The 72,089-nt window shown below is 40.6% G+C and overlaps 3 protein-coding genes across 8 annotated transcripts; 1 reads left to right on the plus strand and 2 right to left on the minus strand.

The window, feature by feature from the left end:
* Positions 1-14,355: 14,355 nt before the first annotated feature.
* On the minus strand, positions 14,356-29,929 carry ago2 (argonaute RISC catalytic component 2; the record flags this gene model as incomplete). Of its 6 annotated transcripts, XM_080532263.1 has the most annotated exons (19): positions 14,356-15,203; positions 15,419-15,618; positions 17,380-17,481; positions 17,569-17,703; positions 17,930-18,124; positions 19,003-19,093; positions 20,107-20,266; positions 21,073-21,257; positions 21,531-21,664; positions 22,198-22,320; positions 22,477-22,596; positions 22,818-22,965; positions 23,156-23,243; positions 24,483-24,617; positions 24,716-24,852; positions 25,751-25,932; positions 27,498-27,618; positions 27,721-27,901; positions 29,890-29,929. In XM_080532263.1, the coding sequence occupies 19 exons, from the start codon at positions 29,927-29,929 to the stop codon at positions 15,095-15,097; spliced, it is 2,586 nt and encodes an 861-aa protein (XP_080388389.1). In that variant the 3' UTR covers positions 14,356-15,094. The 6 variants fall into 6 exon arrangements, with proteins under 6 accessions (XP_080388389.1, XP_080388390.1, XP_080388388.1 ...); XM_080532264.1 differs by lacking the exon at positions 29,890-29,929 and having other exon boundaries at positions 22,180-22,320; positions 27,721-27,851; XM_080532262.1 differs by lacking the exon at positions 29,890-29,929 and having other exon boundaries at positions 22,138-22,320; positions 27,721-27,851.
* Positions 29,930-33,771: 3,842 nt separating this feature from the next.
* Positions 33,772-35,407, plus strand: dlx5a (distal-less homeobox 5a; the record flags this gene model as incomplete). The annotated part of the gene is made up of 3 exons (XM_080532818.1): positions 33,772-34,129; positions 34,550-34,734; positions 35,096-35,407. 3 exons carry the CDS (start codon positions 33,772-33,774, stop codon positions 35,405-35,407), a joined length of 855 nt encoding a protein of 284 aa, XP_080388944.1.
* Positions 35,408-40,326: 4,919 nt separating this feature from the next.
* dlx6a (distal-less homeobox 6a) lies at positions 40,327-42,000 on the minus strand (the record flags this gene model as incomplete). Its single annotated transcript, XM_080531221.1, has 3 exons — positions 40,327-40,566; positions 40,861-41,054; positions 41,685-42,000. The coding sequence occupies 3 exons, from the start codon at positions 41,998-42,000 to the stop codon at positions 40,327-40,329; spliced, it is 750 nt and encodes a 249-aa protein (XP_080387347.1).
* Between the last annotated feature and the right edge of the window lie 30,089 nt (positions 42,001-72,089).

Genomic DNA, 72,089 nt, shown 5'->3' on the forward strand with positions numbered 1-72,089 from the left:
GTTCATGTGTTTTGGGTGTCCCAATTCATTATTTCATCAAGGGCTAGGAGGAAGGGGGAGGGCTATCCACGGCTCCGTTTGGAGATTTACGGGGACCACGTTCGATTTCGCTCTAGGCAATGCGGAAGACAGCCACAAATGTCATTTACTTTTTCTGTAATAGGCTAGGTGCACGATCTCACTACTTCCTGAAAGGCAACTGGTATGAACATATCCTGTCTCACCAGTGGCGTACCGCAAAATCCCGAGGCCCACCCGCAGGCGAATTTGCGAAACCTAGGATGGTAGGGGGTGGCAGGGCAATACCGCTACCTGATTGGTTGGCGAAGCACTCCCTCATTGCCCCCTCATTGGCTGGCAATACCGCTACCTGATTGGTTGGCGAAGCACTCCCTCATTGGCTGGCGAGTCTACCATCTAAAGCCAGACTCCTTGCTATAAGCTATAGCTTGGGCTAACGTAAACGGCTAACGTAAACGCTAGCATGCGGCGTGTGAACGGGTTGAAATGCACGCCCAGAGAAGTTAGAAGTCATAAGGAAACATGTTTATTGACTGGGCAACACAGTGTAAAAATACACAGCTTCATAAAATAAACCAGAAACACTCATTCTGCAGTCTGCACGTTTTATTCTGATATTAACCACCCACAAACCATATTACTGCATAAGCAACCACACAGGGGAAATACAGTATCAAAGGAGCAGAACATTTCAGGAACATTTCAGAACTTTAGGAGTTGTTTAAACTTGAACTCTCTTAGATTATATTCAAGCCGATGTAGCGGTACATTTATTTTAAGGCTGCATAAAGCCTACAGCATAGACCCTATGGTTGGCCTGGACAGCTATCAGCTACAGCGCGCTGGCCGTTTGCTCAGAATCATTCTGACACCGTATGTGTGACTGTGTGTGTGACATGTCCATACACAAACGACAACAAGAACAGACCGACAGGCTACACACCACCCCGAGTTAATTTGATTCATAGATTAATAAATATCTCGAATAATATAAAATAATAGGCTATTCTTACCTTTAACAATGACCAAAACGTCCTCTCCTCCTGGCATTAGTCTGTGCGAAGTCCTTCACTATGTAACATAGTTGTTTGTTAAATCCATTTGACGTGCGCGCTGGCTTTCAATGCTGAGAATCGCTAGTCTGGAAAGTCTGTCCTGGGACATGGTGCTTCTCAGATAGCTTTTGATAATTTTGAGTTTTGAAAACGATCTCTCGGACAGGTGCATCCACGACGTTCGTCCCTGACCCAGGGGCTAACTGCATCCCTACCCGCGTTAGTCGCAGAAGCTGCTTTGGGTCGGTTTGTGAGAAAATATGACATTTTGGGAAGTTTCGCTGCATTTTGTTACATTTTATATTGCTCTTGCCGTTTTTGCGCACCACTGAGGTACTTTCGCTTGCTAATTTTTCTGCAGGGTCTTGTGTCTCGCTGCCTAAACATTTTTTTAATAAAAAAGTTTGTATCGTAGTGCCGAGAGACGGGAGTCGGAGGCGGCGTATCAAATTACAAAGCTAAATGTTTAATGAAGAACATGAACGATTGTCAACAACACACTCAAGCAGTAACTGAATAAACAACTCGGGTACCACGCACTTAACTGTCCGTGCGGAACAATACTCCCAACCCACCGTGGGTGAATTATGTCAACCCACCACAGTATCCAATGTTAGGGGGCCCCCTAGAGGCTGGGGGCCCCCCCGCGGTGCGTCGCTTGCGGGCCCGTCCCCTACGCCACTGTGTCTCACTCTATTGGTTTAATTTATTAATCAGCTGTGCGGTAAACCGTTGGAACACACAGTGCACAGCTGATTAATCAATTAAACCAATAGAGTGAGACAGGATATGTTCATACCAGTTGCCTTTCAGGAAGTAGTGAGATCGTGCACCTAGCCTATTACTTATTAATAAAGATTAGAACAATTATGATAACCATTTTAGGCCCGATCCCAATTCACCCCGACGGCTCAGTTTTCACCCCTTCGGCTCTGTTTTTGCGCGTTCACGTTTAGGGTAGCGTCCCAATTCATTTTTCATCGAGGGATAGGGGTAAGGGGGAGGTATCCACGATTTTCGGTAACCACGTTTGATTCAGAGCCATGGCCCTACCCCCCAGCATGCATTGCGAATCATCTACAGAAATTTGATTTCGCTCTATGCAATGCGGAAAACAGCCACAAATGTCATTTACTTTTTCTGTAATTACTTATTAATAAAGATTTAAAAAATTATGATAACCATCTTATTATCTTAGTTTAATGTTATTTCAATGCATTATAGACCTTTTCTTTATTTATGTGTTTTTGTTTAACAGGCATAACAAAAAAAAACGCTTTTATGCCAAGGTGCTGTGTCTAACGTTACAGGCTGATTTGTACATGACAGTTGTGCATATGACACCTACTAATATCATTTCAATGCATTATAGACCTTTTCTTTACAACAAGCATAACAACAAAAGTCGCTATTGTGCAGATGTGCTGTGCCTACTGCCTATGCTTAACATAGACCGTTCCACAGTCCAGCACGCTTCGGGTGGGAGGGTGAGAGCGATTCACATTTGTACAATGCTGTTTATTTAGAAATAAATTATTACCTGTGGCGTTTGACAGCGGCTGATGGTAGACATATTTAATGTAAAGTTATCTATCTAACATTAGGCTGATTTGTGCATGATTGTCGTGCGTTTTGACCTAGTTCCATGTAACATTTGAACACCTTGATGGTATATGACAATATAGCTGTATAGTGGCACTTATTAAACCAAAACAACCCACAATCTAATCCGAGCAGTTGTTATTATGTAATATTATTGATGGATGTGCCATTTTTGATGGGGAGCAGTGAGCGGGAGACTGGATGTGAGCATGTAGTTGACTAATACCGGGGACAGCCAGCATTCCTGTCACTTCGGATTTCGGAACGCCATAAAAATAAATCTGCGCTCCCTGTCTAACATTATATATCTAACGTTACAAGTTTTAAGGGTGATCTGTGCATGATAGTGCTGCATTTTGACATAATTCATGTCGCATTTCCCCCCATTGAGCTGTATAGCGGTACTTATTAAACCAAAACAACCGTTATCTATCTAACGTTACATATTTTAAGACTGATTTGTGCATGATAGTCATGCATTTTCACATGTCTATTTCCCCCCTTTAATGGCATATATCGATATTTGCCAATGTGAATCGATTATTGTATCGCAAGAGGCCACGATAAGAAAATCGCTGTATCAATATTTTGTCCCACCCCTAGTTCACATGCCCGGGAATTGTCTGCAGACAGTGCAGTACAGTTGGTATTGTGGTATTGTTCTCCACCCACGGATATGCTTCTGCGTCTATTATTTTTCTCATAATCTAACTTTGCTAACCTCGGCTGAAATATCTTTTTTGGGACTTTTATCCAGAAATATTTTTTTTCTGACTTTTATTCAGAAATACTTTTTATTTTATTTTATTTTTTTACTTTTATTCAGAAATTTAAAAAAATCTGACTTTTATTCAGAAAAAAAAATGTTGGGACTTTTATTCTGAAATATTTTGGGGGGGACTTTTATTCTGAAATATGTTTTTTCAGATTTTTATTCTGAAATATGTTTTTTCAGACTTTTATTCTGAAATATGTTTTTTCAGACTTTTATTCTGAAATTAAAAAATGTCAGACTTTTAATCTGAAATATTTTTGGGGGGACTTTTATTCTGAAATATGTTTTTTGGGACTTTTATTCTGAAATATTTTTGGCGGGACTTTTATTCTGAAATATTTTGGGGGGGACTTTTATTCTGAAATATTTTGGGGGGACTTTACTAGAGAAATATAATGAATGAATGAATGAATGAATATGAATGAATGGTCTTTATTGTCATTGCTATAGTACAGGTACCAAACAACGAAATTTAGGATGGGGTGGCTCCCCTGGTGTTAGGAAAGAAAAAAAGAAAAAAGAAAACTTTAAAAAAAAACACAAGAAGGGAAGGAGCTGGTTTACATAAATAAAGGCTATGTACACTATCCACTATACTATACTGTACAGATAGACGACTAGGGTTGTCATATTGCACATACACTGCGTTCCAAATTATTATGCAAATGATATTTTTCTCAGATTTTCCTAAATAGTCGATGCAAATGACAATCAGTATAATTTTCAAGTCATCAACCGTTAGAGTATAATTCAAATTGTATTGAACAAACCTCCCAATGATGACAGTATTTAAAAAAAAAAAAAAAAAACTCAAAATGCACTGTTCCAAATTATTATGCACAACAGAGTTTCAAAACATTTTATAGGTTGTAAAGAACTAAAAATGGTAATTTGATGAATTTAGGGTTAGGAGGTCATATTAGGAGGTCATATTTACTGAAATCAAAAGCTATTTCAAACAAAAACATCTTAACAGGTCAAGTTACATGTTAACATAGGACCCCTTCTTTGATATCACCTTCACAATTCTTGCATCCATTGAACTTGTGAGTTTTTGGACAGTTTCTGCTTGAATTTCTTTGCAGGATGCCAGAATAGCCTCCCAGAGCTGCTGTTTTGATGTGAACTGCCTCCCACCCTCATATATATTTTGCTTGAGGATGCTCCAAAGGTTCTCAATAGGGTTGAGGTCAGGGGAAGATGGGGGCCACACCATGAGTTTCTCTCCTTTTATGCCTATAGCAGCCAATGACACAGAGGTATTCTTTGCAGCATGACAGTGGGCTCAGAAATACATGAAGACTAATTTCCAAACAGTCTTGTTTACTGATGAGTGCCGTGCAACCCTGGATGGTCCAGATGGATGGAGTAGTGGATGGTTGGTGGATGGCCACCATGTCCCAACAAGGCTGCGACGTCAGCAAGGAGGTGGCGGAGTCATGTTTTGGGCCGGAATCATGGGGAGAGAGCTGGTAGGCCCTTTTAAGGTCCCTGAAGGTGTGAAAATGACCTCGGCAAAGTATGTAGAGTTTCTGACTGACCACTTTCTTCCGTGGTACAAAAAGAAGAACCGTGCCTTCCGTAGCAAAATCATCTTCATGCATGACAATGCACCATGTCATGCTGCAAAGAATACCTCTGTGTCATTGGCTGCTATAGGCATAAAAGGAGAGAAACTCATGGTGTGGCCCCCATCTTCCCCTGACCTCAACCCTATTGAGAACCTTTGGAGCATCCTCAAGCAAAATATATATGAGGGTGGGAGGCAGTTCACATCAAAACAGCAGCTCTGGGAGGCTATTCTGGCATCCTGCAAAGAAATTCAAGCAGAAACTGTCCAAAAACACACAAGTTCAATGGATGCAAGAATTGTGAAGGTGATATCAAAGAAGGGGTCCTATGTTAACATGTAACTTGACCTGTTAAGATGTTTTTGTTTGAAATAGCTTTTGATTTCAGTAAATATGACCTCCTAACCCTAAATTCATCAAATTACCATTTTTAGTTCTTTACAACCTATAAAATGTTTTGAAACTCTGTTGTGCATAATAATTTGGAACAGTGCATTTTGAGTTTTTTATTAAAAAAAAAAATACTGTCATCATTGGGAGGTTTGTTCAATACAATTTGAATTATACTCTAACGGTTGATGACTTGAAAATTATACTGATTGTCATTTGCATCGACTATTTAGGAAAATCTGAGAAAAATATCATTTGCATAATAATTTGGAACGCAGTGTAGTGTTATTGCACATTTAATGGGTGTAACTGTGGATGAAACAAGAAACCTCCTTGTTGCTCCTCACTCTTATGAGTTCAAAACACAAGACCAATACATTACTGCATTCACACCATCTCTGTTTGTTTTGTGAGTGGTGTTTTGCTGAAGAAAAAACTCTGAAACACTGACATAATCAAATAGGAATGGGAGAAGGATTTGGCAAAACAGCTGGAAATGTTGTAATGTGATGGGAGTCTTCTACTTAAAAGGAAGCACACAAATAATATGAATTATGCACACAAACAAAGAACAAGTCACAAAAAGACAAGGTTGGAGAAACTTTACATTTTTATTAATTAATGCAATTTACAGTCAAGCCAAAGAGTGAACTATATTAAGTGATACATATTCACATTATTTCCTAACAGGGTTTACAGCATATCTTGTGTTTGTAATCATAATTGTTAACAAAAAAGAAATGTAAAATAGAAATCAAAGCTCACTTACACACTTTAATTACGACAACAAGAACAACAAGCTTAGCAGTGGATCCAAACAAATAAATCAAAGAGACAAAAATACCTCACCAAGACAGGAATAACAGCAAATTCAGTTTTGGCATAATGGTAAAAGAGAAAAACTTAGACTGAAATAAAATGACACGTGAGGGAGGGTTGAGTTCACAGGACTGTGCAGGGCTGCTTTTGCGAAGAAAGAATTTGGTCACTTTGCTCCTCCATGGCTTACATTGACATTTGCGAAAAAGAAAAGAAAAAAAGATGATCTATGACTGTAAAAATGGAAACTGGAGTGTCCTGGAAATTGTATTTACTATGGAAAAAAAAGTTGAGACATGAGAACATGTTGGGCTTTTTAAAGAAAAAAATATCATAAGAATTTGGGGATGATTGTCATTCATTGCAAAAATGGAATTAAAACAAGTTCAGAACATGACTGCATCTCCAGGACACTCCTACATTCATAGGAGGTAGATATATGGCAATGACGCATGACATGGTTTCTGTGTGTGTCTATGGGTGTCTATGGGAATCAGGCTCTCTTGCAAGTTGTGGATTTCTTGTGCATAATTTTGTACTTTTAAGGCCAAATATACTAGAAGAATGTACTCCATGTGTAGTTCTAAGGCTATCTTAAGACAAAGGTGCGGGGGAATAGGATAGGGATGGACACACAGTAGCAGATACAGCCCTTTCACGGCAATACCTGAGTCAACAGTCACATTGAACAGCATGGAGTCGCCAGGTACCCGATAGTTGGTGGACATTAAGTCCTCATTGATTTAACCCAGTGTTTTAGGCTATATGGACACATACAGCATCCTTACAAAGCAAAACATGGACAGTAATGTAGCTACAATTTAGAAATATTCCTTTGATCAAATGTAATGTTAACAATTGCATAAATTACACATAATCCTACATAACCATTCCGCTTGGCCTCAGATTCAAACATACCCTTTCATTCCATCTAACAGTGAACATGTACTACTACATGTTGTTCCAGACCTCCTTAATCAGAAAATACGTTTTGTGTGGCCAGTGCACAGCCTTATGTGATGATCAAACCTCTCAAAGGGGAAATACAATTTTTATTGGATAATATGAAGTACACAAAAGGAAAAAAGAAATGAGAAAAAGTCAATGCAGCATATATCAGGCTTATGAGGTACTTCATGAATATATATATATGTAGATATATCTTTACCTTTTTAGAAAAGCTCTTCAAAGTCATATTATTCCTTATAATTCCTATTCATAGCTTAAAATACCTCGTCTTTTATTTATTTTTCTGTCTGCCCAACCTTAAGTGGGCAATTTTGAAACTGCTTTGAAAGTGCAAAACACAAATACTGATCGTTCTATGCAGCATCTTCACTTAAGGTTGCATGATAATTAATGTAGAAATTATTTTATGTGGCGCTGTAAATGAAATAGGGATGGCAACCCAGTAGTATATGGGAGATGGAAAAGAAATCTCTAAAAAGGCACACATAAAACAATAACATGCGGGATGTCAGCTCAGACAACAAGAATGACAGAGTTTAATTTAATTTCCATACAACCTTCTCTGTACAGTACCTTTCAATTGATTGATCTCTTGAATGAGCGATATCTGCCACTACATCAGTATATCATGTCACAATGTACAAATACAGTGAAAAAAGTAATTTGTATTCCCTTTGTAAAATGTAGCATGCAAAAATACATCTATCATCATATCAAAAACTGTATCAAATTTGGATAATTAATAGCTTGCTACTGTTCTTTTTGTTTTCTGGTTGCAACTTAAATGGCAAGAAGAGCCTCGCTGATTTCATTGCGGCACTGGAACATCACTTAAAGATGTTATTGGAGATCACTCAGTGGCATCTATAAGCCCACTATGAACCACAAAAAACACTACTATAGGTTTGCAAAGTTACAAGCTATATCAATTAATTAGATGTCCTCCTACCAACGCTCAAATGTTAAATGAAAGTTGCCACAAGACGTGCTGTAGACCACAGGCCAGGGTACAGCTCAGAGTGATACCTGCCATGCATCTTACCTAACGTTGCCCTTTCGACACACTGCTCAGCAAATCATCAACTCCAACTCAGACTTTAGTCATTATTGCTCTGCATACGTCCCATCAACATGCCTTTTTCTTTCAATCTCAATCTGCTGCCAACTAGTTATACTACCAAAACATATTGCAGGAATATTGATAGTGATTCATTGCGAATCGGAATATCCATTTCATTGGTACGCCAATATATCATCCAGTAATGACTACAGCTTATATCGTCACACAAATCAGTTCCAACTCAGTGTCTGCTGAGTGTTCATTGGTTGTTTTAGTTACAGTATTACTACATTTTAAAAAGGGAGGATTTGCATGCATACGTAACAACATTGAGACTTGAACTCCCAATTACAAAATTTGGTCCCATGAACTTTAGCATACATACTAAAACATCCAAAGTTCATCCATAATTACAAATTTTGCTTAACTAAAGGTTAAAGGAAGTAAAATGATAAAGTTTGTACACAGTATTGGCTTGTGTCATTTGGTCACTAAAATTGATCTTTGTCATCATCATAAATTAGGGATATACAAGACTAGCACCCGAGACCGCTCTGAGGTAGTTTTCCAAGTTGGTATATAAAAAGCCAAGTCGCTCTGAAGCCCTCAATGCTTTCAGAAAGATACAAAATACCCATGTCTTGCATGTTGCATGTAATTCAGCTATATGGCATTGGTTTGGTTTGGGGAAAGCTCTATGAAAATTCTCAGATTTATTTTGCAACCGTACTTTCTCAGGATAGAGTCGCTGTGAGTCGATGGATGGATGGAGCCAAGGTTTGCATGACGACGATCATAGTTCTCAGAATTAACTCAACCCGAAAAAGACCCGATAAAAGAAACTAAATGTTGACTACTCAAAACAGATATGAGACTATCATACTGTAGCAAGGCCTGCTGAAGCAATCATACATATTTTGGGGGAATAAAAGAGCAACATCTAGACCTAAGATAAACAAACAAAAAGACAAGCCAACTCATAAACCATAATGTATGCATTGACAACTGTACGAGAAGCATCACTGTCAGTGCCGTTACGCATATTAAAGGTTTTAGGGGGTTTAACGATACTACAAAAAACTTTTCAGGCATTCTGCAAAAGGTGGCAAATATTAATTGTTTTTGTTGGTTACTTACAAACTGTCTGATGGGCATATGAATATTAAAAGCTGAAGTCTTAAAACAAACAATAAGATCACACAACACCGCAACCATGGTATACAGCTCCTCTATTACAGCACCTCACACACAAGCAATACTAAATAGGACCAACATTTGCACCGGGTCAAATTTAATCTTTATAGATGCCCATTCAATGACTAACACGACTAATGTTCTATCAGTCTCATTCTTAAGGTAAACTTTGCCAGAGAACAGACATCAGAAGACAATTTTGACTTCCTAATATCCCACTTTTAGGGGTGAATAACTTCAAGTTAATGAACATGCATAATACGCATATTACAGGTGGATACATCATTTCTTAAAGTATAACAAACACTTTCAGTACATTCATTGTTACCTATTGTTACCTTTGAATTAAGAAAATAAGTTATACTCTACTATAAGGGGAGGTTATTTGATTTCAATGGTCTTCAGGGGAAAGGCAAAGAGGCATTACTGTGCCTATGTTTAGAGGGTCAGCAGTAGGCTATAGGCCTATAATAGTGCAAACCCAGATTCACGTTTCATTTTGTTATTAACACTGTTTGCTCGAATGTCCTTCTGCAACACAGAGAAATATGGGTCATATGGAAAACGCATCCATTTATACTATTCCAAGCCCATTTTGAATAGAGATTGACAACTGAACTGAGATAACCATGTGGGGACCAGTTGAAGAAGTTATACAAACTAACAAAGGGTAAAGCCAAGCAAAGAAGAAGCTAAACAATCTCTAAACACTCCCACAATTTGATTAAGCATGATGAAAAAAAGATCAACAAACAATTGTTGCATTCAAGCAAGAGACACAAGTGAAATGTGCTGCTGGTGCCTACTGGTGTGCTGAATTGGTCTATGATGATATGCCATTTAGTTCAACAAAATAGACCCCCTCATAACCATACTCAATGAAATGTGCCTTTTCCCTAAAAACGGTCAAGATGAGATGTATGCGTCAAGTACTAGACTAGAAATGATGTATGCATGATTTAAATGTGATTTTGCATCATTATTTACATCCCGGGCTTGCTATTGTTCAAGTCACTCTCAAATTAACCACTTATCCCTCATCGGAATGACAACACATACACCCATGAACATTCACTGATGAGTTCCCTATATGGCCATTATATATATATATATATATCTATCTCACATACATTCTGGATTTGGCTCACAAAAACTGGAAATAGATTAGCTTCAGATAAACTGGGTTCTCTTACAAATAAAGATTTACAGGTTGACAGATAACTCAACTACATCCTGATATGTAACACGTTCTACCTGCCTGGTCAGTGACAACATTCCATGATGCATTTTTTCTGCTTGACCCCTTAAATGCTGTAGTTTTGGTGACCACAGAAACAAGTACTAGCGTCTACACATATTAATCTAGAGAACCTACTCTTTTCACACTGCAGATAGACAGACACACAAACAACCAGTAAGATATAGCCTAACCTACATATTGAATGTCCAACAAAAGTAAAATAAATGTCAGTTTCACATAATGTTTTGCATATGCACTGTTACGCTACACCATAGCTCAAAACTAAGATTATAATTAATGAATAGCAACATTTTATGGGGGGGAGACAAGCTACTGGCAGTTATTTCTGTAATGAAACATTAAAGGCATTATTCTCCGTAATATCTGCATGTTAGTTGGCTAGGAGTATCCCTCAACCAATGAGTGTAAAATGAATTTCTGAATTAGTAGTGCACGTACATTACGTGTATCCGAGACCATTGGTTAATGGCTATGCAATGAGTTGGTGTGGTCTCATCAGACAAACTATCCTAGTATTAAACAAAGTAGGCTTCATGATGAATAGCCACCTGCCTGCATCAATTCTCCTCTCTAAAACAGAACAATCTGAATGTCCAACCATCTGAAACACACTAGACTCAACTCAGCAATAGCTCCAAAAGTCATTTTATTTTAGTGCAAAAATAACATTATCAAATGTTGTACAGGTCTGGTAATCTAAGGTGCTGGTATAAATAGGTAACTTAAAACATGAAAAAGCAGTAACAACAAGCAAGACCACATCTCTAACGAAACAAATTTAGGATGAACAAAGGATGTGAGGTAAAATGATTTAGGAAATGGTGGGAGTGAAAGATGAAGCGTTGAGCGCATTGAAACGAGAACATTCACATTTCAATGGACAAGCACATATTCTGCATTGATGAGGAGCCAATACAAAAAGCTGAATGACTCATTTGAGTTCCCACAATAATACCATCATCTAAGTTCCATCATTAACTTGAATAACAAATTGGGAGAGAATGAGAGGGTGTGTGTCGGTGGGGGAGGGGGTCACTGTATATTAAGAATCACTGTATATAATGATCCAAATTAGTGATACTTTTCCTGAAATCTATATGTGTGTCTATGGGAATATAGTGGTACATGTTGTATATTTAAAATGTCAAGCCAAGGGTTAAAATAAGTGAACATTTTTGGTGGTGAGCTGCATTGTCCTTTTCTTTATCGACATGTTGCTTGCGAACATACCTACATAGGCAACATGTCTATATTCAAAGATATGCAATACGCTTCTTTAAGTCAGACTGTTATCCAGCATTGGTTTCTAAACTTCCCATATCCATCGCAAATAAAAAAAGGTGCTAAAAATGTATGCTGTTCCATTGGCATAGGGAAAAAAGGAAAAAGCCAAAAGCTTTGTACGACCAACAAATACTTTCCCAACAATTTGGTCTTACAGCTCAATGCTAAAGATCCCTATACTTCCAAGCCACTTTTTTCTTGAAAAAACATTTAGAACATGCTTCATGATAGCGTACAAAAACTATGATTACAGAATGCAGGTTCACTGTCACACATGGCAAATGTTGAAAAACATTGAACCTCGATACATGACTCAAGCGATGCCTATCAGATAGATATATCATGTGTAATTATGAGGAAATGACCAGCAGTGTGATGTTACCATAACACTTGAACAGGTAACAAGAGGTAGAACACACAGCCATTTCCACACAATTGCACCATAGTCATAATGTATGTCTGAGTTTCCTGCTTGGATCGAGAGGGAAAAGAAATTAATGGATTTCATACCATGTTACTTACTATCAAAAGTGCATCCAAATTTACATGTCGTGAGACCAGCACCGAATAATAATAGACATAACAGTAAATATCAAGTATTTGATAGAATGCCCCACAAACACAGTCAGTCGGATTTTCAGTTTCTTTACAGATTGAGAATGTCAAACAAATGTCATTAAGGGAGAGACAATTACATCAATTACCAAACTTATGGGAAGTGAAGAGCCTCTTGGACCAGTCCATTGAGGATTTAAGTTGACATTACAGTGAGGGGGAAAATGTTTAGCACCTATAATTAAGATGTCCTTTTGTGCTTCAATTTCTTTAGGACAATAATTATGTAAAAAGTTTGTAATCTTGTTTGGCTAAGAAGTGTGATTGTGTGTTCTACAAAGGATATACTCAATCTTTTGTGCTATCAAATATACAATAATACAAATAAGGAGGACAATACAATCCCCTTATACCATTACAGGGTACAGGGATAAGCACTACAAACGCTACTAACGCGCCAAGCACCCACCCCCCAAAAAAGAAGCCAAAAATGTACTACCGGTACTCTACAAATGACCTAAATTCATATGAGAAACATCACTGCTAAAATCTCTTGGTTAAAAACAATGCATAGTTAGAAAAAAATAGATACAATTCCTCCAATCTAGGCCATATTAACAACCAGCTAAAATGTTGTTATTACATCATAGGAACGGAAAAGGGATCCTAAAAAACACTAAAGATTATTAGTAGGACTTTAAGGACAACTTTGGAAAACATTTTTGCATGTAAATTCTGCATTCACAAACAGACGAAATGTGACTTAATTTTAACTACATATGGGCCAATCGTTTAAAAATTGCTTCTATTATAATTTTACCAATCTCTTCTAAAAGCGTATTCAAAATATACCCTATATCCCACAGTACTATGCTACAAAGACCCTACTACTAAAAAAAACAAAAAAACATTTGCATAAACAAACAAGCTTTGCTGGACTACAAGTGCTCCCTTTTTGTGGAGCAATATCAACAAAGAATGAATATTTATCCATCTCAGCTTTCCTTTCTACCCAGATAGAACTCCTCATTCTTCAGTACAGCCCCTGAACTGAAGCATGTATGTGAAACTTGGGAGTCCCAGGCTTTACCCTACTGTACCCCTAGTCACAGGCTTTACCCTACTGTACCAAACTCACCACACGCTGGTAGTACAAGATGCCAGCATCACAACTAGCTCTGACCAAGACAACCATGATTGAAACCATTCCGCTGCCATAAAATTATAAAAACTACAGATCAGGTTAAAATATTGAAATTACATACCACTAATGAGAGTCATCTACATGCAAAACTTAAACAATGATTTCAGGAAAACAAGAGGGGTACTAAATAGTGAAACAAGATTTCGTCTGAAGAGAATGGATCCCCTATGTAGATTTCTCAACATGTATTTGTGGCTCAGAGAACATTAATTGGTGTCAGTGATGGGAACCAGTCCCAGTCTAGTAAGTCTATTCCCTGGCAGCCTGGACCATAGATTGATGGTATAATCCACTCCAAATAAGAGCCTACAGCAAGAGAGCAAACATTGGTGTCCACACGATTTCATGTTATAAATTGGTGTAACTCTTGCTTCAACAAAAGTGTTACAGTTGGAAGTCTAAAACCACTTGCTTAGCTGTCATCAGAGAGCATATAAAACATGTGTTGGTCACCAGTGTTGATCGAGGACAAATACTTTGAACCCACTGAATGCGGGCCCTTCAATTCATAGTTGTACATACAAATGGAAAGACAACAGCTTCTCTCTTAATGTACGCCCTATTCCCCCTATAGATATTATAGGGGGAATAGGGTGTAATTTGAGACACAACCAACGACATGTTAAGTACTTGTGTCCTGATTAAAGTATCCATCTGGTCAGTGCACATTGCTTTGATTAGCTGATAATAATAGTTGTAGTATTAATAGTTGTGAAAGGTAAGAATGATTATTATTTCCCACTGGGCCCCCTCTCATAATCCCACCTCCCTTTGACCCAGAGGCCAACCTTCCAAAAACAAAACAAACAAACAAACTAAGGGGGGGGGCTGTGGAGGGTGAACTTAAATTAGATTCTAAACAATTCTCAAGTGTGATGATACTGCCCTCTAGTTGACAGATAGAATTTCGAACTGTCAGTGTAAAAAGTGAGATATCTTTCCTTTGCTCATACTCTGTAAACAGATTAGCCCCCTAAATGTACAAATACAAACAAATATACAACATGTAAAATAAAGAGTCCACTCCCTACCCCATTTCTAAGGAATCCTTTTACATCTTACAGCCTAATAATTAGGAGGGTTGGGGCAGGGGAGGGAAGAAAGCGGTTTTGCGGGCTTAAATACATTTGTGGAGGTTTTAGAAAATAAAAGCCCCTTCTGTTTCGGAGGACACTTGTACCATTCCAGGATCAACCCTTTACTGACGGGGAGAGAGGAGATGGCACAATCCCACTGTGTTGTCCACAATTCACACAGTAAAGGGGTGGGATGGGTGGGAGCAGGCTTCGTCCCAGTGGGATCTCACCCATGCCGGCCGGGCCCTGGTCTGGTGGTCAGGCGAAGTACATGGTGCGCAGGGTGTCCTGGTGGATTTGCACCGCCTTGGCCAAGGCCTGCTGGTCGCGCCCGTTGCTCTGTCCTGACGTGTGACTGCCCTCCGCACTGTGATGGTTAAAGGAGCAAGAGGGAGTAAGAGTCTGAATCGATCCAAACCTTTATCAGTCAAAACTCCCTCCTGAATTGAGGTAATAACTGATCAATCATGACTGAATAGTGATGGCAATGGGATAGAAACAATGACTTCACTTATCCAATCGCACAGAGATTTGGGATTATCTCAATGCAGAACAAAAGTCTTTAAAGGTTTTGAGCCTTACCTGTCATGCTCCTTGTCCACCAGGTGATAGCGGGCACGGAATGCCACCAGGTGAGCATAGTAGGCAGGTGCAGGAATGGAGACGGAACGAGTGCAGCGCACATAGGTGTGGCACAGCTGGTAGGTGAGCACCTGCAGCTCGTCCGAGGTGAAATGGTTGTCGTCCCACAGCACGTGGTAGTGAGACGGTCTGCTGGTCCCCTTTAGGACACAATTGTGAAGATTTGCGTTAATGCCTTTGGTAATTACTAAGCTGAGTTATCACTGTGAAGCATTAACTGTGAAGCATCAACAATTTTAAAAAAGGGGATAATAATAATAATATTAATAACTAAAGCTGGACTCTGGGTGAGCTCTTCCCAAATAGACTTCCATAAATCATAAATGGGTAGTATTGGTTTACTAAATCTCCTTTATATATTACATATATCATATCAAACCAAGAGACAAGAAACCAGACCATGCAGATGACAACCATAATTGGACTCATAACCAACAACAATGAAGACCGTTATCGCGAGCAGATAGCCCAAGCAGTCACTTGGTGCCTCAATAACCACCTCCAGTTCAGCTCATCAAAGACACAAGAACTCATCATAGACTTCAGGCACAGCCCCCCCTCAAAAAAAAACATTAACATCTTTGCAGAACCCATAACTATAACGGATTCTTCAAAATGTCTTGGCACTCACATCAGTAACTCACTCAAATAGAATCCCAACACAGACTACATCACCAAAAAAGCCCACCAACCACTGTTCTTTCTCAGACAGCTCAAAAAATTCAAAGTGAAACAAAACCTCCTCCTTCAGTTCTACACAGCCATCGTTGAGAGCATACTCACCTCATCCATCACAGTTTGGTATGGCAGCACGGACAGTAAATCCCAGAAAAAACTACAGCGAATAGTCAAAATCATCTAAGATTATTGGCACCCCTCTCCCATCAGTTGAATCATTATATCTCAAACGCACTACCAATAGAGCAAATAAAATTATCTCTGACCCCTCCCACCCTGCTCACCACCTGTTTCCCTCTGGACAGCGCTACCGATCCCTGGCCACCAAAACATCCCGTTTCAAAAACATTTTTTTCCCCTCTGACTCAACACCTGACTCACTGCACTAACCCTGCCAGATGTACTGCACTTTATAGTAGTAAATATTGACTGTTTTTTTCTTGTGGTTGTGTGTACATTGTCCATTATGATAGTCATGTGTAATGGGTGTATGTTTGATGTATTTGACACTGCTGTATTGAGTTTTTTTCCATCTGTACCGACAACAAATTCCACCGACCCATTCATTCATTCCAGATCGTCAGCCAAAAAATAGACCAGTCTACTCAGTAACAAATGAAAACCAGCCTCACTCGTCCTCTTTTCACTATTTTAGCAAGTCTTATCACTTCAGTTCGCTAAACGAACAACAAGGCTGCTGTCAGTCAGTATAGAGACTTTGTACCCAAAACAAGGAGGCTATAAGCAACAGGCGAACAAAATACAAACATTTACATTTTTACATTTTTGGCATTTAGCAGACGCCTTATTCCAAAGCGACTTACAATCAATCAAACATTTAGTTAAATGCCAAGCAGAGCTTTAATTTTCGGTAAGTAACAATTTCCTGAACATTTTGTGGCGACAGTGTGACCCACCTCAACTCAGCTACCACCTTAACTTGGCTAACCCAGCTTCCGGGCATCAATGACTAGATAATATTAGCGGTGCGCTCGTCTGTATGTGTGCGCGTGCTTGCTATGTGATAATCTGCCTTGGTGCAAGGTAGCAGTGAAAACGTGGTATGAAATTTCATTGATTTGGGCATTCTCTATATGCAAGCGGAATGGATTTGATAATGAAGCACTGAAACGGCGCTCTGAAAAGAGCACTGACTGGATAGACCGATGTACTGATTGTCGACATGGTAAAAACATGGTAAAAGTGGAGGGTCTTGTTCCTACCTGAATGCCTGCGTGGCTACACAGGTAAAAATCAAACTCAGATGGGTGGGTGATTTTAGTGTCCACTGTGGTGCCTGCTGGGATGTTGCCACTCTTTCCAACCTAAACAAATACAAAAGAAGATATCAGGAAATAGTCTGGAATGTCATAATGATGCTGATCAAAGTGAATTCCAAGGAGAATACCAACCCTCTCATTTCTGTCCATACAGAAGAGTCGGGTGTGATGTCTCTTTTGGACCACGACGAAGGTGATGCCGGGCTGGTAGTCCTTCTCCAGCTTGATGCAGGCCTCGCGGATCGCCAACAACTCGTGCTGAAGCACCTGATAGAGCCAAAGTGACAGGTAGAAAATGCGGCAAAAAACATTCCAGGTCTATAATCAGCCTACATAGTTGGCCGATGCAAGTATGAGTCTTTCGCTAGTGTGTTGGAGTGGTACACTGACAATAAAGAAGTGTAAAAAGCTTGTTTCGTAGATGCGTTTGTCAAATCCTTCTAGGCTAGGGCCTTGAGTCCCTGCTAGTCTCGCCCTTGGGTCTGTGTCTCACCTGGTTAAACTGTCCCTCCGAGATTCCGTCCCGGTAGTAGATGATGCGCGTGGGCTTGAAGCGGGTAGACTTGTAGAACTGGATGAGCAGCTCTCTGACCATGGTGGCCAGGTCCTGGATGATGTCCTGGCGGTGCTGCTGGACCCGCACCGTGGCACAGTAACGGCTGGGATGGGCGTCCATGCTGCCCACCACCTACAGAAGGTAAGCACCGGATGAGGTGTTGGAACAAGCCTTAAGTCTCCCAAATCTAGAGAGGACACTTCATAGACTGCTCCCAAATGTTTTGAGAGACTTGATGCCAACTGTTGCTCTTTAATATATTAAGTACCATGTTATGCTTGAACGTGGTTTACTTATACAGTACAGGCCAAAAGTTTGGACACACCTTCTCATTCAATGCGTTTCCTTTATTTTCATGACTATTTGGTACATTGTAGATTCTCACTGAAGGCATCAAAACTATGAATGAACACATTATTGTTGAATTATGTATTTAACAATAAAGTGTGAAATAACTGTAAATATGTCTTATATTTTAGATTCCTCAAAGTAGCCACCCTTTGCTTTTTTGTTGTTAATAAAATATATAACAATAATATTAAATATAATATGTGTTAATAATAATATGTATTATATATTTTATTAACAACAACAATTTTTTATTTTATTAACAACAAAAAAGCAAAGGGTGGCTACTTTGAGGAATCTAAAATCTAAGACATATTTAGAGTTATTTCACACTTTTTTGTTAAGTACATCATTCCACATGTGTTCATTCATAGTTTTGATGCCTTCAGTGAGAATCTACAATGTAAATAGTCATGAAAATAAAGGAAACACATTGAATGAGAAGGTGTGTCCAAACTTTTGGCCTGTACTGTATATAAAAAATGTTTTTTTTAAAAACACAACCTGTAAAATTAGAAAGTTGTCCTTCGAAGCGGGGTGGATTGATTTAATTGATTTCAATAGATCGAGTATGGTTGGCAACATAAACCCATGTTTTGGGAGCATTGATCAGTGCGCAGGTATCCTTTTCTACATTAGGCCACCGTAGAGGTTTGACTCACTGCAGCAATGGAGGGCTTCTTCCCGTCTCCTGCAGGAGGGTGAGTGACATCAGCCCCCAGGAAGATGACTGGCTGCTGGAACACCAGGGGCCTGGGGAACACACACCAACAGAGACCATCATTTAAAGACTTGGTTTATTATTTACCACCATCACCTCAAATTCACTTTCTGACTTGGCTGGAAGTTACTTTGAGGCGGTTTGGCCACAAAGGTTGACCTTTTCTTGTTCCCCAATCATTTGTTTTGTTCTCCATTGTTTTTGTTAGCAGTGGTTAAAGTTAGCTCAAGTTAGAAGCATCTCATAAAAAATGAATAGAAGATCTATATGATTCTTGAATAGAATCAACGCATCAGATGGATACATATATAGTTAAGATATCAGATTCTCAGGTCACTATTAAGGAGATATTAAGTTATATTCATATAATATGTTATATTCAGACATCTGATTCAGGCTAATTTTAATTTAGCATGTAGTCATTTAGGTGTATATTGGAATTCTGAACAGTTGGGGTTCTGTCCAGCTGAACAGAACCCCACAGGGTGGGTGGGGTTTGCCAGGGATCTGAAAATACAATATTCTTCCTGTTGATTTGAGAATTCTTGTGGGCCCAGAATGTTTTTGCTGGCGCAAGAGGCACTTTCGTTGTTGGATTGAATTGTGAGTCAGGCTTTGTGTGAGTCATTCACATGGTGTTGGGGGCTGCTGCTATATCAACAGGTTTGCACTCCCCTACAGTCACTGTGATAGTGCCATATAGTCAACTTTCTTCATCTTCTGTGATTTCAGTGGGCTAAAATCAAATGTTGGTGATTCAACTCAGTTTAGTGTTTCCAATCAGCCATTTATTGGCACCAGTAGATGGCATCCTGCACCTGAAAGCCATTTACAATCTCCAACTAAACCTATTGAAGACCATGCGTTGATCCAATTGGCTGATTCCTTCCCAACTCAAAGGAAGTCCCACCCTAGTTGACTACATGGCTCCACTCATGCTGTCACAAATGAAATGAATGGGAAAGATAGCATGTGCCTACACTTTGCATCTATATGGACCTACTTTAAATGAGAATTGGACTTTAGTGAGGGAGGCTGGACTGACCTGCCCTGTGGGAGTAGGATGTTGTTGACCCCGCCCAGCTTGACGTTGATCTTCAGGCAGAGGTTGGAGAGGGTCTGGGGAGTGGTCTTTTGAACATTTTTCACCTGCACACACTGGGTAGCCATGCCCAGCACAGTGTCCCCAACACGCTTCACCTCAGCTACAGGACACAGAGGAGGTAAAAGAGGATTGAAACAAACGTGTGTTTGTGTGTGTCTGTAGGTAGGTAGTAGGGGTGGGAATTACCAAGGGTCTCACAATACTATTATGAGAACACATATGGATTGTCAATATATTGCAATTCAATACTACAATAAATAACAATTTAATAGTAATTAATTAAAGGTCTACCGCAGGACACAACACAACCTGTAAAATAAATAATTGTGTTGGGGGTGTTGATGGGCTTCTAAAAAATATATACCGTATATATTTACCTCCTACCACTAGTAGATAGGGGTGACTGTGTATAAGTGTATGTGCAACGTATGTGTTTTTGGATGTGTGAATGTGTATTAATGCATGTGTGGTCCTATTCGGTTGTTAAGTCTGACGTCAAATGTGACGTTTTGCAATTTCCGGGTCCAAACCAGAAATTCCCCGTACCAGAGTACCAGTGTACTACAGCGGTAGAATGACAGTTCAATCGTTTTTTAGACTCGGATCTATTCATACAACAAGGGACACAGCACTTTCCCGTTTTTCCCATATTGTCAGGGTCTTTGAGCCTCGGAAAAGCGCTATACAAATATAATGAATTATTATTATTACTGAGGCATTTCGAAGAGAGCGCCTCAGCCAATGTTGGACCCGGAAACACGGCACGACTTAACAACCGAATTACATAGAGGGTAAACAATATCAAAGTGAACATCGAGCACAGCCCTCAAACCAGACCAAGAGACTGGCCGTGGCCACATCAATGAACAAATACACAGAAAGACAGTTTGGACGCGATTTCCTCACCATACACAGGCGTCTTCCCGGGCAGAATGACCACCACCAGCTGCAGGCCCTGGTAAGTGTACTTGAGGTGCTTGAACATTGGCTCCACGCTGTCTGCTCCCTGGGCATATTTACAGAAGCAGGGTTGGCCCTGGATGGGCATCCCAGCATCACGAGAGATCTTCCTTAGTTGATCTGTGAACGCCCTGAGAGACACAGGCCACAAGCGCTTAGAGGGACATAGGGAAAACGTAACAATACGAATGCCGTCTTGATAACTAGCTGTTTGTCAAAATTCAGAAAAGAAGGTGCATGCCATGGAGTTTGAAGTGTGATTAAATCACTGCAATGGACAGAAAAGCGTGACTCTTATTTTTAAAGTTGAGAAGTCACAACATCATTAGGAATGAGTCCGGTCTCTGAGTTCCTTGGCCTAAAGGTCGTCAGAGCACCAAAGTTGCCCTTGAGGTTGTTCTTACTTCAGCAGGAGTTCGGTGCACTGTCTCTGAGGTGCAAAGCAAGCAATGGCCCAGACTTTGATCTCTATGCCAGTGTGGAACTGCTTGTTCCTCATGTCCCATACTCCCTGGATTGGGGTGGCTATTGCTTTATTCTGTAAGTCAGAGGTAAATAATATGGTTCAACTTCAAAGCCAAGAAAGCGCTATGAAGTTTTACAGGAGGTTAGGCAGATAATTAGCACAGTCATACTTAACTGGATTATGTTTTACATTATATTACATGACAGATTCAAAATACACATTCCATGAGACTCTTCATCCAAGAAAACTATATCCCCAAAATGACTCAACTGTGACACAAACTGTTAAGAATATATGCTTATATATATATATATATATGTAGTCCAATGACGTTCATATTACACTTACAGCAATGCTGTTAATCAATATTTCACAAAGATATAAATCAGTCCCCCTCAATCCTGGCCCTGGAGAGCCACAGCATGTACTGCTTTTTGTACCAGACCAGCACTACACCACCTGATTCAGCTCATCAAGGCCTGGAGAATCAGCTGATAAGTTGAATCAGCTGTGTAGCTGCCAAGCTGGTACAAAAGCCTGCAGACACTACAGTCCTCTAGGATCAGGGGTGAGGACCACCGACTTACTGTAGATGATGGACATACCCGGCCTCCATAGAGAATAGAAGGTGCCTGGAGGACTCTGCCGTTCACCTCCGTCATCTCATCCCTCACCATCACCCCAAACTCACGAACGTAAGGATCATTGTTAAAGTTGGCACTTCGCATCTGAAAACACAACGCAAAAGGTTCACGGGGAGAATTCAGAAGAGTTAAAAGCAGTGAAAATAAGCCATTATGTTTTACTGGTAGCATGGAAGATAAGATGGTTAGCAATAGTTCAACAAACATTATTCTAAGGAAGATGCTGGGAGCATCCCTCACCAGTTTGCTGATCTCGTCCTGACGGTCAGGTGCCGATCGGGCTGTGGCACGGATCATAGTGGAGGTCTGATTGTCTGTCAGTTTCTTGATGCACCGCTGGCCTGCCACTATGTTACAAACCTGGGCAGATACCAAAAGAACTTAATCAATATCCACAGAGACAATTAAGCAGGAATCGTCAGGAGCACGTCTCCTTTCCAATTTAGCAGGAATCGTCACGCTACATCTTTAATATGCATGCGACATTTGAAGACCAAGGAGTCATACTCCTGAATCCCCACTCATTCCAACATGGCTGTAACCACTGTCTTAAGAGTGAGTGTGGGGAGACTGCTGCTGACCTCGAGAGGGAGATAGGTGTGTTTCTGCTCCTGTCCAACCTGGAGACAGGGGAGGTGGGGATAACGCAGGATGAGCTTGTACTTGTCTTTGAAGTACTGCGCTACAGTGCATTCAATGGTCTGGCCATTCTCTTGCTGTAGGGGGAACCTGAGGCAAACACAAAAGACAAGTGGTTTGAACAGATTTTGAGACAGGCCTATTAACTTGATTGGGCTTGATGATTACACATTGGTTATCTTCTTTAGCAACCTCTGTGTATTAGCCAATCATGTTGATTTCATGTAAACCTGAGGGTCCATAAACATGAATGATGGGTGAATTCAGAGAGCTATCTTACGTTTGGTGGCTGGCTGGTCTTCTGGTCACGTTGCACACTCTGTATTTCCTCTTCATCTGTCCACAGTGGGTGATCTCCACCTTCAGACCTGGGGGGTATTCCATGTACGTTGATTAGTATTCGCGATTAGAAGAATTGCCTGATTCAAGCAACTCTTGGCTTCCAATGGAAGCGCCAGGCACAGCCTTGTCATCGGTGTGCGATTCACATTTCCGCTCCAGAACAAGATGTACAGTGCATGTATTTCGAAATAAATTATTACCTGTGGCGTTTGACAGTGGATGATGGTAGACATATTTAATGATAAGTTATCTATCTAATGTTAGTCTGATTGTGCATGAGTCGCGCGTTTGACCTATTTCCATGTCGCATTTCCCTCTTTGATGGCATATGCAGCTATAGCTGTGGCACTTAATAAACCAAAATCCCCCCAAAAATCAGAGCAGTTGTTATTATGTAATATTATTGATGTGTGTGGAGAGCAGTGAGCGGGAGACTGGATGTGAGCAGTGAGCGACACCAGACTCAGTGCATGATAGCAGCGATGGGATTTATCATGTAGCTGACTAATGCAGTTGACAGCAGCTGTTTGTCCAGCGTTCCTGTCATCAGATTTCGGAACGCCATGGAAAAAAAAAAAATCTGATGTGAGCCGGCGATTGGAGCGTTGCTGAAATCATATCTGAGCAACCCTCCACAAGACTAATAACATAAGAATAAGAAAACCCTGAATAAATGGCTAGTTAATGGCCCAATTAGCTACTTGAAATAACAGAAAAATGTGTTCTTAATAAGTGTTCCCTATAAGTGTTACTGTGAGTGTTATTTAGCTAATAACTTACTCTATACAATCAATGTCATAATTTTGATTACAGTACAGTGTTATCATAAAAATATTAACCCTTTCACTACAGTGGACAGCTATTCAAAAAATGTTTTCTTGAATAAGCATGGATTTTGATGGCATAATTTCACATCAGCCACTACACTGGATACTAGTGCATCATCCTATGCACGGCAACCAAGTGGCAAGCCATTCTATGCACATTAATGCTCCAAACCAAGATGGCTGACACACAGTATTACTATGTTATTACTTATTATTATTAATACAGTATCTCTTCAGTGGACAGTTGAAATCTTGATTATAATTTTTTTTAAGATTAAATCTCGTTTTTCATGCCCTAAGAGCAATAAAAACACATAGGAAAAAGATCCTGACAGTGGGTGTCATAATTCATGCATGAAAGGGTTATTATTTTCAAATATTGAACAAACAATATGAATGAACAAAATGGATAACTTGTACCTGGTAAAGAATGATTACCTTTGATTTCCTTGGTAAACTTTACTCTCTGGGAGTCGGTTAAAGGCTTCTGTTGTTCTTCAATGCTTTTGAAATCCAAAACCTCACACATGAACTCAATCACTGGCTGAGCTTTGTAGAACGCAGTGGCTGACACTAGAATAAACAAACAGAGAACAGCAACGAGATTCAGAGAACTATCGTCCCTTCCACACACACACCTACGCTTGAAACATCTACTGAGTGAAACCTACCATCGATGTTTAGCATCATTTTCCAAAGGGAGGGTCTGACCGATTGGTGGAAGCCAAACCAGACCTCCCGGCCCCCACCGAGGGGGTTGGAACAGCCCTCTGAGGGGGTAAAAAAGGAGCGGCCAACAGGCGTGTACCTGTGGAGGATGGGTGGGGGACAGCCTCATTAGTCATTGTCTCAACAGAAACTATTCACAAGGGAGATCAAGGTCAAGACAAAGACATTTAGATAAACTAAAGAGGCCTTTGAGGGGTACATTGGCCCCAGGTATCACTTAACAATCCATAACAAAGTTACAGTAGATTGAAGAAATGGGTGTTCTAATATAGTAAATGGGGTACAGTTCTGAGTATGGTCTTATCTACCATGCCTGACCAGTCTCAAGATTACCCCTATGTCACAAAAATAACCTGTGTATATGCACTCTAAAGATACAGAAACATGGGTGTGCAATAGGGATGCTCCGATTTATCGGCCACCGATTTAAATCGGCAGATTTCACTCCAAATGACTCGATCGGTGATCGGCAAAAATGGCCGATCGCAAAAGCCTTTTTTTTTTTTCTGGGGAACACAGATAACTGAACAGAAAACATAGGAGGACGTAACAGTATGTAAACCATGAAGGCCACGTTTATGATGTCTTTTATACAGCCATATCGACTGACTTGGGCTTCAGGCCCTAACTGGGTGATAGGCCAGACTTTTACTATGCCATAAAAATGGGTCTGCGTTTGCTTGGTGCCTAAATGGATCAAAACTTTTGTCTAAAAAGCTAAAAATATGTAGGCTATCCAGTCAGTAGGCCTACAGTTATGTATTTTTAAAAAAATCGGTATCGGTCGATCTTGAGGAAAAAAAATCGGTGATCGGTATCGGCCCCAAAAATCCAGATCGGAGCATCCCTAGTGTGCAATGCATCAATAATCATTGATAACCTAATCAATCATAACCTAAAAACTATCACACATTAGATGTACTGATTGGATTAAGACTTGAGATTTATTTTCTGAGAAAAAAATAAATAAAACTAACCTCATAGAGGGCAAATGTCTCATGACCACATCCAGGGCCTGGATGGTCTCGAAGGGGATGTTTGGCAGTCGTCCCGCCAAAGCTTCATGAAGAGCTTGCAGACTGACGCAGGACACCCACTTTATGGCGACTTTGAAGCTCCGGTCCTTCCCCTCTCCTGGGATGGTCACCTCCAGCTCCACCTGTGGGTGAGTGGAGGGAGGGAAAGTTGTCAAAACTATAATGCCCCAGTTGATTCCTCACCAGAGCTCACATTCCTCTTTAATGCATCAGAGGGGAATAGTCAGTCATTGCATCCATAGCTCCTAATTTGAATTAGGGCTGCACGATTTGGGGAAAAAATCGAATTGCGATTATTTGGACAGATATCGCGATTGCGATTAATTTGCGATTATTATTTTTTTAAATAGCAAAAAAAAAAAAGGGCAGTTTTTGTAAAGTGTGGCCATATCTCCGGCTAGGAAGGTCGTATCAACGTGCAGTTTGTTTGTACGTCTTCAGGGGACTTAGAGGCTCCCTCCTCTAGCACCCCCACAGCCCGAGCTACGAGTGAAAGAACTAAACTTACATTGGTTGTTACCCAACATTAAGTTGGGTTGCTTTAAAATCAAGCTTCAGATTAAAACATGTGATGGAGCATTACTAACCTGACTCAGGTGGTTTGTTTCACACAACCATCTAGGAAAGCTTAATTGGAAGCTGTTTGGAAAAGGGCAGGTACTTTCAAAAAATACTTGGCAGGTGATTGGATGAATCTATCTATCACCTATTTTCAGAGAGCATTACCACATGATACCATCAAACTATTAACTGCTCTAATTCTAATGCAAGGATGAGAACTTAAAAGATATGAATTGGGACAACATATTTATTTATGTTTTTTTTAAACAGCAACACCATTTTGTTTCTCTCAACAAGTGTCTTTTTTTTTTACGTTCATTGACGTTGACGTTCATTGACGTTGAATCCGACGCGCTGTATGACGTATCCCATACGGGTAGTGGTGTTTCTCAACCCTCTCCTCGGGGCGCCCCAGCCGCTCCACATATTTGATCTGTTCCACCACCAGCACACCTGATTCAACTAATCAAGTCCAAAGCAATTATGATTTGGACTTGATTAGTTGAATCAGGTGTGCTGGTGGTGGAACAGATCAAATATGTGGAGCGGCTGGGGCGCCCCGAGGAGAGGGTTGAGAAACACATAGTGAGTTGGACTTGTGATCGGAAGGTTGTGAGTTCAAATCCCGCCTGAAACCACACCACTACTAGTGTGCCCTTGAGTAAGGCACTTAGCCCTCAGTTACTCCAGGGGGAATGTCCCTGTAATTCGTAATTGTAAATCGCTTTGGATTAAAAAAGCGTCTGCTAAATGGCAAAAAAAAAAAAAAAAAAAAAAAAATTGTAAAAAAAAAAAAAAAAAAAAATCGCAGGCAAATCGCAGGCTTTGCGATTAGCTAATCGCGTCATTTCAAATCGCGATTTCGATTTAAAATCGATTAATCGTGCAGCCCTAATTTGAATCCACTCCAGCCCCATCCCTCACCCGTTCACTCTTAAAAAAAGTGTCAGGATGACCGCTTTGTTGTTGTTTAAATCCCAGATTGCCCCATTAAAAGTTGAAAACATAGCATCCAATATCCTGTAATTAAGTTTAATGATATCCCTTACTATCCAACTGGATTACACAACACAACAACATATTAGTGTAACAATGCAGAGACTACAGGTCTTGGAGGAGGACTTACTTTCTCCCTACCAATAGGTAAGGGCATGGCGGTGTAGAGATTCTTCCTTCCATCATACACTGGCTTTCGATCCCCAAAGATCTGCGTTTTAAAGTGCTGGACCATGTGCTCGACAATTTCACTAAGGATACAAAATAGGGTATTTTTAAATATATGAAACAGCTAGATCACTGGCCATTTGCCTGGTGAGAAGATAACTGATCGTATAACATTTTTAGCATACCGGTTGACCCTTCTTGGGCATTTCTCAGGCTTGATGTCGATGTCGTAATGGTACACCTCAAGCTTGGGGATCTCCATTTCAAAGAAGTTGGCCTGCAGTTTGATTGTCCTGCCCATGGTGCCGAAGTCTGGCCGTGAGGGAGGTTTGAATACATACTCTGGCGGTGGGGGAGACGGGGGGTCTGGATCAGAGGGGTCAGGGGGAGGAAACAAACAAACAAATTAATGACTGAACACAATCTATTCACAAAACAAAAGCCATCTTAATGTATGAGTGTAACTTAGATAAATGGATATTGAAAGATATTAATTCATATATTAACATTATTCCCCCCCCAAAAAAACATTGTTTGTGGTGTCAGACACAAAGAAAATAAATCATCCCAAAACTCATAACAGTACACTACAAATACATAGTTAATAATGCTGCCACGATTAGTCGACTAGTCACGACGACGTCGACTACCAAAATCGTCGCCGACATATTTGGTAATCGCCGTAGTCGCATGTTTTTTTGGAGCTGAAATAAGCGTTTTTTTTTTTTTTTTTGCCTAGCACCAGGGGAGCCCCCCCCCCTCCCAAATTTCGTTGTTTGGTACCTGTACTATATCAATGACAATAAAGACCATTCATTTCATTCGATAAGCATTCGTTTTTCTTCCCTGAAGCTGCCACTGGCTAGCGTCTCCCAGTGTCTTTGATGTACATGCGCAGTGTCGGTCATCCGGGGCACACGTGACTTCCCCGGAAAAACAAACAGAGAAATGTCTTCCTGTCCTCGTACCTCTAAAGTGTGGGAGCATTTCAACCACAACGTTGAAAAAAAGAATGTAAAATGTAAAATTTGCAAAGCTGAACTCGCTTATCATGGCAGCACGTCTATGATGCGCGAGCATCTAAAAAGGAAGCACATCTGTTGTGGCAGATGACGAGGAAGACGATGGCTCGTCTCGGTAAGCTAGTTAGCTTGTTATTGGCTAACGATATCGTTACGTTAAAAGCCTTCTACATTATTTTACGTTGTCATCAAAGCGATACTTATCAAATAGCTAAAAATGTTGTCTTAACGTTACAGTGCTAAGAAGGCGCGTTCTACTATGAGATGAGTGAAGCAAAGCAAAACTTTTGTACTCTGTACAAGTATTTATTTTTGTTTTTGTATTCTTTTGGTTGCCTAGTGCCTAGCCTACCTCATTTTACTCAGCAGTTTGCACCCTCTACTACTCTTTACATTACATTACATGCAAGTGATGCCAGAAATAAATCTGCAAAGTTCATTAAAATATCTATTTTTGAGTGAACAATCATTTTAATTGTCTTTATTTTTAGTTAGCACATGCCTACAACAACAACTAACAACTTCAAGCTAAATTTAGAAGCTGATTTAGAAGATGATAGCTAAATAAGAGCGATTGAGTAATTGTGCGATAAGCTGTAATTTATGATCCGATTAGTCGACTAATCGTTAAAATAATCGGTGACTAGTCGACTATGAAAATAATCGTTTGTGGCAGCCCTAATAGTTAACATACATTTACATCAACCCACGACAATTAAGTGCATAGGCTTAAATGATAACAGACATTTTGTTGAGCGCAGCCCTCGTTCAATAACTGTATAGACGCTTGCACAAAGTTAGGTTCTCATGGATAGAGACTGTATCCTGCAGCTTGATGGTAGGAAGGTGTACTGGTCAAAAGGTGCATGGGTTGAAACATAAACTACTTATTTGGTTGACCCTGACCAGGTCTACATGTTTAGTGAACAGGCTTTGGTCCTTAATAACGTCTGTTAGGACCCTCTGAGCAGCACACACCCTTTGACATTTTATCTCAGTCCTCCAGCTCAGTGCATTAAAAAAAAAAAAACTCCCTTGAATTTAGACAAAGCAAAACTGCATTATCACCACCAGAAAGTCATAGACTGGTGTAATATATGGTATATTTTTGTGCTTCTTGATAAATTAAAGTGACAGGATAAACAAACAGGAATACAAAACAATACATGGCTGTACTGTCAGGTATAACATAGTCAGACACCGCAGCCGTCTTCAGCCCCAGCAGCAAAAGGCACTGGTATTATCACACCCAACTAGTAGCTACAATGGGACCACGGTATCTACAGTACTAGACTGCACACAGTAGGCTAGCTTTATGTGAAATATGCTTACCAGAGCCAATTGACCCAGAAGAGTGGGGTGCCTCAAGCATCTCAGCAGGAGCTAAAGGAGACAAAATGTACTTGTTAAGTTTTCAAATAGAGCTCTAGCATGGACATGCATGAGGAATGGACATGAACATGATTATACAAAACTACACATTAAAGGACTTTTATTCTTATCATTATTGCCAGAGTTACTGCAGAGTCTGTTTGGCACTTGTCATCCCCCTCAAGACTCTTATCAACAAATGCACACCAGCAGCTCAGCAACCTGCCAATCTGACCACCACCCCACTTTCACTAAACTAACAATCTTCCACAATTAAGTGAATGAAACAATCAACCTTGACAGTCATTTATCACTGTATCAATGTGGGGCATGCTTCTGGTGTTGGCAGTCTACACTAAGTCCTTACTAAGTCAACACCTATTTGAAGTGAACAGGCATGAAAACTAGCACAGCCTCATTAACACTCTAAGAAATTAAATGTCACTTTAGTAGCTAGGTATGGAGGCCTATTGTACAAACAAAGACCTTGAGCGAGCAAAGATTATGAGTAAGTCACATGTGTATATACATACATAAGTATGTGGGTAATTTGACAAATGTACTTGTCTAGTAGCTTACAAAAAAACAACACTTGTTTAAATAACACAAAAGTTTAAATAACGACATAAGGTCGAATTCATGACTTCGCTGTGCAAAATGTTCACAACAATGAATGGCCATGTACAGCAAACAGCAAGCTTCTCATACCTCCTCACAACACTCCTACTACTAGCTAGCATGGCTAATGTCGTTATAGTGCAGCCATCAACACATTGTTAATTACTTCAATTAGCTAACTAGCTGGCCAATTAGTCAACTATTATTTCGCACAGCATAGCAGACCGGTTACTTTGAAAGCGCTAACGTTAGCGAACTACCAAAAAACGCATCTTAACTATGTAACAGACATGATTTGACCTGAAGTTTGGTTGCTACAGCTCGCTAGGTCAGAACAAGCTTAGCTAGCTAGCTAACAACAACAGGGCCGGGAAAACGATGCTAGGTTAGCTCGCATAGATCTAGTAGGGGACGAAATGTTCCTCTGAGATTATATTAACGTAGCAAACGTATGACGGTACGATACGAACACGTAACTTCAGCTGACTGACTGGGGAAACTCACAGGCACTGCAATTTCACCCCCGTTATATTAGCTAGCTAGCTAGTTAGTTAGCGGTCCTGTTAGCAGAGCAACTTCTTAGCCTACCTCCAGCTGCTCCAGGGCCAGTAGTGGTGGAATACATTTTGTCGTTTTTTTTTTTTTTTGCGTCACCGTGGTCGTACGAATACTCCACTTTACTCCAGCCAGACGTCGCCAAAACACATACGTGATCGGCTACTATGTGTAAAACGGTGCGGGTGGTTCAGTTAGGAAGTGGAAGGGTTTTGAACGAGTAAATTCTAACACCACGAGAGCTTTATCATCCTCCTCGACACGGCCCCATCCCCCCAACACAGACGGGAGCAGAGAGGCTGTGTGTGGAAGTGATGTCACACGCACGCGCCGCTGTTATCCCTGGGGGGTATTCCATCAACATCGCTAAAAGAAAATCCAGGTTTAGTCTGACAAAGTCTCGCGAGAGTTCCCAAAAATATACAGGCATATTCCGATAAGTCTCGCGAGAGTTATCAAAAATAAGCCAGGATTTTCCTTTAGCGACGTTGATGGAATACCCCCCTGCGCTGCACTCACGCGCTTTTCTATGCAGTGTTTATTTCATACGACTTGGCATTTCGAGGATGGATAAATCACTTGTTGCTTTCGACTTGTTGCATTAGCGCACTGTTAACCACTTGAAAGAATAAATTAACGGGGAAAAGAATCTGCTACACATCTTTCGACGTTATTTGATTCACCCACACTAGCAAATGCCATTCACACAGGAAGGAGAATGTCGTGGAACGGTCCAAAAGATGTCTTTTCCGGGGCAATTGTTTGAACGCCCTACTACTAATATTACCAACGTCGGTATCATTGTTACCAGTAATAAAGCCATAGATATGCTTAAAATAATAATAATAACAACAATAATAATAATAATAATAATATTAATGTTATTACTAGAATTACTACTATTATTATAGTAATATTATTATAATATAATATATATTATTATAAATATCATTTTATTTGTATAGCGCTTCTATCACATTAGCTACCCAGAGCACTTCACAGGTCATGCAAACAAAAACATTGATAAAAACATTGATAACAACATGGAACATAGGGACAGCACAGAACAGGGGCAACATACAAAGTTACACATTAAAAGCCTGCCTAAACATGTGGGTCTTAAAAATGTCCAGACTGTCAGAGGCTCTGACTGAGGGGCCCAGAGCATTCTAGCAAACCATCAATTACATGTAATATATATATTATATAGAGAGAGAAAGATGCCATTTAAAGAGCAGTGTCCTTATGTGTTTAACATTTGGAAACAAATATTGTCAACCCAGTTATGCAGCACAAATAATTGTCCTATTACTGGTCTATTAATGCAAATAATCATAAACATGAACAATTATAGGCCTATCATTAATTATTGCGTAAGGTATGCAGAGAACATATTAGGCCTATAAACATGAAGGGGAAAATGCATATTTATATGGAATATAGACCTGTACATAGAAATTAATAATTTTATTATTTTAAATCTAAATCTAAAACTAAATAATATGATCATGATGATGATCTTTAAAATGATATGGCACATCCTCCCAATTAAGAATATTCTTTATGACGATGCCACTGATTTGCGTGAAGTGACATTTCTTCATTCGTGTTTCATAATAGGCCGGAGTACCTACATATACCACTGAATGGCGCTAGATTACCACAATATGCTAGGAGTGCACACGTTTTCGTCTTGCCATAATCAAGGCTACAAAACCAAACGCACCTTTAATGTAATTTCGAGAAATGTACATTAAGCTATAGGATATATATTAATTAAATAGACCCAATGTCATGTCTTCAGTGTTCAGTGATTTATTGAGTTTGGAATGTTCAGGTCTGTGCACCTTGTCAAACACCAATAGTAAAATTGGATGAATAGGTTAATGTTCATTATTCCATTGATTGTAAGGGAAAGTGAATTTGTGATCACCCTAAGAATTAAGCCAATGAATTTGCGGCAAAAATGGAGATAGTTAAGAGGTAAGCGCGTAATTAACATTAAAAAGATTTAGAACAACAGGTACTAACATGGGCATATATGGGGTAAACACTTCTAAATTCAACACGTGATATTTCCATATGTATGAATAGGTTATACGGTACTAAAAGTGTACTAAATCTATGTATGTGTTTGCCTACATTGCCTTCAATATTTTTGTGATTATCGAATCATTTTAATTTGTGGGTAGGCCAGTAAAGAGAATTCACCTCTTATGCTTCCTAAAATACAGTTTCTTTCTTTAGTTTCGTTTGTTTTCGAAAGATGACCTGCTGTTTACAATATTTCAGTCATAGTGTGTGTGGTGTTGCAGCCTAATGCCCATGGCATTTTAGCCCTCTAAATTGTCAATTGATGACATGACATCCAGTTTAATTGACCGTTTTGATTGATAGTAAAAACACAACAAAGTAAAGCCTGAGTCGTATATCCCCCATGGCAAACTGAGTGAGTTGGGGTGTAGCTATGTGTGCGCGCCTTGGCCAATGGAACCAGATCCTCCCTGCAGTGCGTAAGAGCGCAATTTAGGATTTAACCAGGTCTTTGCTGCGGGGCTGGCAACAGTCTACGAGAGAGCCCGTCGGCGTGAGCACACACACAATGCTAGTGTAGTCTTTAGACGTCTCTGGAGTAAGTTAGACTGCCCTAACGTTGACGATCGACGAACTATGACTGGAGTATTCGACCGAAGGATTCCGAGTATTAAACCTGCAGACTTCCAGAACCCTTTTCAGCTTTCCACCATGCATCACCCCTCTCAGGAATCTCCTACGCTGCCCGAGTCTACTGCCACGGATTCTGGCTACTACAGCCCTGCTGGCGGAGTTCACCATGGCTATTGTTCGCCCAATTCGACCTCGTATGGGAAACCTCTCAATGCCTACCAGTACCAGTACCACGGCGTCAACGGGTCCGCTGGAAATTACCCTGCAAAATCCTACCCTGACTACAGTTCATACACAAGCTCTGCCTACCATCAATATGCTGGGACTTATAGCAGAGTACAACCCCAGCCAAGTCCGCAAGGTAATTACAGAATTATATATACTATATAGGCCTATATTTTTTATTTTTTATGTATTATTATTTGTTTTAAATGGTTTTATCATCATATAATCGTGTGGTTATTATTCTCACAATCAAGCGATTATAATAATAATAATAATAATAATAATAATGCAATGTATGGACGCATTTCAAACTAAGTTGGTTTGTGCCATGATGGTATAATTCTTGAAATACGATTTTGTAAGTGAGAGCCATGGTATAAACCTCCCTATTCCAGAATATATTCAAGTAGGCCCAAGGATTTCGCTTTCATAGGCTAAATCAAATTAGCTGTCCTCTTGATTCTATCACTTGGGGCAGATTTACCCCTTGAAAATTGGACGCGATACATGTGTTTAACAATTTGCAAACACTGTAATAACTTGTTTTCTGTTTCAGAAAAAGAAGTCGCAGAACCTGAGGTGAGGATGGTAAATGGAAAGCCCAAGAAAGTCCGAAAGCCGCGCACAATCTACTCCAGCTTCCAGCTCGCCGCGCTGCAGCGGAGGTTTCAGAACACCCAGTACCTCGCGCTGCCAGAGAGAGCCGAGCTGGCGGCGTCCCTGGGACTCACGCAAACACAGGTATCCTAATATTATTATATATCTAAATATATATCTATCTAAACACAGGTATCCTAATCATCGTCCCACTCCACTCCTTTAAATGAACTGTCATTTCAGAGAGGTCCAGTCTGTTTTGTCTAATTATTTAGTATTAGCATTAATTCCTCCTCTGAATTGTCAGTTCATTTTCCCTTGTCAAAATTAGGCTATAGTCCTTTAGATGAACATGCCTCACTTGATGAAATAAAGCATCATTGTAGGACGACTTTCTGACGAATTACATTTCTGTTTAATATATGTATATATCTGGCGTGTTGTGTTGTTGCCTTTTTGTGCGAATGTGAGAGTATAGCATTTTAAATATTTCTCCTCCCCTCAGGTCAAAATCTGGTTCCAGAACAAAAGATCAAAACTGAAGAAAATCATGAAGAACGGCGAGCTTCCACCTGAGCACAGCCCCAGCTCCAGTGACCCCATGGCTTGCAACTCCCCACAGTCCCCGGCCGTCTGGGACACACAGGGCACCTCCAGGTCTCACAGCCATCAGCCACAGAGCATCAACACGGCGGCCTCCACCTTTTTGGAAAACTCCGCGTCTTGGTATTCCTCAGCTGGTGGCATGAATTCTCACCTTCAGGCACCCAACTCGATACAGCACTCGTTGGTTCTTGGATCGGGGACGTTATACTGAAATCCAGTTCAAATATTTTCATTGTATGGGACTCGTGTTTAAATTTCTGAGGAATATGCAATGTTTTGATGACAGTCATAGAAGAACGTGTATAATGTGTAAATGTGTGCATGTAATTTATTGCATTTTGGAAGACTAATTAAACGTTTTAAATGGACAATGGAGCCCACACACTTTCAATGGTGCCCTGAGTTATGACCTCAACGAAATCCTTATCTATCATATTCGCACTGAATATCATTAGGATTCCATAACTTAACAAAAGCCTATCAGCCAACAGCTTTATGTTCAAACTGTTTCTGTTCAAAGGAAGGAATATGTTACAGTTTATCAGAGATAAAGGCTAATCATTATTAACTCAATATACATTTGACACAAATCTGCCAACATATAGACGCGTGGATCTAATGGCCGTGGAGACAACAATATTATTTTGTAAGACCGCGAAATTCTCAGGGGGTATGGTAGATTTATCAGTCATTCGTTTAACTATCTATTTTGTTGGTGTGCTGTAGCACATGCCTACAATTGTCCCATGTTTTGTTCCGACTATAACCGGAAACAAAGGTATGAGCCATTGGTTATTAATGTTTATTCCTAAAACACTTATTTTGTGTTTTGGGTGGATTTGCAGGCATGCTTTCCGTTGTTATATTGTAGGGCCTTAGTTATGTTCAAAACAAACAAAAAACAAGAAATGGCATTCTATTTGTTACCACGTTATTAAACAGTCATAAAACAAGTTATATTCTTTTTTTATTTGTTATTTTCTTGTTCTTCGTGTACGGTGAACAAGTCTTAGACACAAATAGATAGGCCTACATCATACTGTGAAATGACATTATGTCACTGGACAACAAACTGATGTATTATTACGATTATGATTATGATTATTATTACCACTACTACTACTACAACTATAATGATAACATAATTCATAATAATATCACTATAACTAGGTATATTACTTATATTGTGTTTTTTCAAGTTTGAGTGAAGAACATTTCAGTCTCGTTTTTTTGAGTTGCATCTGGATTCCAACCTCCCCCAAAGAATATGGGTGTCGGTCTGGCAGACAGTCTGCAGCCGTGCTCTCTGTGTCCCCTACAATTAGCTGCTTTGAATGGCAGAGAGGAGGCGAAGGGGCGGCACGGAGATCTGAGACAATCCGCATTCCTGTGGGGGCAGACCGGCTCCAGAGCTCTGCCACTCCCGGCCACAGCCCACCTCCGTCAGAAGCTTCCGGGTAAAATAAAATCTTCAACATTTCATCATTAGCAGCCAGTACTACCAGTGTTGCCGCTACAAAACCACTAAACAAACCTTTCCACGACAACACATATCAAGGTCTTTAATGGGTTCTGATTGGATTTGTTCCATATTATACATAAAACATAGCCTGCAGCATTGAGTTTTTCCAAACTAACCAACAATGTTACAAAAACACACTTTCGCAATCCCCCAACCCTTCTCTCTGTCTCTCTCTCGGTCATACACACACACACACGCACACACACACACACACACACACACACACACACACACACACACACACACACACACACACGCACGCACTCACGCACGCTCGCTCGCTCGCACGCACACACACACACACACACACACACACACACACACACACACACGCACACACACACACACACACACACACACACACACACACACACACACACACACACACACACACACACACACGCGCGCAATTAAAGGCGGTCACATAATGTGGCATGACCGTATAGACACAGCAACATACTGAATGCTCATCTGCTTTCCCCATGGGTCTGATTGTCCTAAACAGGCGTTGGTCTATAGCCTATACCAACCAAGCAATGCATTGGAAATGTGCAGCTGAAATCATTGTGCAAAAAAATGAAATGGTTTTCTGAACGCTAATCCAAAACATTGCGGTACTTTTTCGTTCAACCTTATTTCGTGCACGTGGTTCTATAATTACGTTGCTAGTGTAGTCGAGAAATCTATATTTGATTTTCATATTACTGTTTATCCCCCGCCACCCCTCGTCCCCCAACACACACACACACACACACACACACACACACACACACACACACACACACACACACACACACACACACACACACACACACACACACACCACGCCATTATATCGAGAGCCCCGTTAAATTCCAACCGAACATTTTCCACTCAGCGAGTTTCCCCTGCAAATCGAGTCTAAATAATGACAGTTAGCTTTACTGGACAGCTTCAACTGTAACACTCAACAATAATTATACTCCAGGATTAGGTCCCCATTATCATAATCTGGACATTGACAATTATCTATAATTTGCAAAGATGCGCTTGGTTCTTGATTGCAGAAGGCTTTTTTCTAACTCACCATCACTAAACAGTGACAGTAATAACAGCTAATTTTGCAGGCAATATATAAGAGGTACCGGGGTGTGCAAACACTTTCACACCTGGATTTGCTTATTCAACCACGAGCAGTAGAAGTAGTACTGCCGCAATGCTTTCCCTCCGAATCCAATAAAGATTTCTGACCACTGCCTAGCACAATTGTCGAGGTAAGGCTATTTTTCTTATTACGAAGCGTTCGGTAAATCCCTTATGGAGTAACGGATGACACTTATCATTAGAATTTTAAAAAGCATGCAATTTAAGTGACACTGTTTATTTTTTATAGGAGGTCGAATTTTTCCGTGAATATAAAAAAGTGTAGCCTATACAAAACAACTTGGCCTAGGCCCTATACGTATCATGAGAAAAAAGTCATGAGATGCATTCGACAAATGCCCACTTGGCAAATGTTGGCTATTTGTTTAATGTAGGCTATTGGGCGTTACAGGAAAATCAGTTTTATTTCCATGGAATATGTCAATGTATGTTTAAAGTCGATTTCAATCATGACATCCATCTAACTGAAAACGCGCTGTCACGGTGTTTCGAAGCCCTCTATAATGTTTGATGTGATATAGGCTATACCGGGGCAAACTGCATCAATCTATGGGCTATAACCACACAGCCCGGGAGTGCGGACATGTCCCTCTCTCCCCCCTCCCCCTCCCCCCTCTAGTACATATTCAAACCACGGCCTCCCAGAGTTCTTCCCATTTGATTTCTCTCTGTCTCTGCAAGCCTCTCTTCTGAGCGATCTATCTGTATCTATCTATCTGTGTACATATGTATCTCTATCTATCTATCTATCTATCTATCTATCTATCTATCTATCTATCTATCTATCTATCTATCTATCTATCTATCTATCTATCTATCTATCTATCTATCTATCTATCTATCTATCTATCTATCTATGATTACTCTGTAATATCTCACATGATAAACGTTTTATACATTTTAAACATATTTAAAACATGACATTTGTGAAAAGGTGTTATTATTGTATTCTGACAATTATTTATTTTGCGGGCAATCTTTTGAGAAAGTAATTCGACGCACTTGCTTTATGCTGCATGGGCCACTCGCCAAACGATGCACATACAAACAGTGTAGTATGGATTTTGGGGAACAGAGCAGGTATTCTGTGTGCCAGGGCCAGGGCCAGTGGGGCATCCACGACTTGACAGCTGCAGAAGCTTTTTCATTCTTCTTTTCAACATTGTAATTTCAGATAATATCCCAAGCGTTCTCTGCTCTCAGAAATTTGTATATGAATAACCGAATAATTGTGGTCTTTTGTTCCCTCTGTGCTACCTCAAATCCAAATAAAGATGCCTTTTAGTATTAAAAGTGGTAGAAAATTACAGGTAATTATCTTTGACGGTAAAAACGCTGTAATCAGCGGGCTACATCAAAAATTACCCTAATTATGCCTGCATTTATGAGAATAGGAAAAAAACCTCACTTGGATAAAACCCATAAATTGTCCCAAATATCTCCTTCATATTGAACGGGACTGCAGCTGGATGCTTTGTTCAAGATCGATCCCATGAAGCTTGGCATTTAGCGTCTTGCATAAGGACGGGGAGAGAGGAGAAAAACATTTTGTCAATACTTCTAATAATTGAGGCAGAAAATTACAAGATTAACTGGACATGGGACAACCGTCGTTCGCCGCATAAATGTAGAGAGAGGAGCAATATAGGGTAAGTTAATTTCCTGTATAGCCCACTGTTAATCCATATTGTGAATTGTTGGTTTGCAGTGCATTTAAAATGTTACTGTACTGTAAAAAGGAAACAGATTGTGAGAAATAAATGTAGCCTGTAAATGTTTTTGAAAATAATGTAAAGGAAGGCCTATGTTGTCCAGAATAGATCATATCGATCATACACCTTGTCGAGTTTGATATAAAACCTGTCAATGAAGAAATAGCCTGCACATGTCAAACGTTATCATTTCATTGCAGAGATAGAACACGAGATTTTGTTTTAAGTCATGGTTTACTCCATTTATAACATAAAAAGTGTATGTACATCTAAAATCGCTGAATATATTTACAGACAGACACATTTTGACACATGTTTTGCATGTTCAAGAAACAACCAGTCAAAGAGCAGTCGAGAGTCCATCAATATATCATGGCATGTTCCACGCGCAACAAGGCGTGAGTGCATCCAGTTCTTGCCCCCAGTTCTTGTCCTGGCAGGCTAAATGTCAGTGATATATTTGGTATATTGACGGTCAAATGTTGACGTGAATAAAAGCATAATAAAGGCAACTCCATTGAACAGCATTGGTAAGTTAATACAATTAGTTCCTTTACCATGTGTCATATCAGAGAGGCTTGCCCTCAATTAGCCTATCCTTAACGAGTGCCGAGCCAGTCTCCAGGGAATCTCTCTGTTCGAACAGGACACACGATTCAGTCTCGATGCTGCAGATCAATTGTGCAGGCAAAACAATGAAGATTGGAACCTATCCAATTAGGCCTCGGGCCTTCCCGCCATATGCAGTATAGTCTATCTCTGCATTGACTCTTGGTGTGGCGATGAGTACCAGTGAGAATACCCGGGCATGTAGCTGTTAGCCGGCATATTTACTCCCTTGGTGGACGCCGAAACGTCCCATATTGGAGGAATTGCTGGAGAGCGGGGAGACAAGGCGATAGAACCAGGTGCAGTGTCCATCTCGTGCGGATTACCACCTTGCTTCAGCAGCTTCTTGAACTTTGACCTCTTATTCTGGAACCATATCTTTACCTGCATGACAAATAGGAGGGCAACAACAGAAAATCAGATATTTAGCACAATAGGCCTAGGCCTATAGCACATATGAAGGATTGCATTATTGTAATATTTCTGTGCATACAGGCCTACCAGACGCCTAAAAGAAGACAACAGAAACAAGAACAACTAGGCCTATGGAATAATTATAATATGACTATTATTAATAATTATTATCATACAAAAAAAACAACACAACAACAACAACAACAACAACAACAACAACAACAACAATAAAGTACTAGGCCTACAAATAAATAAAATAAATACCTGCGTCTGTGTTAGTCCGAGTGAGGCAGCCAGCTCTGCGCGTTCTGGCAGTGCGAGATACTGTGTTTGTTGGAAACGGTGATTTAGAGCTTGAAGCTGCAAACTAGAATAAATCGTTCGAGGTTTGCGAATCTTCTTGCCTTTCCCATTGAAACGAATTTCTCCGTTTTCAATCACTGTCGTTTTCTGCTGCTCTGCAACAAAAAAATTAACGTTAGGCTGCATAATCGAGGCCAAACGAAACTGATATGCCATAACATGTTTTCCCAGAGTTTCTTCTTAATTATGTTAAAATATGGGCCTTAGCACTTACAATGGCCAAATGTCCAAAAGGGGGAAGACAATAATGTTAAACTGAATGAAGCTATATTAAATCCAGACGACTGATACATCCACATGCCAGATACGGTCAATTCAGTCCACCACATACGCATCCTTGAATCCGATGTCCTATATCTAGGATATTTAGTAATGACATGTCAATTAAATGTTAATTACATCGTTCAATGAAAGTAGCCTGGCTATTCCACGAATAGCCCAATAATTCCCCGGTTGTCATTATAGATCGGCTAGTCTAAGAATGTGGGAACAGAGGGGAGTGTTCCACAGTGAGGCATTATAAACCAAACATCGACATCGGAAATAGGCTAGAAGATTGATATCCTTTACGCACAATGTCCGTTACGCACAATTTCAACCATTCTGAAATTCCACCAAAATTGATGACATTATTTTGTCTTTGGATCATCGTTTCGATAACATTCAGCGCATGCACCGATAGCAGGATGAAAACGTGATTTCGTTGATGAAAAAGTGTCTCTTACCTGTGCCTGTGTCTAACCTTGTCTGACCGCCAGTAGTGTTACTGTGGTAGGACGGCAGGTACGGGCTGTGGTGGGGATGGCTCACGTAGGAGTAAGGTAGCGACCTGTTGTACGAATTGGTACCGGAGGAGTACGGGGAGTTCTCGTGCTGATGGTGGGGATGAGACCCGGAGTGGAGACAGTGCAGTGGGTAGTGGCTGGCGGCCATCGACGGGGAGCTCTGCTGTGAGTGAGACTGCTGACCAAACTCCATGAAAGCAGACTTGGACGAGTCCTGAGCCTCCAGACCGTCAGCCATCGTAGTCATGGTCATCATCAAATGTTCTGCCTTGAGAGCACTCACCCCCTCTTTCAGGTCCAAATGGGTTATCTCGCTGTGTTGTTTGTCTATCTCCCTTCCGCGAACAGATATTGTCCTATTAACACCCGAATTTCCCAGTGTGGCTTGTTTTTTCTCCTCTGATATTCTTGATCGGTTGAATCGAAGGTTGGCATAAGTTAAGGCAGAGATTTTAAGGTGGATTCTGTTAAAATGTAGTCCTCGCTTCCAGACTTGATGCAGACACTACAAGTAAAATGGTTTGTCTCCAAAGGGCAGCGCCTTCCGATTGGTCATTCACCCCAACGTCATCAGCTCTGTGCTCCACGGAGACTTCAGTGCGAGTTTAACCCACCTTACCAGCTCCCACCGCAGCCACAACCAAGGAAGGGAAATAGGTGGGAGAGTCTCTTCATTCCCACAGACATCCAGTCAAACGCACGGATCTTGTATAATTGTATAAACCCTTAGAAATAGTCGATCTTATTTAAGATTAAACCCCAAACCCACAAACAATACCACACAATTTGATTCAACTTAATGAATAAATATAATTGTATTTCCCCATATCATAAACCTACAGGCTACTCAAACATTTTCCTCAAACGTCGTTGACACCGGCAACCGTCATTATGGCAATATTATTAGTCTAATTCAGACAATGGCAATTAAGTGCGACACATCAAATAACAAGACCCATGTTAGACAATAACTGCATTGCAGATATGAAGCATGTCGTGTTAAGCTGACAGCATCATTTATCTCAAATGAAATAAAAAGTATGCATGGTCCTAAATGTATGCAAATTATAGGCCATATACTGTTCGCGGTTTGGCAAATTATATTCCAATATAAACTATCAATGCAAATAGCCTATATAGCATATACAACGTTCTCTCAGTTTTAGGCACGTTTTCCTTATTTTTTATTTTATTGTCAATACGTTTTTTTTCATAATGTGGTATTCATTTATTTCAAAATCGTGATGGAAAAGTAATTATGGTCGCAATCAGTTATAACCAAAACCTCTTTGATTAACCACACTTTATTCAAATTGAAGCTATAAAATTAAGAACAATTCGCCTGTGATGATTATGGACTAGGTTTATTTTGGGAGGTGGAAATAAACGTGGGTATAGCATAAATTATCCCCTAATTATACGCCAGTGTCGCTTCAATTATCCTCTTATCAAAAATGGTTGTCTAAATGCAGCGTTTAGTTTCAATTTTCTCCCTTTCTATAACAAGAACTTGGTACCTTGCTATTATTTCCAGGGTTGTTATTTACTTTGTGGGATTTATAAGTGCACAACCCAGCCGGATAATCATTTTACAGCAGTGAACCATGCGAGGAGCACAGAGATAGTTTGTAGCCTACATATGAAATATATTCAATAATATAATATTTCTAATAGGTAATATCATAAAAGAAACGAAGAAAAACAGTTAAGGATACTTCCTGGACACTAGAATTGTAGGTAAGTGACAAGTCTTTTACATATGGTTTTGGCTTTTTATGTTTTACTGAGGTATCTTTCTGAGATAAACAATGACATTCTCAGTCACTTTAAGGCGCGTAAATGGCTTTACATCTAAAAAACATCGTCGTCATCCTTGGATGATCTAACATAGTAGCCTATGCCTCATCCCGTGTTCCACTTTGACACGCAGGAGAGAAACCAGATCCATATATTTTCTAATCTGCTTTGAATGGTAGGCTACAAGCTAAACGTTAAGGCTTGTCTATCTCGCTGTGTGATTAGTTGAGACATGATATAGTTTATTACCATTTGAAGAGCCCTCAGCATCACCTACCTACTGTGACAGCTTTACTACCTTTGAACACGTGTAATGTGGAAGTTTATAATACCTCAGGCGTGATAGGAAGCTTCCTACATATAGGCAAAATTGAGATTAATTGGGGTGGTGAAAATAAGTAAGTAACTGACATTTGTCAGAGAACTCAATGGAATGACGATCAATTTCCCCCCTGAAATATGCAATCTGTGAAGTGATGACATTTATGTTATGCCATAATTTTTGTAAACAATTCTATGCAAATGTTTAGAATTATTATAACAAGGCCTATACTAGTTTTGCGTGGGGAAATACGCATTGATGCATTGGTGGACATGCCGATTATTCTGGGAAATTAGATTATTGAAGCAACATTATAGGTTTTGTTGATTAAAACGGAAGAAAATGAGCTACATTTTGGAGGACAGCAAATGTGTTTGTAAAATATTACTCGCCAGTCTACCATCACTGGGAGGCTATAAGCGAATAGCCTATACTTTTGATCTGCTATATAGATACAAATGAAATATTTTATGAATATGAATACTTGAAGTGAAGACAAACCTGCATACATCAGTACGTACATGGACCACACACACACACACACACACACACACACACACACACACACACACACACACACACACACACACACACACACACACACACACACACACACACACACACACACACACACACACATCCCCCCCCCCATACACACACACATACATACATGCATACAGAAATTCATTCATACATACAGTATTAAACACAAAATGAACAACATTCAGCTGTAAAATGTTTTTTTGCTTTGTCCTGAATAGGTTATCAGTTTGACCTTCAGCATAATCAATCCTTGGGATGATATACAGAAGTGGTTAGCCATGGGATTTCCCTAAAACAAAGAAACAATGATGCAATGGTTATGAAAATGTATACAGGTTCTACACAAAAACAAAAACAAAATAGTCTTGTTGAGCAACATGACATTCTTACAATAATAATAAATAGTCAATAAAATACATAATTTGCTAATAACTTGCTTAATTTGCTTGACTGGATATTCTTCAGTGAGTGACTCTGGGTGTCTGTGCGTGGCGTTTGATGTGTCTTTAAAATTGCGACATTTGAGTGTTAACATTGTGTTCGCATAAAACGCAGCCATATTTCCCCCAAGTGCTTGGGACTTTGTGGTCAGTCGCCTTAACAGCTATTGACTGCATGCATGTAAAGCCACCTCTTTGATAGGGTTTGGTAGGGACTTTGCCAGTCCAGCAGAAGCAGTTAAAAGTGCCTCCCTTTTTTATAGTTCAAACCCACTAGGCTCTTCACAGACATGCAGGCGTCGATGGATCTCCATCGCTGTGAGTGAGTGAGGGAAGTGGCGAGGGGAAAGCGAACGCAGATGGATACCACACGCAGCTGTCGCTATTTTAACATGGGTCACCGTAATAGAAATCAGAAGTCAGACTCAGTAGACATTACCAGACGGCATTCCCAATCCGTGGTTCTAGCAGAGAAGCTGCTCACAGCAGGACCCTCCCAGCGCACACTGTAGCGCAGCGCACAAACTTTTACGCACAGCGAATGTGAATGAATGAATGAATGAATGAATGAATGAATGGTCTTTATTGTCATTGCTATAGTACAGGTACCAAACAACGAAATTTAGGAGGGGTGGCTCCCCTGGTGCTAGGAAAGAAAAACAAAACTAACAAAAAACACAAGAAGGGAAGAAGCTGGTTTACATAAATAAAGGCTATGTACACTATCCACTATACTATACTGTACAGATAGACGACTAGGGTTGTCATATTGCACATAGTGTTGTGAATGTGCACACAAAATGTGGAATGCAAGTCATCAAGGCTTATATATCTACAGATCCTTTATTGAGTCTGTATGAGCAGTGTGAATACACATACCTTTAAATAACAAAGTAGGATAATACCAATTCATTGTTGACTCTTAAGTAGGTCTTAAATATCCACCTTCACCAAAAACACTTAGTGATATTGAAAAGGTATAGGCTACTATCCCCAAAAGCGTATTTGCAATATGTCTCTCTGGTTAACAGCAGGGTGTTTACTGTAGGACAATCGACTGACAGTCGATGACAGGGGTCTAAAAACAACAACAAGGACCTGCACCATTGGGTCTTACAGCCTCTCTTACCCAAATGGATTTCATTCAACTCTGTTGAAACCGCCCAGAAAGGTGACTCAATCAAGGGTTTTAATTAAGGCTGCTTGCATGTTTCTTTTTCTGGCCACCCCTGAAACACTCGATGTTTACGTCAATTATTAGTCCGTTAACTGTATTAGCCTTGAGCTCAAATACGATAAACTCTCGAAATTAACAATTATGAACAACGATTTTAGATATTTTTCCTTCTTCATATTTTTAGAATACAAAACACTGAATTGATCGGTACGTTTATTTACAGTCAATGCAACTTGTGTCCCACTTAATTCTTCAGGACACTTGCAAGTGCATGCTCAATCGCTAATTAAACCTCGTGCGAATGTTCTTGCATTTATCAAGGCATCTTTCTCCCAGTAGTTTTGATATATCGATTTCAGCTGCATGCTTATAACAAACATTGAGAACACACTGATAATAAACATGTCATGATGCTTCTGGGAGGCCTTACAGCCCAATTCTCTCTCAGACAATAGTGTCTGCAATGCAATCCCTGCAGGGAAGATTTATGATTTGGGCCTATCACTGATTTAGGCTTAGGTATTTTTTCCACCAATAGGCCTACGTCTACGAATCTAAATTAAACTGCTGTCATCTTCTAGGTCTGCTGAAACACATTTTATCTTTGGGGACAAATAAGAACACTGGAGGTAGGCTTTTCTTCTCTCGATTTAATACGCCACATTATTAGGTCTGACAGCACACAGCTCGGGCTTGAAGGAGAGGATTTCGCCGGGAGATGACAGACAGGATGGCCAGCAATCATGGGCTTTTTATCAGAATGTACTGTTCGATGCCGTTTATCCCTGATGATAGAAAATTGCTCTGTTGCCAGCACGCTGCTGCTGAAATAGAGGGCAAGAGCAACATTTCCATTTTCCAGTTTGAAAGCCATTGAAATGAATTAGTAAAATGAAAAAAAAATCCCTTGGTAAACAAAGAGGGGCAAACAAAGATCCCTTTTTCCTGCCGTGAGCCCTTTTTTCATTTTGTAATTTTTCGTTTGCAGCTACACCGAGCGAGGCCTCTAGTTCAACACTTGCAAATCACATATCCTTCTTATGTAGGCTACTTCAAAGGCAATAATTTATTTTCAAACCTCCTGAAATATAATTGGAGAGCCTATCCATCTGTTGATCATAGCCGCCGTTTTTGTAATATTGTCAATGCCATATAGGCCTGTCTTTTATCCGCTATATTTATATCCTATTCCGTACATTGTCATTGCAGTTTTGAAGACGGTATCCATGCTTTTTGTCAGCTGGGGAAAACAGCAAAAAGAAGACAACTTTTTAAGTAGAGTGAAACATTTTAGACTTCTACATAGGCTAAATGATATCCTGAGTGAGATAACAACCGCAGCTTATCATTTAATGCCATTTTTGACTGATTTAAATTTCAGTCGAATAATGATGGGATTTTGTTCAATGATCATACATCGTTGTTGAGACGTGCAGAGACCGACATATTTAGAGTATAGCTATCATATGTGCAAATCCGAACCCACTACGCTACTTGCAAGACTGATTTAATTAAACAATTACTTAATAAAGTCTGGAAAATTGAGAGCAGAGAGCAGCTGACTAGGCCTATTGCATCCCGAATGGTTTCATTTATAGTTTTAATGTGTCATAAAACAATAAACAGTAATTCACATATGAAATCCACATGATTATAATACTACTGTATTACTGTTATCAGCCATTATTTACACACACACACACACACACACACACACACACACACACACACACACACACACACACACACACACACACACACACACACACACACACACACACACACAATGTGGCATTCTATTTCCCATGCAGGTTCCCCATAACAGTTTGTCTACTTTGGGTGTTAGCTAACATGGTGCATCTGATCATCTTTGAACCATCCTTTAATCCATGTAGTCTCTGATAATGCGCGTCTGATCGCGTGTTAGGAATCAGAAATCTACATATTCATCTTTATTATCCTGTGGCGAGGCTATCATTTCAGAGGGAATCATTGTGGATAGGCTATGAGCCGGAATAAGCAGGTGGCTAAACTCCAACGGGTAGCGTACGCTCCTCGAACCCATGCAGTATCCCATAATAATCCGCCTAAAATACAATCACTGCAATGCATTAACTCTGTATTGCTTACACGATGCGAAACGCAAGACTTGGGACAAATCATGGGATGCCAAATTGGGGTCGTGAGCTGGGAAATTATGAGGTAGATCATCGCATATAATGGGATAGCAGACTGAAATTCTCACTCCTCAAAGAGCATTTTCAGAATGCTAAAAAACGAAAAAGAAAAGATAACATATCTTGGTTCAAAGGGTTTTATTATGCTGACTCGAGGAGATGGAAAGCAGAAAAGTTCGTTATTGTTGATGTTTATTTCTCTAAATAATTAATCCAACTATTCATTAAAAAACGACCGGAATTATATTAATGTAAATCATTCCGTCAACGTTTTACTTTTTCATCATGACCAGCTTTTGGTGAAATTCTGATATGCTCAATTTGCATTAGACGATGTCTCTTGCGACCTACAGTATGTGGGTTCAGATCTGAGGTGTGAACAAACCCCAATGCCATCAACACCCACAGGAAACATGCAAGCCACGCTGCAACCTCTAGAAGGGATAAGTAAACATAGGTTATGTGGTGTGGAAACCTCAGGTCTAATGATAGATGAGACATTTGGAACATAAACAATAGTCAACAACAACCAAATATACCACTACAGAAAATACAGAACTATGTAAAAAAAGACACATTTAGGCTGTGTTGTAAATTCCTATCCACCAAACCAAAAACACTCAATACATTCTAGAAATCAAGACAATCAAATAGGTGAAGAGATCATTCCTTGAGCAGAGCCAATTGCACAGTGAGTATAAGCCTTACATATCTACAAACTATGCTGTGTTCGAATAAGAGTTGCTCTGACCAAAGTGAGAACCTAAGTGAGAACACAAGAGGAAGTTGTATGGACAATGGATTGCCTACAACAAAAAGGAGCTTGAAATTTAAGAACACAAATGTGAGCTCAGGCGGAATTTCACACCTGGTGAAATGCCCTGTGATGGACAACCTGTCTTATTCATGGGGCTGACAAGGTTCTCATGAAAACTGGATTGCTGGAGTTGTCAGATGATATTTCAAAACCTTTGTCTAATTCTCCCAAAAAACACTTACCTGAAACTACATTTTCAACAAGGCTTTTCTCATGGCAAATAATAATGTCCTGGATGTTTGAGTGATGAATCACTCAGTGAGTTTTGTACGAATGGAAGTCTTCTTAATGCTTAAATATGCTAGTAGTATGTCCCTTTCACCTAGACCATGTCCACTAATATACCTTCATGCAATCCTATAACAACTTAATCTTCATAGAGAGTAAAGCATGAACTGTATCAAAGAAAACATAACCAACAATGAATATGTTGTGCGGTACATAGAAGCAAGTTGAATATTATTGTAAAAATATGGTGTGGTGGCCCGATATTGCTTTCATTCACATTATACATAATTATTTCCTATATTATAATGTTAATAACATCCTAATGGGAATGCTAGAATGTAAAGAATTAATTATTGAAGAAGAGATCAACCATAGAATTGGTCAGGCAAGACAGTCAATTAATTTAGTTTTCATTCCTTTAACAGAGATGTGTAATCTGCACTAATCCCTGAACTCAAGGATGGATGTTGACTTCCTGAGGTCTGGATCAAAGAGCATTATTTTCCTGGTCACTATGGGAGATGATTTGCATTGCTAACCATATAATTTCATACAAATTACAATATTGCCTTGAAAGTCACCAAGCTTTTATTTTTATTCGTTCAAACTGCCATGTGAAGGAAAGGGTTTTAGACTGTCCATTTTACCAGGATGCAGGGAGGCCATCATTGGCCTTGGAAATGCATTAAAGCTGAAAGGACTGAAGGGTAAAGATGTGGACATGTTTAATTGTAGCTTGATAGCATTTTATACATTTTAAGTACTTTGACTTTTGACATGTAACATTTTGATGGACTTTTGGGCCCCCCTCCCACACCTATTCACATAGTTGCAGCAGTCATTTATGCTGTCATAATTTGGGGAATTGTCCCAAATGCCCAAATAATCATGATAGGCTAATGATTACTGCTCTAAGAAGGACCTTTGTTAAAATGGAGTATAAGAAGTGTGTGACAGAGAAAAGTGTTAGAGACAGCACCTATTAGGGGACAAATAGCCAGATCACAGCCACCGTGGGAGTGGAGGCTTACGAACAAGAAGAGAACAGGCCAGAAGGCAAACACTAGCGTGGAATGCTATAACTGTGGCAAGGCAGGTCACTGGGGCAAAAAACTGTAGAATGTCAAGGAAGAACTGCACCAACTGTGGCAAACCTGGACATGGAAAAATATGCTTTGCCAAAGGAGGGGGCATTGAAGGACAGGTGCCCTGGCAGACATGGGAGAAGGAAGATCTGAGACCCGGGATGGCCAACCCAAGGCTTCAACCCCCCGCCCAAAAGGTCATGGGAACGCCCCTCTGAATGCTATAGGAGTAAAACAAAAACTCCACATGCCATACCACAGAGAGTTCAGGAATGGTGCAAAGAATGAACAGAACACTCGAGAACACTATCAAAAAGACAGTTAGCGACACAAGAAATGACTGGCATTATGGGTCCTAATGAGACATGATCCTGGACTCATCTCTTGACCTAGTTGAAGCAGTCACCTGAGCAGTAATATTTGGGGAATCGGCCATGTGAGTCGTGTGTTTAATCATAATAGGCTGAAAATTATTCCTCCCTTAAGGAGGGCCTTTGTTAGAATGGAGTATAAGAAGTTAGTGCTCATATTGTTAAGTTGAGCAGAACATCATATTGTAACTTACATGTGCATACAGTGCTGCTTGAGCGTATACGTGCAAAGAAGTGCCCTTGTGCAACTATAGATTTCTTTAGTTTATACCATGAAATCTTTATTTAATCAGAACCAGTCTTTTTTATCTAACGTAATAGTTTTAATTGACCAATTTCACATGTTGGTTTAGAGGAAATCATGCGTGTAATAGAAAAATGTAATTATAAAGAAATTAGTGCAGGTGCAACAATAAGTGAACCCCAAGTTGCATTGGTTAAATCAAGTAGGTAAGTAGAATCAGGTGGGTAAATAATTGGGTACCAAATGAACCAATCAAGAGTTTGGGCGGGACTCTCTCTATTTATCTCTACTGATAAATAGAGATAAGGAATCTGGTCAAGGGGGTATTGCATCAACGTCGCAAAAGGAAAATCCAGGCTGATTCTGATAAATCTCGCAAGATCTATCAGAAAATCCAGGCTTATTTTGATAAATCTCACAAGATTATCAAAAATAAGCCTGGACTTTTCTTTAGCGACATTGATGGAATACCCCCCAGGTTTGTGTTACTCATACAGGGAAGGTGAGGAGAGGAAAGGTGTCAGAGGACTCAATCAGTCTTGGGAAGGCTATAAAATCATCTCAACAAGCCACTGTGCGGGAAATAATTTACAAATGGAGAACGCTTAACATGACAGCAACTCGGCCTAGAAGTGGATACACTTCCAAAATATCCCCAACTCCCACAAGAAAAATAATAAACCAGGTAAAAGCCAGCCCAATCATAACATAACTAAAAAACAACTTCAATGGAGATTATACATTGAAAGTGTGATTTAGTCCAGGACTAGGCTTAAGCCTTGTCTCTGAAACCGGCCCATAGAGATTTGCAGACCTCCCTTGCTGCATCTCAGGTAACTGTGCATGCTTCAACAATGATGAGAACATTGAATCGAAATGGCATTCAATGGAGGGTTGCTAGGAAGAAGCCTCTGCTGTCAAAAAAGAACCAAACTGCATGTCTTAACTTTGCCAGAGACCACCTGGACAGGCCTGAAGGTTTCTGGAAGTCCGTTCTCTGGACAGATGAGTCCAAAATTGACCTTTTTGGTCACAACCAAAACCACTATATTTGGTGAAACCCAAAACTGCCTCGCACCAAAATAACTTTATCAGCATTCAAACAGCTACCAAAGAACAACTCCGGAGAAAGAAAATGTTTGGCAAAGTTCTGACCTAAATCCAATCGAGATGGTGTGGCATGACCTGAAGCGGGCAATTCATGGCAAACAGCAAACACCCCTCAAACCTCATTCAATTGGCTGAGTTCTGTAAGGAGGAGTGAGCAAAAATCCCTCAAAACAGATGTCAGAGACTGATAAGTGGCTATATAAAATGTTTACTCCCAAGTTATCGCTGCTAATGGAGATGCCACAAGCTGAAGAGGTCCACATATTTTTGCACACATGAAAATATATCATATTTTTTTTAGTCCTTTATTTGGAATGTCTTTATTACGATTGGGGTTTAGATAAAGATTTTATAAGCTAATTGTAATATTTTATATATACGTATATTAAAAAAAGACCATCCCTGTAGGGTTCCCAAACTTTCAAGCAGTACTGTATATACTCTGTAGGTTAAGCTCCCAGTGGGCCTACTGAATTAAATTGATTTTCTTCACCTGGACCACTGATTGGACTTCACTTCTTGACCTCTGCTCCTTTAAAGCTTACCAAAGGGCTTATTCGATCAAAGAGACTGAAGGGGCAATTAAGGAACAACTGTGATTAAACTAGTCCTGTCAATCAATTAACATTTTTAATCAAGTTAATCACAATAATATTCGGAAATTAATCAGATTAATTATGATTAATCACAAGTTTAAAATACTATTTACTTGTATTTTTTGGGGGGGGGATGCATGACAAACTGGTTAGAAGAGCTTTTTTTACTTTATTATAACATGTCTTAGTTTTGATGATTTCGGAATAAGATCACTTTATTTATAAAAGTAAAAATGTCTCAAGCTACGCAGTCAGAACTGCGCTTAACTGCTAAACCTCTCAGGGCCGGTTTCACAGACAAGGCTTAGGACTAATCCTAGACTAAAAAGCATCTTCAATGGAGATTGATACCTGTCAACATACTTCCAAAAAGTGAACAACGTCCACACTTACAACACCAGAGGAAGCTCCACGAACCACGTTCAACCGCGTTGCACCACAAACAAGGGTTTAAACTCGTTTGCAAACTATGCAGTAAAGATGTGGAACGCCCTTCCTATAATCTTAAAGGAGTGCAAAACACTGCCCACCTTCAAAACCACTCTCAAAAAACATTTACAGGAGGCTGCAATCCGTAACTGGACCCTCTAAAACAAAAATCAGATTAAAAGACCTGAACTACCCACTGTACATACTTTGTGTTTTGTCCCCCGCCCCCACCTGTGGTGTATGTCCCCACCTGTCCTACCCGCTGTACATACCTTATGTTTTGTTGTATTGTTCTTCCCATGATGGATGTACGTTTATCTGGTAGATAGTAATAGTTATTTGTCTGTATTATCATGTAGATAGTACTAGTTCTTTTCTTATGTCTGTCTTACATGTAACGATGAATTGAAAATCAAGGACCCCAATTGAAATAAGCCAGTGGCTTTCTTGGGTTTTTATCCTCTTAGTTTGACCTTGTATGTAATATGTACTTTCATGTACCTACTTCTGCAAACATTCTAATAAAGTTTTCAATCAATCAAAAAGTGTGATTTAGTCCAGGACTAGGCTTAAGCCTTGTCTGTGAAACCAGCCCTCAGACTGCACAGATACACTGTACTGATAATATTATAATGTATTATATCTTTGACCACTGGTTGGTTTTGTGGTGCTGTTCTGACTTTCACTACAGTTCAGCAAGCGGAGAAAAACAGTCATCTCCAAGCACTCGAGTTTGACAAGATTTGTCTTGCTCATGACAGTTTCTTTTCTTCAAACCGATCACTGTTGTTTTCATTATCGAATTGCTATTACAGGTACATGTCTCTCCTTTGTTAACTGAACATTTTCAAAGTGCTGATTGTTACTTTCAATAAACATTATTGTACACTGACAATAGCAGGTTGCATTTCTTTTTAAAGGATAAGAGATCCATTTAAAGATATCGGAGAAAATGATATGAAAAGAAATAAAATTGCTCCAGAATTTTCAAATGCTCTGAGAATTTGCCCTGCTACGTCAATATTCATGGCAGTCGACAGGCTGATAGAGGGCACTACAATGTGTTGCTATGTAGAAGCATTTAAAGATATCTCCAAAAACAAGGACATTATAGATTGACATTTTAAATGTTTGAATTTCTTTTAATTTTCGACACGTCTGTGACGTAATGACGCTTCATTTGGCGTGTTGTGCCCACCCTCCTCCCCTCTATCTTTTATGAATACGAGAGGACAGAGGTTGCAGGTTGCAATTAGCTAGCTATGTTTTCTGTCCAGCCTTTTCAATTTGAACCCGAGCGCAGCGAGGAGGACAGCAGTATTTTCAAATAATGTATTGTAACGAACCTGTATAAGGTCCGTTAGCAGCTCCACCAAGGGAGTTAACTCTCTTGGTGTTGTGGTTAGCGCGGCCGGAGTTATGCGGGAGATCGGGGTTCGACCCCCGCATGGGGCGAGTTGCACTACCAGTTCCCGTTCGCTACACTGGTGTCAGAAGTGGGATGGAAGGAAGGCCATCGGAGAGCCGTGTCCACGTGAGGGACTTGACATAGTGAAGCGTGAGGGCATGCTCTTCCGAACGGTGAGGATAGTGTAACGAACCTGTATAAGGTCCGTTAGCAGCTCCACCAAGGGAGTTAACTCTCTTGGTGTTGTGGTTAGCGCGGCCGGCGGTTATGCGGGAGATCGGGGTTCGACCCCCGCATGGGGCGAGTTGCACTACCAGTTCAGTATGTAAAGCACTTTGAATTGCCCCTTTTGTATGAAATGTGCTATACAAATAAACTTGCCTTGCCTTGCCAGAGAAGACATTACACAAAATGTCGATCAAAATGAAGACGATCCAAGAGGTGAGGAGGCTCGAGTGGGACATAATCGCTGGTGTCTGTGCAGCAACTGTCAACCAATGCCAACTGAGATGGAGAGTGTAAACAAACTTGTTGTAAAGAGCACAGATTTCTGTCCGCAGCTGTTAAAGGCAAGTTGACGTTATCAAACTATCGTTTTATGATAAAGCGCAGTCTTCTTACCTGTGAGCTCTTTCATTAGGGATGGTCGATTAAATGCCTCCAATGCATCTTCGGAAAAGTGGCGAGAACAAAGACGCGCATCTTTATGCAGTTGGGTTTGTCCACATGCATCTCCCCACTGCTTTCTCCTCTTCCGCTCATTCACTAACCTTGTCATTGCCTCTATGCTGTATATTGATTCAATTCAGCTTAACATTATATATCGTTCACAAATAGCCTACACAGACAACTTTACTCTGGTTCATATCGAAACATATACCTCCCATATCTGATTAACAATGCATCTTGGCACTACAATGTGTTACCATGTTGAAGCATTTCCAGATATCTCAAAAAACAGGCCTTTGAAATTTGACCATTTTGGCTAAAAGCTAACACTAATGCTAATATAGCACTTTAAAACTCATCTTCTCATGACCGCTTTACCTGATTCAGTCAGATGGGGGTGGCATACTATGCTAGGCTTGCAGAATATAGTGTAAGCACATTATAAGTAGTGAAATGCTTGACATAAACTATACAACATGGTCATTAACTGGGGAAGGTTAATCCACAATGCATTTTCGTATTTACGCTTAGTGTATAATATCATCATGATCATAGCATAGTAGCCTATGTATATCAGGCCATAATTAGGTGACTGGTACCTTACAGGCCTGTGGTCCTAGGGTACTTCATAATATCATAGCTTAGTATATCATGAGTTCAACTTGGCCCATATTAACTGAGTGGTCTACCCCCCTGTCTGTAGGTCTACCAACTGTCTGTCAATCTACAACCTGTCTGTAGGTCTACCCCGTGTCTGTCAATCTCACCCCATTTATGGTTATGGGGGCATATCTGTAGGAACGCGCTCCATTGCCGTTTGTGGTTATATTTGTTATTGAAGCTAGTTTCGCTGTCCCAGGGGGTATTCCATCAACGTTGCTAAAGGAAAATCCAGGCTTATTTTTGATATCTCTTATCAGAATAAGTCTGGATTTTCCTTTACCTCGTTAAGGTTTCCAAATTAACCACGATTGTTAACGCGTTAACATTGACAACCCTAGATTAAACCATTGCTTCAATTAGCCAAAAGTCAGCAACAATGGCTGTTGTTGATGCCTTGCTGGCTATTGGCTAATAATGGTTTAATTTTCTTATTTAACTTACTCGTCATATTTTGCAATTGTTTTGAAAAACTGAAATGAAAACTGATGACATTGGTTTCAAATGAGAGCAGTTAGCATTGGATCAACATGCACATGTAAGCTAGATAAAATTAGATTTTTTAATCCTGCTTGGTGCGTTTAACAGACTTTCTCACCTTAAATATAAAGTTGGTGAGATTAAGTTGAGGGAATCACCTTGATTGGTCGCCAGATAGCAAGATAGTTAGCCTTATAGCAAAATAACTAGCTACAGCCTACTGTATTCTCATGACTACCACTGCCAACCTGATATGGAGTATGTATCAAAGCAGTCAATGTGGTTTTCCTCTCATGTGGGAGTCATCATGGTAATAAGGAATAGGATGGCAATCACATTCCAATTGCAGATTCAATCATGAAATCTTTATAAGCTAGAGTGTTTCCCACATTGGTAAATAAATTGTCAATTTATAAAATAAATATCCAGCACAGCTCCACTTGAATTTGAAGAGAAACAAGCAGTGAAATAATTTAGAAAAAAAACTAAGATTGTTCATTTTCTTCTCCCAATTTTGTGATGAAATAAATAGTAAATGCTTCATTTCAATTGTATGATTAACTATTCTTATCCTATTTCCCTCTCCTCAATTTTCTTCCCCACTCCCCCCTCTCTCTTTCTCTCCTTCTTGCTGTGTTTCATCTATATAGCCTGGTGATAAACTATTACTATAGTATCTACCTGCCTCTCCACTTCTTTCCCCCTCCATCCTCAACTCCCAGACCTCCTTTCTTACACCATCCTCCTCTCCTAGTCTCCCTCTCCATCTGGTCTATCATCGCTCCATCCCTTCTTCCTCCCCCTCTCTCTCTCCTCACCCTATCCCACTCTCCCCCTTCTCACCTCCATCCCATCCCCTCTTTCCCTCACCCCTATACACCCTTTATTCCTCTATCTTCCTCCACATCCCCCAGCACCTTTTCTCCCTCTTCCCTAACCCTAAGCCCCTATGTCTCTGTATCATCTGTTTCACCTCACCCCAACCCCTCTCTTCCCCTCTATGCCCCCATCCCCCCCATCGCCCCCATCGCCCCCACCTCTCAACCCTTTCTCCCCCTCCTCATCCCATCCCCCCCTTCTCCTCCACATCCCTGTTCCCCCTTCTCTCTGTCTCCCTGGTTGGTTTCCACAGCTGCAGTGAGTGAGGGGGAGATGACCGGAGAATTGGCCCCTGGGAGAGCAGCGAGCCATCCTGGTGCTATTAGGCTTGTGGCTAATAATAGGTGTTTCAGTCCGGGGGAAGATCAATCAGGGGGAATCATGGGGAATGTTCAGAGCAGCGCTTTTACACATCGGCCCAGATGGATGAAATTACACTTGTCTGTTTTTAGTTGCATTACTCACAAATTGGTTGTCTACTTTTTTTCTCTTTGCCTCTCCTCTTCTTTCTCTCTCTTTCCCCTCATTCATGTGTCAGTGGCCTGCTAAAAGGATTGGGTGCTAAATTCCCTGTCATTTTTGTCTTTTCCTCGCTTGTCTCCTGTTTGACTTGCTCAGATATTATTGATTGAGGTCCTATCTTAAGTCCTGTGTGGCTTTAGTAGATTGAGCTAGGTTTTGTGCAAATTCATCTTTGTAAAAAAAGTGGAACTTAAATTATTAAAGAAAACAATTATTGTATTGTATTCAGAATCAGATCCCTTCAAACCCGGCAAAAGGTATTAAAATGCTGAAACATATGAGCAATATTCACTTTGCAAAATGTTATGAATACTAAATACAAAATGCATTACACTTGTGCACCACTGGTAGGACTAGATATACTGTATATTTGGCACGTAGAATATAATACACTTCTGATGTGAATATATAACTAGTTTCTGATGTGAATATGCCTAAAATGAAGGTGCAATTACTGTAAATGATGTACTACTATGTGATTGTATCAAATATGAATAAATAATGTTTAGAAAACATACTGGCATGTGTTTACTTTGATACATAGATACATATAGGCCACTATAACATACACTTATTACTGACATTTAATTGATGAGACTGATTATATGGTGGTGGGGTCTGTGGGTCTCTATGAACAAAGAGATGAACAAATGTGAGGTAAGAACAACAGAGTATTCATGCCAAAGGTAATGACACACTGCTGGAAACACACAGCAACACCCAAGACACCAAACACACAGCAACACCCAAGACACAGCTGTAGTGATGCTGGGTGGAGGACCTACAACGGAACTACAAGCATTCCAGTGGAACTCAAGACACTTTATTGGCACAAAGGAAACCCAAAAGCAACCATAGGCAGTCCCATTGAACCGAAAACACTGAAATGGAATTGTCGATAACAACGATAGAGACTCAACAACAGGGACAAACAAACATTTCCATAGAGACATACTTCTGAAAGAGGCATAGGCTACATGATTTTCCCTGCTATCGCAGAGGGAATACTCTTTAGAGATGAGGGTGAATAAAATGCGTACCATTTCACATATCACTCAAGCCCCCCTGTGTTCCTCTACTGCATGTTCACTTGCACAGCATGTCAGTCAGAGGGGTGAGGTATGGAGGTTGAGAGGTGCTCATGGGAAGGCACTGCACAACTGCTATTTGTGTCACTGATTTCCACCTTTGACATGGTTTGACAGCCTAAAATGTTTAGTGTTTACAATGGCTTCCTTTCAAGTTTGCAATTTTCCAGTGATATCTTTCGCACCAGTGTTACAGTGATACTGATATCTAAAGTGACTGGGTTGCTGCTTATGTGAGTATATGTACTGGAAGGGGAGTCTACACTTATATAGCCTAATCCTACCATCATCACACTGGCATGACAATCACGACGAGAAGGCTCTCTGTAAAGTAACTACTCTGAATAGCTCACAGGGGGGACATTTTCACCATTGAAAACCAATACTGTTCCTCTTTGTTGAGTCCCCAAGCCTGCAAAGAACCGTGATTCGAGATGTTCCTCTATGTCTGATTGCAAGACACAGAGGGATTTCTGCAGCACTGAGAACACTGTCTACAGAAAGAGTCCTTTGACTGAAAGCAGGGTGACCAGGGGGGAGGAAATCAGGCCCTCTTGATGAGTGTCTCCTTATCAACAGGGGAAAATTAACATTGACATCCTGACTTCCATGCAAAACTAAGCTTCTGGAGGATATTTCTGCCTCAAACAAAAGTGATATTCAGAAGCAGAAAGACATGCTCCCTCCCTGTCTTCCATTTATATTGAAATTAGTTTTTTTCCTGCTTGTGTGGAGTGAATACAGAGAATCTTAATGTATGTATTTTGCTCAGTTTTACTGTGTCTCACATTTCCAGGCTCTCCTCTGTGACTCTGTGTTTGCCTCCCACTGCGGTAAACACAATGTCACTATGATAGCGAATGCATTTCAGAGAGCTCAAAACACAGACGATGAGCCGCTACACTTGCTTTCTCTTTCTGTCTCTCTCTCTCCCTCTCTCTTTCACTTTCACTCACTCTCTCTCACTTCCAGCCAAGGTATTCAGCTCCCATGATTGCAAACACACATAATGACAGCATCTCCCCGGGTCTCTGAGGTATCCTACTGATGCCGAGGTTTATTCTGTCGTCACGTTGCAGGAAACTCTGCAGCTTCTGCCTGGAGAGCTTGGCAAGGCCCTACCAGAAGCTGCTGTTTTTGTTAATAAAATGAAGTGCAAATTGTGTGCTTGTATGCAATGGAACAGCTAGTTGCTTCCTCTCGTACTGAGGCAGGGTGAACACTGTGGAAGCTTAAGCGTGAATACATTAAAAAGTAATGAGGAGACATCCAAGAGAGGGTCACAGGGGCCACAATGTGGCTCCAAAGGCCTCGGCAAGAGCTTTCAGCGTGTTACATGATGGGTTTGTCATTCCTGTTTGAAGAGCGAGGGAGAGGTGGAGTTCAACAATGTTACACATAGCAACAGTTGCTAAGACTTGCAGTGGCAGCAGTGGCTTATTCAGTTGTTAATATGTACAGTAAATATTCTACCTGAGACATGAATAGGTGAATAGGAATATGGCTATTTTGTATATCAATGATAATCACATTTCTGACTAGATGCATGCCCATATACTTCACGAACACAGAGATACTATTGTTAACCAATGGGGTATGGGGATATGAATTATGTAAATCTGAGCACGGATGCATTATCATATCATGAATGGTAATATAGTGATTAAAACAAAGTGATATTGATATTCAGAAATTGAGATGGATGTCAAATTTCATGCCATGGTCTTGCTAAAGTAAAATAAAACTACACAGATGTGACAAAAAACACTAAAGAATCTTCCATTCCCCATAAAAACCTTCCCCCAGAAAGCCTTAGTGCCTGGCAATTTGATGGCATTGGGCCCCAAACTGAAAATCATACCCACACCAGTATATCAATCATCTAATTCAAACCATCAAATTCAATCAAACGCAAGCACAGTTCTGGTTCAGCACATCATAGCATTCAGAGAATCAACAGTGACACACATAACCGAGAAGCCAACCCTCAGTGTGTAGAGTGCTTCCTTCTTTCTGTCAATCATGCAACACACAGAGGTCATACAGCATTATACTGCCACTGGTAGAAGATGGGGATGAACATTCTAGAGCCACTTTCAGTCCCTCAACAGAACCCACCCTTTGGCATTCAGCTATGGATGAGGCAGTATGGAGTCGCCTAATGGAATGCCATGGCAACAGCACCTGGCAAGAGTTCATCCAAACCCCCTCTCCTCCATCCACCCTACCACCCCCCACTCCAGTGTTTCAAGCTGAAATGCTGGAACATATTTCCCTGAGACAGAAAGCCCTGTGAACAAATAATGGGTGCAAGCCAGTCTAAATAAAGTGTGGTTTATGAGTTGTGGTCAGAAACGTCTCTCTCTCTCTCTTTTTTTATGTTCTGCACAAAAACTGCTGCCAACATTTTTTTCGCCATAGGGTTGGTTATTATACGAAACCATTTTTTCCCCTCTTACAGTGAGACACACAGTCAATACAAGACCGCCGCTAGACCAGTAGTCTGCAGCCCACTAGAGAATGGAACAAGCCACCCAAGCCAAAACAAACCTTTGCAATTTTTCAACTTCGGCTTCTCAATAATATGTTTATTAGGCTTCTGTGCAGAATAAATCTTCTGAAGCGTGCCCTGCCTGACTTGTGGTATTAATTAATCAACAAAAGACCAGAACGGGGGAGGGTGCCCCCTTGTATCAAAATCAGATGTTTTTAGAAAATGTTTGATGGAACAACAGTTTATGATCAATCCAATCCATTCATGAAGTAACGACTGTTGTTGCCTTTGGACGCCAAAATCAATATTTACAAATCACTGTCATGGTATTCAAAAGTCTCAGTAGTACTAATGACGTTACAGTAGCTAGAGTATTGTACTGTGTTTAAGCTACCTACTACTCTGTTTACATTTTTGGCATTTAGCAGACGCCTTATTCCAAAGCGACTTACAATCAATACATTTGGATACTAAGCATGTGAATCATCAGTCCACCATTCGTAGCAGGAAGAGTAATCCAGCTCAGGCCCGGGGCTATTGATAGAAGGAAAAACCTTCTCCTCTGTTTGGGTACATGAAGCACTCACAAGACTCCTCCAATACTTCCAGTCAGACTCCTCATGATGATATCTTATTTGGGCTGCATTCCTTCCTGTCCTTTACAGTCCATCTCCTTGTCTATCTGGATGTTTATCTCTCTGGATGACCTTGTTATCCTCTTCTGTCTGGGGCTGGGCTCCAGGTGAGTGCTGCCCAGGGAGCCGGCCTTTGGGTGGTAGTCTGCAGATGTGTGTAGAGAGAGAGACACAGCAACATGACAATGTTTGAACAGTTCTTTCCTGGCCTGGAGCGATTAAGTGCTCTAGTAGGGGGTGAAGTGCTAGAGGGAAAGGTCTGTTTTAATGTGTCATTATCAGCTTCACATGGACTGATAGTAAGAGACCATTAGAATATCTAAACTTCATTTAACAACAGTTAACCCATGGCTGACGACAGAGTGGAGAAACAGAGTGCCTCACCTCTAGTCGGACCATTAAGGACGGATCCATCAATTGAAGCAACTTCAAAATTAATTTCTAAAATGATAAACAAAACAATAAAACCTTGTGATAACCAAGAACCAGAGGACCAAAGTCAGTAACAGACTGTTTTCACTTTGTCCCCTGTTGATTTGGCCTGTTCATAAATACACCAGCTATCAAGAACTGGTTTAGCAGCTAGTGATTAGTGGCTAGGTTGACGTTATGGTTTGGTCAAGCCCTTAGTCTCCATGTCTCAGAGTCTGGCAGCGTCTACAAGCCTCTTTTTGTCCCTCAAAACTAATATATGGAGTGCAAGGCTGCCATTTCTGCTGCACAGGGAACTTTCAAGATACCGCTTTCGCTAATTCAACTGAAAGAAATGTTCTGCGAGGTATCGTAAATCATATTTTAGACCCTATGAGGAATTCAGATTTTATGGATCTCTGTTAGGATTATTGACCAACACAGACCGAGCCCTTAAAAGGAATTCATTTTTCCATCTCTCAAATGTCTCCAGTGAAGTACGCAGCCATCATCAAATGATTTATTCTAAATGAGGGGAGCTTTAGGAGGTAGCTAAAGTGGGGTAGAGAAAATGAAGCTTGGGAGCATTACACTGTGTCTCATAAAACTGAGAAAAGCCATAGGTTTAATAACATAATAGCGCTAACTCTAATAGGTGAGCATGTTGCTTTTCCCATGATGACATTTATACATTCACACAGGGTAGAAAGTACCTTGATGGCAACTGTGAAGACAACTGTGCTACTGTATGCTGATGACAACAACAACTGACATAACAACTAATATATACAGTATATTAGCAACTAATACTAACTCTATATGATACTTGACCATTGTTTTCTAAAAGCCATTCGACTTTTTCTGGGATATTCAATATAGTGATAATCTAGAGTTTTATAAAGCAATGAAATATGTTTGCAGCTGACGTTTTGAGTTGATGCTTGACTTAGGTGACAAATTGTACAGAATGTGTAATAAGTTGATTTAAGTGGTCTTGAATAAATACCAGTAGCAGCAGTAGAAGTCTACGTTTACTGAGGTTTTAGAGTGTCTGGGTAATATCTGGGCATTGTGGCACTCATTCAAAGCCTTCTGGGCCAAATGACACATCCATGTATTCATGTCTGAGCTCTAATGACATTTCCAGATTAAAAACCCATTGTCTAAACGTTTTGAAAACAGAATGTGGACTTCCGTCTTAGCTACAATTAATCATCATATTTTCATAGGTCAATTATTCATGTCATATAAAAAGAACACTCTATTTTCTAGACTACTTTATCCCCTCTTCACACTGGTGCTGTCAGTGTCTGGAATCTGTAAAGCCTGACAGTGTTGAGATTGATGAGGAAACAGACGTGGTGGGAGAGGAATATTTAGTGTTGCAGGATTTAGTTTTCACACTGAAGGTTTTCATTATGCAGTGATAGATACAGTGCCCTCCACAATTATTGGCACCCCTGGTAAAGATCAGTAAAAAGGATGAATTAAATCAAATCAAATCAAATCAAATTTGATTTGTATAGCGCATTTCTTACAAGATGCAACTCAATGCGCTTCACATACTGACAGAGCCGCAAGCAGGCAAAAGTAAAAAACCTGTACACTATGTAGCCAGGAAAATTCCCTTGCAGCCCTCTACACATAGAGCGACTACTAACCAGTTTGCCTACCAGCACCCAGCGGTGGACCCCCACACCCCCCCCGGGGAGCCCCCGCCGCCCCACACACCCAGCCCACCCCACCACCAGCACACCCGGCCCAGCCAAGCAAGCACAGACCATAAAGGCCCCGCACAAGGACGGCCAAGCAGGTGCCCCGGCGGCGGAACAGACCATGCACACGGGGCAGCCGGGGGCCCCCAAGGGGAGGCCCAAGGACCACCGGCGCATAGCAAGCAAGCAAGGGCGAAAAACCTGTACACCATGTATCCAGGAAAAGTTCCTTTAGCTTAAATTAGCTTAAAGTCACACTGAAAAAACATCCAACCTTTAATTTAAATACATTTATTCTGAGAAAAAAAGTGTCATCAACAAAACCACACGTGCCACAATTACTGCATTTAATACTTTGTACTTTGTACTTTGTACGCCAATACAGCACAGAGTCTTCTCCTGTAACATAAGGTTGGAGAATACAGAGCAAGGAATCTGAGACCATTCCTCTTTACAGAATCTCTCCAGGTCATCCAGGGTCCTGTGCACTCTCTTCTTCAGCTCAGCCCACAGGCTTTCAATGGGGTTGAGGTCAGGGGACTGAGATGGCCATGGCAGAAGCTTGATTTTGTGTTCAGTGGACCATTTTTGTGTTGAATTGGACGAATGTTTTGGATCATTGTCCTGCTGGAAGATCCAATGACGACCCAGTTTTAGTTTCCGGGCAGAGGCAGCCAGATTCAGATTTAAAATTCATGATGAGTTCATGATGCCATGTACCCTAACAAGGTTCCCAGGGCCATTGGAGGAAAAACAGCCTCACAACATCACGGAACCTTCACCATACTTAACAGTGAGAATCAGGTTCTTTTCAGTATAGCCATCTTTCTTTTTACAGCAAACCCACCGTGGTTTTGTTAGAAATCATTCTTTCTTGATGATAGTCTCAGAATAAATTTACTTCAATTAAATGTTGGATGTTTCTATTTTTTTCAGTGTGACATTAAGTTTATTCACCAAAAGGTGAATTTTTTAATAACCCTTTTTACAAATAATTGTGGAGGGCACTGTACATTTGGATGAGCAGGATGCGTGAAGCTGAAGGGCCATACATGTATACTATACAGTAGGGCCTATGGTATGTGTGTGTGTGTGTGTGTGTGTGTGTGTGTGTGTGTGTGTGTGTGTGTGTGTATGTGTGTGTGTGTGGTTACTTCAGCCACAGGCTGAAAGGAGCCAGAACTGTTAATGAGCATTAAAAACCTCTTAAATATAATAATCTGGACCAAACTCCCAGAGGTAATGCCTATCACATGCCCACTATTGGCACCTTCAACCTAACCACAGCAGCACTCTCATCCAGAGGAGAGAAAGAGCAGAAAAGGAGGATGAGAGGAGGGCGAGGGCGGAGGGCAAAGGAGAGTTCAGAGGATGACAAAAGATGAGAACAAAAACAGGTGAGGAGGGATGCAAAGACAAAAGATGATGACAACACTGTAATTATGGTTCCATTTCTAAAGATCATATTACCCAGAAAATGTACAGCTGAGATATTGGCAGGAAGGACATATATGTACTATAATAAAGGACATATGTACTATAATAAAGGACATATATGTACTATTATAAAAACACTGATTGCACCTTTACATTCACCACATGGGTTAAGGCATAAGAGGCTTTTGGAGAGAACCTCCGTCTCCATGACAGGTACTATAAACTCACGCACACATACCCATGACTGCAAAAGCTCACACTGCGATAGGGATTTATTAGCTTTCAACACAAAATTAAACAAGGCAACGCTTACATAACCACCTAAAAATTGCCATGATAAATTATCACACATTAGCAAACGTTTCTGGCGAATGCTAATGTAATCCGCTTCCTATTAAAGGAGGCATGGATGGCAAGCACATGGGGACAAACACCACTTTATCCAGTTGATTACAATAAATAAATACAAGAGGCATGTGATGGAGAAGAAGACATCCCTTGTGAGAATGTCAATATATACAGCACATTTATGAATGCTAAGAAAGTACATCATTGAGCGTAAAACATAGTCAAGTCTCTCCTTGAACACCGACAGCAATAGTCACAGTACATGTTCATGACTTGCTCCTTCAAACTTTGTTTTACAGCGCTGACACGCACTCATGACAAGCAGCTAAAGTGCTGCCTAATAAATATCTCCCCTTTTTTTATGCCTGCTTTGAGGTAGCCCTAATTATCCAGCCACTGCACGCACTCCCCAATGACATATGTCCCGGTGAGGGCCAAAAATAACATCGCCACGAAAGAAGACGGAGGGCGAAGGAGGAAGAAAAAATTGTCCAAGGGGCACAGGTTTAGCAGATATTCAATTCAAGTGAGTTGGATTTGCATTAAGAGTCTAGGCCTGGTCTCTGGTCTTCTGGTCGCTCCCAGAGGAGTGCTTTAGAGGCCAGGACCCGAGGCTGTGAGAGGCGGCTGCTTCTAAGTGAGGGGCGCTGGGCAGAGCCACCTGTGAGAGAGAGAGAGAGAGAGAGAGAGAGAGAGAAAGAGAGAGAGAGAGTAGAGGAGAGAGAGAGGGAGAGAGAAAGAGAGAGGAGGAGAATATGAATGAGAGAGAGAGAAAGAGGAGAGAGAGAGAGAGAGTGAGAGAGAGAGAGAGAGAGAGAGAGAGAGAGAGAGAGAGAGAGAGAGGCTAATCTGTAGCGTTGGCTCTGAAAGGACATCCGTCAGCTGTGGGGTGGGTGGTGTAGGAGGGTTGAGGGTCCATTAACACAAACGACTTGGTCCAGGCAGCGGAGCAAGGAAACAGGCAATAAGTTAGAGTTAGCATCGAGGATCTGGAGCTCAGAGGGAGATGTAATCAAGCATGATCACCCTCCTCCACACACCTGTAACAACCCTGCTGCTGCTGCTGCTAGAGGTTTTTTCCTCCCCACTTTCACAATTTTTTCCCCTCTTTCTCTCTCTCCCCCTACCCCCCACCACCCCCCCCCCCCCCCTCTCTCTCTCTCTCTCTCTCTCTCTCTCTCTCTCTCTGTCTTTCTCCATCTTTAGACCAGCACTCTCTCTACTGTTGCACAGTGATCTCCTCTTAGAGTGGAGTAGTAGTATAGTAGACTCGAAGCCATACTCTACCTAATATAAAGTTACAAATTCTCTTTTGGGATATTTGGCCTAGTGCATATTGTACTTTTGACACACCGCCTGTCACGTGTTCAGGCCTACCACGGATTTCAAACTGCTTTCTGGAAGCCAAAAGCAAAATGAATTTTAGCTTACAATGTTCCATATTCAAACTATAATTCTTCCAAATCCAGCAATCATTGCAATTGGATAAGACTAGACATGACATCAGACTGAAAGGCTGCAGGTAGCTGTACACTTTATTCATAAGAATAGCCATTACAATAATAATAATAATAATAATAATAATAATAATAACTTTTATTTCTATAGCACTTTTCCTGCAAACGTTGCAGCTAGTTGCAATAGTTAGGTCTGTGAGTGGTATACTGGTAATCATCTGTGAAAGATCACTATGATCTGACAGGGACATCACTTCATCTCAGTTCAGTCAACTAAAGAATTTTTAAATTTAAATTTCAAATATTATTTTTTTATGTTGGGAATGAGTTGGGAATTTCTATTTTATTTCCTGAACTGAATAAACTGAAATGAAATTGAACCCCCCCAACCCTGTCAATGAGGGACTACACAGTGATCTTGTCTTGAAGAAATGGAAGACCTATCCTCAACGAGTCTCAGCTAAAACAGGGTTCTGTGCACGGTCGTTTGGGGTTTACACTGCTCCACGGCTTGGATGTTGGACGCTTCAGTGTCAGCCAGCCACACTGTTATTTCTCTAATCCTAAACAGATTCGCTTCCGCCACCAGAGAAACCCAGAGTCTGGGCGTCTCTGCGGCGCTCTCCGCAGAAACCCATTAATCGGCTGCATATGTCGATAGGTTATGGAATGGATTAGGAACAACGTATGTGGTCCTCTGGTGTAATTGCTGGTGGCATTCGGGGACACATTTTTAACAACCAGGGAGAATTGATCTCCGCTGTTCTCACTTTTACAGTCTTGACTAGGGAGGGGACTCTGTCACTCAGTCACAGCTGATCCCAAAGCAGGCCAAGTCAATGGCTTTTCTCGGAGGAAAACCAGAGAAACTCATGTAAAAGACTGAACATGTAATTATCAAACTTGAAGCTGCTTATTAAGATGAAGAGAGGACAAGGCGAGTGTGTTGTTTTTGTTATGAGGGACAATACAGTAAGTGAAGCTGTGTGGAGAGATCCATGATTGAGAGAGAGAGAGAGAGGGTAAGAGAGAGAGAGAGAGAGAGAGAGAGAGAGAGTTACAGATAGAGAGAGAGAGAGAGGATAAGAGAGAGAGAGAGTTACAGATAGAGAGAGAGAGAGAATCACAGATAGACAGAGAGAGAGGATAAGAGAGAGGGAGAGAGTTACAGATAGAGAGAGAGTCACAGATAGAGAGAGAATCACAGATAGACAGAGAGAGAGGATAAGAGAGAGAGAGAGGATAAGAGAAAGATAGTCACATGATATAGAGAGAGAGAGGATAAGAGAGAGAGAGTCAGAGACACAGAGAGAGAGAGAGAGAGTCAGACACAGAGAACACAGGGAGAACTTGCACCACCATGTAAAATGTAAGTCAAGTTTGATCCTCACTTTCAATAACCCCTTAAAAACATTGCTCACATCATGGCCCTGATCCCTGTAAAAATTCCCCCCTCCCAAACCCCTCTCAAAAAACTGTAGTGGTAAAAATCTCTCTGACCCCTGTGTATAATGAATGTAAAATGCAGAATAGAGGTGATAGGCTCACACACTCTATAAAGCAGTGTAGTGTAGCAGTGAAATATAGTCTCTGTGTGCGCAAACAGGACATTCATCTCCAACAGTCAGTCGGGTTTATGACAGAAACAAAAGCACTTACAGCAATGATGGCATGCAATAATAATATCACCAGTGGCCTTGGTTAATAGTGTTTTATAAAGAGAGAGAGAGAGTGTGTGTTTGTGTGTGTGTGTGTGTGTGTGTGGGGGGTGGACAGACCAAGCAGAGGGAGAAATTACACACTGAAGATATACATACTGAGACCAACTCTAGAGACACCAGTACAGAGAACCTTCCACTTACATCTCTCTCTATTTGTGTGAGTGTGTGTGTGTGTGTGTGTGTGTGTGTGTGTGTGTGCACGTGCATGCATGCGTGTGTGTGTGTGTGTGTGTGTGTGTGTGTGCGTGTGCGGTCATGTGTGTGTGTTGTGTCTGTGTATGTGTATGTCTGTGTGTGTGACAAAGTGAGAGAGGGATGTGGGGATAGGCCCAGTTCAGGAAGAAGCGGTGAAAATAACCCATATCCAGAGGAAATATAGAGTGGATCATACACTGGAGGGTTAGGGATCCGTCTGAGGCGCATGGGGAGATCTTGTATCCAAAGAGCAGCAGGGTCTCTTTCTAAGAGGCGTGTGTGTGTGTGTGTGTGTGTGTGTGTGTGTGTGTGTGTGTGTGTGTGTGTGTGTGTGAGGAGGCTGTAAACAATGGGTGGGAGTGTTTCATAGACGCCAATCTCAGTAGCCCGAGGCGATAGAGACATCAGCCCATCAACAGTCCAGACAGAGGAGGCCGCACTCAGTCATTATCTCCCCACAGCCACTGGCTGCATAGTGTACACTGTCCTTTTACAAGTGCTAATAAAGGGAATTAGTAGGAAAACTTGTAAATGCATAAAAGGCCATTCGGCAACTAACTTGATTTTGAGAGTGGTCGTTTGTAACATACAAGTGACAAATAGCCTGTTTAGTAATTGAGATGTAGCCGATTTATTTGGGAATAAAAGGCCATTCGGAAAGTGCTTTACACTAACTAACGGGACAAACTGTATTGCCTACTTCATTGCCTGGTTCAGAAGTGTCAAACTACTTTTCAGGAAATAGCTGGTATTGTTTTGAAATGCTTTAGGAAAGCATGCATACTGTAGTTTTGAAGACATCTAAGACAAACGTTTACAAAGTTTTAAAAAGCTTCTGTTTTTTTTTCTTCTTTAAAAACCCATGTGAAAGCCGTAGCGTTTTTTGTCCGGCCTCAGTATCAAGCACTGATCACATAAAAACTATAGAGAGGATTGAGAGTGCTATATTTTTCTACTTTATTTTAGTGGCCACAATCAGTTTGATTTTATTTAATTATAGTGAGGGGTAACCTCTTAACACAGCTATCCATGTCGTGTGCGGTGCTACTAGCAGGCACTTTTTAAAATGCCCATTATCCTGAATTGCGGATATCCACATAATGGTAGAGAGCAGGCATTTTACTGAGAGGTCAACACAAAGTTAAATCATTGCAAACTCTTTATAGTCTCTTGAACGATGTTGAAAGCCTTTGAAACCCATATACTGTACATTAAAACATGAGGGTTAACTTTTTGGGGCTTCAGTTAAGTACAATATAACATCCATGTGGGGAACAAGGTTCTTCAGCCAGGCAAGAGTCATTTCAATATTAATTGTTACAGCATATTTCCCTCTTTCCCATGCTGATATTAGAAATACACACACATTTAACTCTATAATCTCCTTACACTCAATTATACCACACAGTTTGAACAACATAGGCAACATGTTTTACAAGATAGGCAATAGGTTGAACAAGGTAGGTGATAATCATTTAATTCAGAGAAATATCCAACAATTGCATGGACAATTAAGAAGCATATTATGGCCACAGTTATTACAGTTATTTGATTGGTCACTGAGTAAAAAAATCATCGTTTTCATCATAGTTTTTTGGTCAATTTACACTGTTTCCATGGCATTGTCCAACGCAACTCAAGCTCATGCACTGTAGTTCCCCCTTTGCGTGTGTTGAGATCAGAGAAACTCACAACACCCCCGCAATCCCAGACTGCCCTGCTCTGATCAAAGGTACAGCGTGTTTATTCATACAGCCTGCAACTATGATAAAGGACGTCCTGTTACAATTAGGGGAAGTTGTACTACTCTTTTTTTTCAGACTCTCGCAGATGTAATGGTCAGACATTGCGGACAAAAGAGCATGGGCCTGACCTCCGTTTGACATTAATGATAGTGTTTTGACCTCTGGAATTTTTGTCTAAGTGAGGAGCACCATATATGTATATTAAAGAGGGGTGACGAAGCGAGCACAGAAAGAGATCCTTCCACCACCATCGCTCTACTGACTAGGCTAGCTCCAGCCCCCCCCCACCGCCCCTCCTCTTCCTGCTATCTGCAGGGGCCAATCTAAAGCTCTGCTATTATGATTCCTGTACTCAGTGTATTTGAGGCCGATTTAGAACATCAACACCATCAATCACATGGCAGAAGGGCCAACCAGCTGGCTGAACTGTGCTGTCCTGCAGGCCTATTTGTCATCCGGGGCACGTCCCCATCGCATGTACCGTAACACTCCTCACCCTCACTACAACCCCCTGTCCTACCGCCTAACCCCTCACCTCTCACCCCTCTACTGTCCCGGCTGTATTCCTACTGTCCCTATGGAAGCAGATGATTGGACACTTAACAAAACATGCACCCTGCTTACTCCTGCTCACTGTCTTTAAACTAGAGTGAATATGTAACTCTGAGAGGGAGGTGCTGATCTGCTTTCTCTACAGTGGTTTACATTTTTGCTGACAAAGTGTTTGCACCCAGGGCACTGAAAATGTTTCCCATTGCTTTTTTCTGGTTTGCTGATGTAGTTCATAATGCACAAAAACAAAATTAAGCCAGCAAATAAACAAACAAAAAAACACTTAACGGACCTACCATGAGTCATAGGTCTATAAAACATGGTCTAGGATGGTGACTATGCTCATATAAACAACACAAATATTTGGGTTTATGTACACTTTACGCAAATAATTCCAGAGAATGGAGTTTATACATCAATAAAAGTCATGGACATGGTCGATAAAGAGGTAAGCTTGTTGTAAACTGACAACAAAGGAGCATGTTGTGTCTACCAAATCTCAAGTCACAAATTGTATCTTTGCGCTTTCAAAAAGTTGGAAGTTAAATATGAATGTTGATGCAGAGGGGAACTGTAGTGAACAATGACCCAGA

This window comes from Nansenia antarctica (assembly GCF_963989245.1).
Source record: "Nansenia antarctica genome assembly, chromosome: 5".
NCBI lineage: Eukaryota > Metazoa > Chordata > Actinopteri > Argentiniformes > Microstomatidae > Nansenia > Nansenia antarctica.